General features: G+C 43.3%; 1 protein-coding gene across 2 annotated transcripts; it reads left to right on the top strand.

Annotated features, from left to right (window-relative positions):
* Positions 1–6,544: 6,544 nt before the first annotated feature.
* Positions 6,545–34,120, top strand: IFNAR1 (interferon alpha and beta receptor subunit 1). Of its 2 annotated transcripts, XM_043893208.1 has the most exons (11): positions 6,545–6,831; positions 12,612–12,732; positions 18,457–18,638; positions 20,888–21,045; positions 21,148–21,289; positions 22,832–22,946; positions 25,757–25,956; positions 26,065–26,222; positions 28,715–28,865; positions 29,356–29,501; positions 30,701–34,120. In XM_043893208.1, the coding sequence occupies exons 1-11, from the start codon at positions 6,762–6,764 to the stop codon at positions 30,938–30,940; spliced, it is 1,683 nt and encodes a 560-aa protein (XP_043749143.1). In that variant the 5' UTR covers positions 6,545–6,761; the 3' UTR covers positions 30,941–34,120. The 2 variants fall into 2 exon arrangements, with proteins under 2 accessions (XP_043749143.1, XP_043749144.1); XM_043893209.1 differs by lacking the exons at positions 6,545–6,831; positions 18,457–18,638.
* Positions 34,121–50,874: the final 16,754 nt, after the last annotated feature.

Genomic DNA, 50,874 nt, shown 5'->3' with positions numbered 1-50,874 from the left:
CCTCCCTGGTGACAGAGAGCCCAGTTCATTCCACATGATTGCCTTGCAGCCACAAAACAGTCTCAAAGCCACAGGAAGGCCTCTCAGACATCCCTCCAGATAACCCAGACTTCTATTTTGTGATGCCTCTTACAAGTGAAATTTTCACAGAAACATAATAGCTAGTTATACCATAGTCTCTCCACAAGAAACACTTGAAGCATGATCTTTGCCCACTGTAAAACGAGTCCAGGCTGCTGAACACTTAGCCTTTACTAGAGTATGCACAGTAGCAAAAGGGAAAACCGTCACTTTCATCAGAGTCCGCCCTGCTGCTGGCTCAGCTGGGAAACCCGCTGGATTCTCAATCTGCGCAGGCCCTCCTGCTGCTAATGGGCGTGTGACTGCTGCCCTATGGCAAACCACCCACTCCCTTCTAACACTGCCACCAGTCACTGGTCAGCCATACTAAGAAGACAGATTCTACATCTTTAGGGAACAGTAGAGTCCGCCTGCAATGCAGGAGACTGCCTGCAATGCAGGAGACCTGGGTTTGATCCCTGGGTCAGGATGGTTCCCTGGAGAAGAAATGGCAACCCACTCCAGTATTCTTGCTTGGAGAATCCCATAGATAGAGGAGGTTAGTGGGCTACAGTCCAGGGGGTCGCAGAATCAGACACGACTGAGCAACTAACACTTTACTTTATCTTGGAGAATCATTATTTGTGACAAGTATTCAGTTCAGTCGCTCAGTCGTGTCCGACTCTTTGCGACCCCATGAATCGCAGATGCCAGGCCTCCCTATCCATCACCAAGTCCCGGAGTCCACCCAAACCCATGTCCATTGAGTTGGTGATGCCATCCAACCATCTCATCCTCTGTCGTCCCCTTCTCCTCCTGCCCCCAATCCTTCCCAGCATTAGGGTCTTTTTCAATGAGTCAACTCTTCACATCAGGTGGCCAAAGCATTGGAGCTTCAGCTTCAACATCAGTCCTTCCAATGAACACCCAGGACTGATCTCCTTTAGGATGGACTGGTTGGATCTTCTTGCAGTCCAAGGGACCCTCAAGAGTCTTCTCCAACACCACAGTTGAAAAGCATCAATTCTTCTGTGCTCAGCTTTCTTTATAGTCCAACTCTCACATCCATACATGACCACTGGAAAAACCACAGCCTTGACTAGACGGACCTTTGTTGACAAAGTAATGTCTCTGCTTTTTAATATTCTGTCTAGGTTGGTCATAACTTTCCTTCCAAGGAGTAAGCATCTTTTAAGTGTACCATACAAGATATTAGCAATACGGGAAACTGAGGGGTGATGGAAGGAGATGGAAGGGAACTGCCAGGACTTTCTGCTCAATTTTTCCATAAATCTAAAACTGCTCCAAAAAGTGAAGTCTAATTAATTTTTAAAGTTTTTAAATAAATAAGGATAGTAATAAACTATAAACATTGAATAAATTAAGAATCTATAAATCCATGTTGTTGCAGTTGTTATTGATCAAGTCATGTCTGACTCTTCGCTACCCCATGGAGGGCAGCACACCAAGCCTCCCTGTCCAGTATCTCCCAGAGTTCCCTCAAGTTCATGTCCATTGAGTCAATGATGCTAGCTAACCATCTCATCCTCTGCCACCCTCTTCTCCTTTTGCCTTCAATCTTCCCCAGAATCAGGGTCTTTTCCAATGAGTTGACTCTTTTCATCAGGTGGCCAAAGTATTGGGGCTTCAGCATCAGTCCTTCCAATGAATATTCAGGGTTGATTTCCTTTAGGGTTGGCTGGTATGATCTTCTTGCAGTCCAAGGGACTCTCCAGAGTCTTCTCCTGTCCGGGTCCAGCCCCAGCAGGATCCAGGGGAACCCTCAGGATGAACGGCGTCGGCGAATGAGAGAGAGAGTGAGACAAAGCTCGGGGCTGAGTCTGGAGTTTATTTTTACACTGCCCCTTTATACCCTTAACTACATCTTTTTGGGGGAAGTGCATATTGCTTACACACAGGTCATCTCAAAACATTACAGCAACTTGACCTTCAACAGAAACTGGATGTCACCCACATACTTTTTCATTCACAAGAGTCTTTCTTATCATTTGGCCTTCAGGCCTGCTAACATTTTATGGCTTGCACCTGGTGTGACTTAAGCAACTTCAGTAGCCAACCCTGTTTTTCTTAATCTATTTTCTTTCTAATAAGCGTCATCTCTATGGGAACTAGATAGGATTACATTTTTATAGAACAGAAATGCGAAGGACTGTAAAAACAGCAGATATGGCACAAAACAGGCTCTTGGTCTAAAAGTTAACCACCTGCAAGAAGTCGCCAGCTAATCTCTATCTAAAGTATTTTCTATTAGGCACATTTGTGGCTATAATATTTGTGGAGCTTTTCTCACCCCGCGGAGGGGCCTATGCTTAATAGTTTCTTTTGTCAGCGTACTGTGCTTAGGATGTTTAGAACAATCAGGAGCATTTTTTGCAATGAGAGCACATTATTTATCACACAAGCCAGAATGCCAGCAAAAGGGTTGAAGCATTTCCCTCATCCCTGGCCCCTTCATAGGGTACCAGCGTCCAGGAGATTTATTAGTTAGGGTTTTAAGTTGGTCCTCATTCAATGAAAGAGGAGCAGGAGAACTCTCGGCAGGCAACACAAGAATCTGCAACAGGGCAAACAAGAACAACAGCAGAAAAAGGGGGGAGGATACAGGGTGGGGTAGAGGCCGAGGCCAACCTGGAGGGCCCCTTATCCTAGACGGCCTTGCCTGTCAGGTTTTTTCCTCGTGACCTCGTCACGGATGGGGTCCCGGACAGCCTTGCCTGCCCGGTATTTTCTTCATGACCTCGTCACGGGCGGGACCCCCTGTAACGGCTCCCGGCATTCTCCAGCACCACAGTTTGAAAGCATCAATTCTTTGGCACTCAGCCTTTTTTAAGGTCCAACTCTCCCATCCATACATGGGACTACTGGAAAAACCATAGCTTTGACTATCCAGGCCTTTGTTGGGAAAGTGATATCTTTGTTTTTTATACACTATCTAGGCTTGTCATAACTTTCCTTCCAAGAAGCAAGTGTCTTCTAATTTCAATGGCTGCAGTCACCATCCACAGTGATTTTGGAGCCCAAGAAAAGAAAATCTGTCACTGCTTCTAGTTTTTCCCCATCTATTTGCCATGAAATGATGGGACCAGATGCCATGATGTTAGTTTTCTGAATGTTGAATTTTAGCCAGCTTTTCCACTCTCCTCTTTCACCTTCATCATTTCACTCTTTAGTTCCTCTTCACTTTCTACCATTAGAAAGTGAAGTATCATCTGCTTGAATGAGATGGTTGGATGGCATCACCAACTCAATGGACATGAGTTTGAGCAAACTCTGGGAGATGGTGAAGGACAGGGAAGCCTGGTGTGCTGTAGTGCATGGGGTCGAAAAGAGTCAGAAGTGACGTAACAACTGAAAAACAATCTGCATATCTGAGGTTGTTGATATTTCTCTGGGCAATCTTGATTACAGTTTATAAGTCATCCAGCCTGGCATTTCTCATGATATACTCTGCATGTAAGTTAAATAAACAGGGTGACAATATACAACCTTGCTGTACTCTTTTCCCAGTGAATCCATACTGATAATAAATGTAAAGAAGAGAAATCTCTCTCCAACAATGTGTCAACCAATATTTGCATTTGGAGAGACAGAGTTGAAAATGACCATTTCCCCCATCAGAGTAGACTGTTTCAGGCAGAGATCATGAAAGGATGTTCTTTCCAGATGTAAAAGTTTGTTAAGAGCTGAGTATTCGCAGGATCTAAGGGCATCTCTCCACAGATTATTGTGAGGAGGCAATAGGACATTGGATAACACCTTGACCATCTGCTCAAAATTAGCATCACCAATTAGGCACTAACGAACATAGTGTGGCTTCAGGTGGAATATCATAGGACACAACACAATTTATGCAGTATTCTATCCAGGAATGTGTTGTTATTACTGTTTAGTTGCTAAGTCATGTCCGACTTGTAACTCACCAGGCTCCTCTGTCCATGGGATTTCCCAGACAAGAATACTGGAGTGGGTTGCCATACACTTCTCCACGAGACCTTCCCAACCTAGTGACTAAACAAATAAAATAATTAGTCTGTATTTTAAAAAGTAAAGTAGGTGTTGTGAAAGACCAAGGCCAGGTAACTGCTCCAGATTAAAGAAAGACTAAAGATGTTCAGTTGTGTCCAACTCTTTGCAACTCTATGGACTGCAGCCCACCAGGCTCCTCTGTCCATGAGATTCTCCAGCCAGGAATACTGAAGTGGGTTGCCATGCCCTTCTCCAGAGGATCTTGCCAACTCAGGGATTGAACCAGTGTCTCTTAAGTCTACTGCATTGGCAGACACATTCTTTACTGTTAGCACCACCTGGGAAGCTCCAAAATACCATGCTCTATAGAAAAACTGCAAGTGTCACTGATGCCAAATCTCAGCCTCTGTATATACTGGCATTGGATTACATTTTGGAGACAGAGTTTGCAATGAAATAGAAAGAAAGGGCTTTACTGCTTTGCCAGGCAAAGGGGGCCACAAGGAGCTAAAGCCCTCAAGACTCTGTGCCCCTCCCTGGTGGAGGGAGATGGTGAGGAATCTTATCGTGTTCTAGGAGCAGGGTGTGATTCACTTGCGGACATTCTTCTGGCTGGTTGGTGGTGAGGAAATTGGGGGTCAGCATCATCAACATTCAGTTCCAAAAGGTCTGTAGTCTATGTGCTTGTGGGCAGCTTACGGTTAACTTCTTCCACCCAGTGGGGGTTTCAGTATCTGCAAAGGAGCTCCAAGGACGTGGCTCAGAATATTATCTACAGTCCCTGAGGAAGAACTAAAGGTCTTTGACTTTAATGGCTAAAGTATTAATACTACTATTTTGTCTTGCTTGACTGTTTTCCTTCCTTTCTGCATTTTCTCACCTCTCTGGCCAATTTTATTCTTTGACCAAAGTTTTTCTACAGACAAAGGGCAGGTGGAGAACCCAGAGGTCGTGGCTGTACTCTGGGAAGGCCCCAGGGTCCTGCTCAGTTATCTAACCTCAGATGGATTGTTTTGACTTGCATAAAAGGGGTAAGAGAGGTTCTAAGTTAAGGTTACAGAGCTAGCACCACACAGGAAATTAGTTCATGCTTCACCCAGAGACAAACTTTTACAGCAAGTAAGTTGAAAATGAAGTGCACAAAGTAACACAGGGTGTCATGCCTGTGGTCATGTTTTTTAATTCAATTTTATTAAAATACAATTCAAACTTTACAGTTATTGTATTAAGATGGGAAAGACCATGAAAGTCTTCTGTGCCATGCAAATACTGTCAACTTAAAGCTGAATTGTGGTTTTATAAAATATGATTGACCTTTCTTTAACAAGTGGAAAACATTAGCATGCCATGCGGCAATACTGAAAAACAAAGCATTAAATCGCCTAAAATTGTTTTTATTGTATAAAAATGAAAATCAAAAGAAACTCTATAGGTATTCACTAAATATAATTCTTGCATTTAAAAATGCATTTGGAAGTACTTCCATTTGAATGTGATTCTCATTGCCAAATGCTATGTGCATCTAAAAAAAACCTCTATCAGTAGAGTCACTCAGTTGTGTCTGACTTTGGGACCCCATGGACTGCAGCACGCCAGCCTTCACTGTCCATCAGAACACCCAAAGCTCGCTCAAACTCATGTCCTCGAGTCTGTGATGCCATCTAACCATCTCATCCTCTGTTGTCCCCTTCTCCTCCTGCCTTCAATCTTTCCCAGCATCAGGGTCTTTTCAAATGAGTCAGCTCTCTGCATGCCTAGGCTTAGTTCTGGACACACCTTCCCAGACGGGAAACCACTCCAGTTAATTCTTGCTTGGGAAAACCCATAGACAGAGAAACGAGCCTGGTGGGCTACAGACCATGGGGTCGCTTAAGAGTTGGACATGACTTAGCAACTAAACATAAGCCTTGGCTCACAGAAAGAGAAAGTTGAGTCGCGTCCGACTCTTCGCGACCCCGGGGACTGTACCATCCTACCAGGGTCCTCCATCCATGGAATATTCCAAAGCAAGAGTATGGGAGTGGGTAGCCGTTCCCTTCTTCAGAGGATCTTCCCGACCTGGGGATCCAACCCGGGTCTCCCGCATTGCAGGCAGCCGCTTTCCCGTCTGCGCCACGAGGGAAGCTCTGCACTAAGGAAATGGCTTGACCCGCTCGGAGCGTCTTCATTCCTTCCTCCCTTAGCCTCCCCGACACCACTCCCCCAGGCTCCCCAGTCCGCGACATAGCCCCCCAACAACCCCCCGACACAGCCCTAGGGCCGAGAGCGCCCCAGGGTGCCCTCCCGCTGCCACTAACAGGAAAGGCGAACAGCGGGCCTCGAGGTTTGCGCAGGCGCACTGGCGACCTCCGCGGTCCCGCCAGGGGTCAAGGGCTCCAGTGAGGCGCGGTCTTCCGGGAACCCGACGTAGCACAAATGAGAGTGCAGTCACTGCCGGGAACCAAGGGGCGGGCGGCGGAGGAGGGGCCACCCCGACCCCCCGACCGAGCGCTCCTTGCTGTCCCGCGCGCGTGCGCGGACAGGGACACGCGTGATGAAGGCACGGCGCATGAGCGGGGGGTCGGAGGGCTGAGGGAAGGGCGGACGCGGAGTGGGCGGGGCCAGAGCGGCTCCAGCGGCCTGGGCGCCTCAGTCTCCGTTGCGCCGCGCCGTGCCGGTGGCGGTGGTGGGGGGCCGAAGGATGTGACTGGAGGGCTGCCGGCGGCCAGCGGACGATGCTCGCGCTCCTGGGCGCGACGACCCTGATGCTGGTCGCTGGGTGGTGGGTGCTGCCAGCCGCCTCAGGTGAGAGAGAGGGGTCCCGGCCCTGCCTCGTCAGCTGGACTGCGGTGGCGGCGGCGCGGGAAACATCGGCCCCGGGGACGGGGGTGGAGGGACAGACGCCCTCGGTGGGAGACCTCTGGTTGTCCGCGGTCGCAGCGCCTTATTGAAACGGACTCAAAAATCAAACTTCAGTTTCAGTCGCTCAGTCGTGTCCGACTCTCTGCGACCCCATGGACCGCAGCATGCCAGGCCTCCCTGTCCTTCACTATCTCCCGGAGCTTACTCAAACTCGTGTCCATCGAGTCGGTGATGCCATCCAGCCGTCTCATCCTCTGTCGTCCCTTTCTCCTCCCGCCTTCAATCTTTCCCAGCCTCAGGGTCTTTTCTAAGGAATCAGTTCTTCTCATCAGGTGGCCAGAGGATTGGAGTTTCAGCATCGGTCCTTCCAAAAATGAAAGAACAGAAAGTGATGTTCGAAATTCTTCCCCAGCCGCTTGCTCGGGGGCGCCGTCGTCGCCACCCCTGCCTGCCTGTGCCTGCCGCCCGCCCCGAACCCCCGCAGGGCTGGGTGTGCACAGCTCTGGTGACCAGTTTGTTTCCTTCCGAAAAGTCAGGCCGCTCCACTGCCCCGTTTCATAATAAACAAGGCTTAGAGCTGCGCTGCTGGTCTCCTCCATTCAGTAGACAGTTCTTGATCCCACGGGTAAATGCCCAGTAAGGTGTGCAAGGATTTCTGTGCCCTCAGGATTCAATCAGCCTAATAATAATAATAAAAATATGGCCAAATAGGAAGGCTGGGAGCCACCAAGCTAATTTGCCGCCTTTCTTAATTTAGCGGGGAGATACATGGGGGAAATAGCAGCTATTATAAGATTGACTTTGTAGCGAGAAGAAATACCAAAGACAAACAGGGCCTCGAAACAGAGCAGAAATCCGGGAGTTAGTGAGGCCACCTGCATGCTTGCTAAGTCACTTCAGCCCTGTTCAACTCTGTGACCCCATGGACTGTAGCCCACCAGGCTCCTCTGTCTTTGGGTTTCTCCAGGCAAGAATACTGGAATGGGTTGCCATGCCCTCCTCCAAGGGATCTTCCCAACTCAGTATCTTTACCTACATTGGCAGGTAGGTTCTTTACCACTAGTGACACCTGGTAAGCCTAGTGGCTTAAATACTTATTTGCTTTGAAAATCATACCCTGATTTTCTGGGGTGCATGGTATCCTATCTATCTTGTCCAAAAATATGTTGTTTTTACCAGCATAACGGGTTTCTTCCAGAATAGCAGAGGAATTGCAGTTTAGGGCAAGCAAGCTTATAGCAAGGGCTTCCCAGATGGCTCACTGGTAAAGAATCCACTTGCCAGTACAGGAGACATGAGTTTGATCCCTGGGTCGAGAAGATCCCCTGGAGAAGGAAAGGGCAGCCCTCTCCAGTGTCCTTGGCTGGGAAAACCCATGGACAGACGAGCCTGGTTGGCTACAGACCACCTAATCACAAGAGTCGGATACGATTTAGTGACTAAAAACAACAAGAAGCTACAGCAAAAACCATAGCCAAGTCCAACAAGGAAAGGAGAAGAACATTACTTTATAGAGCAAAAGAAGGAAGTTGGGTGGGTTGTTTTAAACGAAATTCCATTGATTGAAGGTGAGAGTTCGGGGTCGTGCTATTTTTTGAATTGTCTGCGTTGGTTGCTGGGAGAGGAGAATTTTTCCTTTTGGGGTCTGGAATTGCTGGTGAGTGAACATACTTGAGGGCTCTGGCTTCTGGCCTCCTGACTTCATTTTAAATGAGGTTTCCTTTATTATGTTTCACACCTATTTCTTAGACTGTCTCACAAATATAGTATATAATATATGGGTTCTAGGGTCCTGGTGTAACCCCTGATAATTTCTTTGGAGTCTTTTGTTCATGAATATTTTGCATTAACTCATGTTTGCTTTCATATCAAAAGAATTTCCCCAGAATTTTCATGTAAAATTAACATTCCAGGAAGCTGTTCATTAGATCATAATTTTTTAATCTATATTAGAGGAGAGCTAAAATAAACTTCATACACAACTGGCATTTTTTGCTCTCAACTACATACCAGACACTACTCTTAAGTGTTTTATTATTTTTTTTTTGTAATCCAGATAATATATTTTTTTCCCATTTATTTTTATTAGTTGGAGGCTAATTACTTTACAATATTGTAGTGGTTTTTGCCATACATTGACATGAATCAGCCATGGATTTACATGTGTTCCCCATCCCGATCCCCCCTCCCTTAAGTGTTTTAAAAGTACAAACTCATTTAGCTTTCAGAATAAAGCTGAGCACCATTATCCTCATTTTATAGAGGAGCAGGCTGAGGTCATATAGCTAGCCTGTGCTTTAGGGGGAAATCAGACCCTGAAAATCTGGCCCCAAAGCCCTGGGGCTTACAGCTAGCTATTTTCTGAAGACCACACAATCTGGTTCTTGATTATCCACCTATATGTTAAGGACTTAGTTCTCTTTCAATTAACTAATCTACTTTTTTCACAAAGGAAGAGTAATGTTCAAAACTAAATGTAATGTTAACCCTGACCTGAGATCATAATATTGCTCTGTGTTTCAAAGTAATCAAAATATTTGTACTTTCAAACCTAGTAAATGCAGCTCTGAGATCCTAGTCTAAGAAAACTGTCCAAAATATGGTAGGAAATTTATATTTGTATAGATGGTATGTGTTTGGGTTTATCTCAGACTTGAAAATACAGTAAACTGTTTCTAGTCATCAATAGGAATCTGAAGGGCTGGAAACAACCAATTGTATAAAAAGTATTGGATTACATACCCATTTAGGGCTTCCCTGGTAGCTCAGTACATAAAGAATCCGCCTGCACTTCGGGAAACTCAGGAGACTCAAGTTCGATCACTGGGTCAGAAAGATCCCCTGGAGCAGGGTGTGGCAACCCACTTCAGTATTCTTGCCTGGGAAATTCCATGGACAGAGGAGCCTAGCGGGCTACATGGGGTCACAGAGAGTCAAACACCACTGAAGCAACTGAGCACACACGCATGCAGCTCCCCATTAATATATTTTACATGCTAGAGGTTGAAGTAAACTATTAGTAAAGGGCTATTGCTAATATTTTACTGAGCCACTAGGGAAGTCCAATAGAACAAAATCTATGAACTCAAATCTTATTTAATAACTATTTCCAAGTCCCTGTCCATGCCTGGTAGCTCAGCTGGTAAAGAATCTGCCTGTAGTACAGGAGACCCGGGGTTGATTCCTGGGTTGGGAAGATCCCCTGGAGAAGGGAGTGGCTACCAGCTCCAGTATTCTTGCCTGGAGAATCCCATGGACATTTGTTGGTCTCGTAAAAGCCAAGATGTCTGTAACTCCAGGGTCTCCTTCCATTAGAACAGAAGGATTTCATCCCTAAGGAAATGTCTGGCTGTACCCTGGGTATCAGATTTCCTAATCCTCTCTCAAGGCCGAGAACTACTAGAATTAGAGTATTCTGGGCTGGAGACTAAAAATGCCATCAAACCTTTTATTAATGCCATAAACCCAGTTGCTCTCTTTTGGCTGCATAAAATCTAAAATTCCAACAGCTTGGCATGGAATTAAGTTTAGAGTGTGATAAAGGGAAGTAATTCTATTTGGTAATGAAGCCTCGGAGAATACAAGTGTAAAATACGTAATTGAGGGTGGGGAGACTCAATAAATACTTCCCCAAGTTAAAAAAAATTCAGAAAATGTTTTCTCAGGCATCTCCCTCTTTGACTCCGTACTGTAATAACTCTTAACTGGAAAGTAGAGGCAGCAATCCATTTTTTTAAAATTCTTTTTTTCAATTCAGTTCAGCCGCTCAGTGGTATCCCATGGACGCCAGGCCTCCTTGTCCATCACCCACTCCCGGAGTTTACTCATACTCATGTCCATTGAGTCAGTGATGCCATCCAACCATCTCATCCTCTATCATCCCCTTCTTCTCCCACCTTCACTCTTTCCCAGCATCAGGGTCTTTTCCAGTGAGTCAGTTCTTCACATCAGGTGGCCAAAATATTGGAGTTTCAGCTTCAGCATCAGTCCTTCCAATAGATATTCAGGACTGGTTTCCTTTAGGATGGACTGATTGGATCTCCTTGTTGGATCTCCCAACACCACATTTCTAAAGCATCAATTCTTCAGCACCCAGCCTTCTTTATAGTTCAACTCTCACATCCATACATGACTGGAACAATGTATTTCTTTATGTATATATTTATTTTCATGTTTTTTAACACCAGAAACATTTTATATTGGGGTGTAGCCAATTAACAATGTTGTGATAGTTTCAGGTGAACAGCAAAGGCATTCAGCTGTACATATTCCCCTTCTTCCCTAAACCCCTCCTCCTGTCCAGGCTGTCACGTAACATTGAGCAGTGTTCCGTGTGCTATACAATAGAACTTTGTTGGTTATCCACCCCTATAGTAGAAGGTCTGTAAGGAGATAGCATCCTTGTCCTGTGGCAGAAATACTGTATGATAAATTGCAATTTATCATGGTGAAAGATTAGTCTTCTGTGATGTGGAAAAAGTTCTTGTGAGCTCAGCATTAGTCTGAGGACACTGAGAAATGCTGATTAAGTTTGAAGCTTTATAGACCCTGCCTTGAGGAACTTGCGTTCTGGTTGGAGGTTGTGTTAAACATAGGAAGCAATTTTTTAAAAGACGTCTTCACCTTCACGCATCAAGTTTTGAGAGCCTACTAGATGTCAGTACCATGCTGAGTACATCTGCTTCAGTGTAAAATTGAGTGGTGCAGATTGATGGTGCAGAGTGTGAAAAGAAAGCAAGGTTGGCATTTGCTGCGGTGTTTGAGAAAGGTTTTCTCTTGGAGGGCAAGCTTGAGCTGGGTCTTGGAGGGTTTGCGTGGTCAGGAAGAGAAAAGCTGTTTGGGTGGGGGGCCAAAAAGGAAGAGCCAGAAGAGAGAGAGCGTTCAGCCGGCGGCAGCTTTGTACTAGAAGCATAAATATAAACATGTACATGTCACGAAGTCATGTGCTGTCCACCTGAAACTAACACAGTATGGTAAATCAACTATACTTCACATTTTTTTAACAGTATAGGAAATAAAATAGGTCTCTAGATGGAAGTCTGTAAAATAAACAGAAGGGCTCAGACTTGATATGTTGAGCAGGCAAGACCTTTTCAGGGTCCTGTAGGACCTGGCTGACATGATAAACTTTCATCTCTTATCAATTTTGTATGTGAATGTTTGGCTTCTGTAAATAGTTGTCAGTTCTGAAACCACATCTGTTCAGTTCTGTGTCAGAGTATATCCCTGTCTGAACACAGTATGTGAGAAAAACCAAGTTGAGGCTGTTAAACAGTCGAGCCCGTATCCTTTACGTCAGTATCACTTGTAAGACAAAAGAAAAATACTATTTTTATACACAGACTTTTTTTCCCAGTTAAAAGACAATTACCTTTTTACAGTTCGTTTTTTCCACCTTTATGGAGATATAATTGACATATAATATTTGCTTTTTATAGATTTTAAAAACCTCAACCAAAAAAAAAATAAAAATAAAAACCTCAACCATTTTCCAGTTCTCTTGAATGCAGAGGTAGATGTAATTAGCAGCTTTCTCATGCTGAGAACAAGCACTAGGTCTTTTTTAGATTTATCTACTTAATTTTGTTATAGTTAAATGTATTCACTGTCCAGTCAGTGACGTCAAGGAAAGAATGATATTTTAAAAAGTATCTATAGCATGTATGTACGTATAACTGTATAGTGTGTCTGTGTAACTGTCTTCTGTCTTATTATCTTGACAGGGGAAGCGAATCTGAAGCCTGAAAATGTCGAGATCCACATCATTGATGACAATTTTTTCCTGAAGTGGAACAGCAGCAGTGAGTCTGTCAGGAATGTGACTTTTTCAGCAGATTATCAGATGTACGTTACTCTATACTTGGGGATCTGCTGAATAATTTTTATCATTTTTACACCATAAATTTTCAAATTTGGGAAACATTTGGTTTTTCCTCTTTTTTAAAGAAAATATATGGCAGTTTCGCATAATAAGTATAACTTCTTTTTTACAATTAGAGACTCAGTCTAAGAGTTCAGACTTCATCTTCAGGTTTTGAAGCAAGAGATTTCGGGTATTGTGCTAGCAGACTACTGTAGCCCACAACCATAACTTCTCTGTTCTGGATGCTCCAGCTTCTTTAAACAGAAATTAGGGTCTGACCTAGAGCATACCCTGAGAATATGGGAGACTGTCCCTAAAAGCCTAGTCACTGTCTTGGAATCAGCTGCGAGGTCTTCTGTGGTCAGGTTTTCCTTTTTTCTCCATCATGCACAAAGTCTTAGTTCTAGATACCCTGGCTGGACTGCGCCCTGCACTTCACAGTGTTTCTGGAGTTTCTGCCTCCTCCCTGGGGTTAACTTTCCACCCAACGTTTGCCAGGAGGATAGGCAGACGGAGTTGGCAGAAGAAAGGGTTACTGAGGGAAAGAGGAAGGTTTCCTAAAGGCCTGTCTGCTCACTGTGACCCCTGTCCCAAGAGCAGGCAGGGAGTCAGGCAAGAAGAAACAGGATGTGGTCTCTAGAACCAGGGTTCTGCCACTTCAACCGCAGCCCTGCTGTTCTCTGCATGTGTGTGCGCTGAGTTGCTCAGTGTCCAACTCTTTGCAACTCCACGGCCTGTAACCCGCCAGGCTCCTCTCTCCATGGGATTTTTGTAGGCGAGAAGACTGAAGTGGGTTGCCATTTCCTTCTCCAGAGGATCTTCTTGACCCAGGAATTGAGCCTGCATCTCCTATCTCCTGCATGGGCAGACAGATTCTTTACCACTGAGCCACCTGGGAAGCCCCAGTTGTTCTCTAGTTGATTGTGAATAAGCTGTTAGTGTGTGTGTGTGTGTGTGTGTGTGTGTGTGCAGCTGACCCTTGAACAATGGCGGGAACAGGGGTGCCTACCCTGCTGCTCCTACCCACTGCCCCTGAGTATAACTTCACAGTAGACTCTTCATATCTGCATCCATGGATTCACCCACTCCTAGATCTTAGAATACTGTAAAGTGTGTATTTACTGAAAGAAATCTGCGTGTAAGTGGGCTCGCATAGTTCAGAGCCATGTTGTTCAAGGGTATATATGTATACACACACTATGTATTGTTTTCCTCAGAACTGATCATGTAAAATTTTTCATCTCTAGAAATTTTCTTTAAATTGAACTTTGAGTTTTGTTACCAATTCTGTTCTTTGCCTTAGTTCTTATTAAAGTATTTTTTAGGCATAATGGAGATTATTTCATATTCCTTTATTTAAAATGACCCCTGTATTAAAAGAGCAGAGCCATAGACAGTGATCTCGTGTTCCTGTTCCCTCACACATTCTGTTGCTTTTATTAACTTCTCTAATTCATGATAATCTCTTACTCTTCGTTCTGACTTTGGTCCAGTGCACTATTTCAGTGTTCTTATTCTGTTCTTTCTCTTTTCTGTTCTGCTAGCTCTATAAGCACTTGCCTTGTAAGAATATGCCAGGTTACAAGTTTGGAGAGCCAGTTCAGCAGTTAGTGTGGTATAGTGTAGGATGAGCTTGAGCCAGGCTTGTTGAGTTGCTCAGTCACGTCCAACTTTTTGCAATCCCATGAACTGCAGCACGCCAGGCTTTCCCTGTCCTTCACTATCTCCCTGAGTTTGCTCAAATTCATGTCTATTGAGTCTGTGATGCCATCCAACCATCTCATCCTCTGTCACCCACTTCTCCTCCTGCCCTCAGTCTTTCCCAGCATCAGGGTCTTTTCCGATGAGTCGGTTCTGCTTGGGTTTTAGTCCATCCTCTGCTACTTACTCTATCAGTTTCCTTATCTGTGAAGTAAAGATAAAAAACTCCTATGACCACATGTAATTTATCTTTCAAACCAAGATACTTCTGAGAGTGAACAGAAGCACTTGATTTTAGATAAGCTGCAACAACAAATTTAAAGCAGGACAGTACCAGGCAGACTGGTCTGGGACACCCCAATGATGAAGCATCTAACACAGAAGCCTGTTGCAAGTGTTGTTAATTGTGTATAAAGTACACAGAACAGTGGTACACAGTATGTGATCAAGAAAAGTGAGGTTAATATCAGCAGCAGACACACTTTTCAGCATAGTATTTCTCAGAACATAAGACACATCACTGGTGATAAATGATGCACAGACCCATGAATAAGCTACTGGGATGCCAATGCCTGTAGAATACACACCACCTAAGACATCCGTGTTTGCATTGTTATTTAGTTGCTCTGTCATGTCTGACTTTGCAACCGCCAGGGCTGTAGCCCGCCAGGCTCCTCTGTCCATGGGATTCTCCAGGCAAGAATACTGGAGTGGGTTGCCATGCCCTCCTCCAGGGGATCTTCCAACCCAAGGCTCAAATCCACGTCTCCCGCATTGTGGGGGGCAGATTCTTTATCGCTGAGCCACCTGGAAGCCCTCAGTGTTTGTGACTGACATCTAAAATGTATTATGACGGGGCTTCCCTGGTGGTCCAGTGGTTAAGAATCCACGGGCAGTGCAGGGGACACTGGTTTGACCCCTGGTCTGGGAAGAGTCCACGTGCTGTGAGGCAGCTGGGCTCATGCGCCACAACTACTGAGCCCACACCCTAGAGCCCCAGAGCCACAACTACTGAGCCCACACTCTAGAGCCTCAGAGCCACAACTACTGAGCCCACAGGCCAGAGCCTGTGCTCACAGCAAGAGAAGCCACGGCATGGGAGCCCATGCACCGCCACTGGAGGGCAGCCCCGTTCTCCACAACCAGAGCAAGCCCGCAGGCAGCAGCGAAGAGCTGGCACAGCCAAAGCTTTTAAAAAGCTTTTTTAATTGTAAAATGTATGATGATGTTAGGTAGCGTGGCGTGTTCATTCAGCAAATACCGATTGCCTTTTATGCCGAACACTTTCCCCAGTACTTGGGATTACATTAGTGAGTAGGAGAGACAAAGATGGCATGAAGTTTTATTATGACACTGGTTTCATGAAAAGAATTTTCTATTGGTTGCATATTTATTTTTCAAATTATGTTTCTACTCTGATCTAAGTACTGTATATGATAAAGTTGTTTTTAAAGAAAATGTAAAAGAAGCTGCAATAGCTCCCTTACATGCAGAAGCAATTATAATAGAGCGAGTAGCTGTGTCTCCCGAGCAGGAAGGACAGACGTGGAGTGAGGGTGGGTTGAAACCATATCAAGCCTTAGGTACAAACTTTTTATAAGGTTTTCTGCTTATAATAAGAGCTCTCCAGGTAACAGGAGAAGAGATGCATTACTGGCTTTTTGCCTGGAGCTCATTTTATTTCGACCGTCTGTGCCCATGATTGAAAGAAGTCTGTGCACCATTCCCACTTCCCAGACGTCCTTATATCTCCTGATTTCTCTAGAACTATATTTTCTAATAAATGACATGGGGGGTACTGAATTTTGGTTTAGATGTTTAAAATCTAAATTTTTAAAATAGATTCTGTATGGCAAAACCAATACAATGTTGTAAAGTAAAATAAGTTAATTTTAAAAAAATAAATAAAAATACATTCTGATGTAGAGAAGTTTCTCAGGAAGATTTGCATGTAAATTAAGGTGTTATTACTGCTTGTTGAAAGGGAAGTCACAACTTCTTGGCGCAGGTCATTCTGTTTGGGAGCACTTCTTACCACTGTGATTTTTCTGTCTAAATCCAGACTTGTCCACATGTTACGTATACAGTCTCAGGAGACTGACGTTTCTAGGCAAAGGATGTCCTGAGTGAGGGAATATCATGTGTGCCGCATATGCAAACAACTGGCAATCAGGCTGCCAGTCATGATTTCCAAAAGCTTCATGAAGGATTTCTATCCAGACGAGTTATTTTTCTGAACAGAATTGTAGCAATGCCATAGCATTTTTGTGTACTCCACTGTTGTGCTGTTATTTGTGAGTTATTTTTGATAATTTAATAAAAGGTTGTGAGCATTAAAAACTTAATTAAGGTGTTATTAATGCCAAGTCTAATCTCAGAGTTCAAGTAGGTAAAGTTAGAAGGGCAGACTCACCAGGAATGAAGTGTGCCCATATGGTAGTGTTTATTATTGGCAACTTCTTAAAAATGTTTCTTTTTTTTTGAAAAATAAGGTATACTTGAGTTGGAGTCAGCACAAAAAAATCACTCCTAGTTTCTATTAGCTTTTAGTAAAGAATATACTTAGCTTTTTAAACAATTTTTATTTATTTTTGGCTGCACTGGGTCTTTGTCACTGCACATGGGTTTTCTCTAGTTTTGGCGAGTTGGGGCTATCTTTTTGCAGAGCACAGGCTCTAGGCGTGAGGTCTTCAGTAGTTGTGGTGCATAGGTCCCAGTTGCCTTGGAAACTTCCCAGACTAGGGATAGAACCCATGTACCCTCCACTGGCAGGCAGACTCCTAACCACTGGACCACCGGGGAAGTCCATCCTTTAGTTTTTTATTTAAGACACTTTAGCATCTTTAAAATGAGGTCTATAATATATAAAAATGAGCTAATGCCAGAACTATGAATTAGGCTTAACAAAAATGTCTTCTCAGAGGTTAGTTTCCCTGTTTGGTATGAGGCAGACAGGGCTCATATGAGGCAGACAGGTATGAGACAGGGCTTTCCATAAGCAAAAATTTTGGAATCTAGTATTTGTTTTCTGTTGCTCACCTTCACTTCAGCCTCCTCTCCTCTTTGTGGCAGCATGGCCTTTTTGTTTTAGGCACCCTGTGTCAACTTGATTTCTTCAGATGCTTTAAAAAAAAGTCCAGTATCAGTCACTTAAGCTTGCTTCATGATGGACTGAGTACACATTGAGAAGTTTGTTAGCTTATGTTAACATGGTAAGTTCTTTGTTTCTGGTGGTGTAATAGAAGGAATTACAGAGTTCAGTATGCAGAGGGATGGTTTGGTTTTGAAGAGAGCAGAGGAAATTCTCAAACCATACTGATTCTGAGGTCTTGCTTAGGGCTAGTAAATCTCTTCCTAGGAGAAGATCAGAAGGGAATCAAATCCAGTTTCCAATTTTTCAGTAAGGAAGAGAGGATCCAGAATAGAAAGCAGTTGGCCAAAAGTGACACAACTGTTTTTAACAGAGCCAACACTAAGTCCTCTTTCATCTTAAGGGTTCTTTCTCTGTTTCTTTGAAATCCTAATGCAACCACCCAGAATTACAGAACTTTATGAAGTTAACTGTATGTTAGAATGACTCCACTGTATAAATAATAACTTGGTTGTATATGCAATGAAAAAGAGTAGTAGAATGTTACTCACAAAAATATTGTGAAAACATTAACTCAAGTAGAAGTAACTACTTCCCCCAGCTTAGAGCCTTCCCTAGTGGCTCCAGTGGTAAAGAATCCACCTGCCAATGCAGGAGACACAGTAGACACAGGTTCCATCCCTGAGTCAGGAAGATCTGGAGGAGGAAATGGCAACCCACTCCCTTATTCTTGCCTGGAGAATCCCACAGACAGAGGAGCCTGGTGGGCTACAGTTCATGGGATTGAAAGAGTCAGACGCGACTGAGAGGCTAACACACACACTAGCTTTATAACGTTAATGTCAAAACAAAACATGTTTGTCACTCTTGTATTTATAATGTTCATTCATTCATTTGCTTTTTTATTTTGAAGACTAGGGACAGATAACTGGAAAAAATTGCCTGGGTGTCAAAATACTACCAGTACCAATTGCAGCTTTTCTTCGGTTGAGCTTAAAAATGTTTTTGAAAAAATTGAATTGCGCATAAGAGCAGAAGAAGGAAACAACACGACTATGTGGTATGAGGTTGAACCATTTGTACCATTTCTAGAAGGTAAGAAAAAGTTGCCAGCTGAATTATATTGAATTCTTTATTAAATATTACCAGCACAGCTCACTTCCCAAGCCCATTCATTTGCATAATATAAAATCTCCCATCTTTAAAAAAAAAAAAGAACAAAGATTCCCTTAAACTGGTATCTCCTTCTGCTATGACTTCATTTTCCTGCTTTCCTTCTAGTGGTGGTTCTCAGAGCGTGGTCTCCAAGAGATCTATCAAGTCAAAACCATTTTCCTAATGGAAACTTACTTAATAAAACTTACTTGCCTTTTTCATCTTCATTCTGTCGTGGGTGTACCCTGGAATTTTCTAGAGGCTGTTTGATATGAGATGGTGACTGACTGGTGATGGCAAAAGTAGGTGTGAGACACAGCTGTCTTCTTTATTAGGCCAAACATTAAAGAGATTTGAACAAAATGTGAGATGAACACCACTCTTCTCACTAAGTTTTTTGGCTTGTTTGTTTTGAAAAATGCAGTCATTTATTATCATGCAATAGGTTTCATCATTACTGTTTTTTAATGAATTGATAGATATTTTACATTTTTATCAATTTTGACGTCCGGTATGCTGAACATTCAAAGACACAGCCCGTGTAAACAAGAGCTCTTTAGGACCCTCAGTTTCTCTTAAGAGTGTAAGGGATCCCAAGACCAGAAAGTTCAAGAACCACCACCTATTCCATAACTCACACAAGGATGATCTGTACCCCCTCTCTGTACACTTTCCCTCCCACTCCCTCTCCAGCCCTCCCCGTTGGAGCTTTGTTCCCCAGCACGACACTAAGACCACTCTTGCCGAGGTCACCGTGACCTTGACAGTGCAGAGTGGATTCATTCCCTTCCACGTGAAGCCCTTCCCTCTCAGTTCTCACGGGCCCTGCGCTTTCCAGGCTCTCCTCCTGCTCCCTGGTTGCTCCTTTGCCAGTTTCTTCTTGTCCCCCAGATCTTAAAATGTTGGACAGCAGCGGGCCTCAGTCTGCACGGCTCCGCCATTGAATCTCTTCTCTCAACGCAACCTCCACCAGGAATCGTATGGCTTTCAATACCCTCTGTGCTCTCAGCTCCTCAGTTTACATCCCCTTCCCCTTACCTTAGAGAGCTGCATCACCCACTCTCTAGTCAGCATCTCCACTTATAGGTCTGAAAGTCATCTCAAAAAACTCTTTTAAAATTTTTGTTTATTTATAGTTGGCCATGCTGGATCTTCATTGCTTCTCATGGGCAGGTGGGGGCTACTCTTCAGTTGCGGTGCTTGGGCTTCTCATTGCGGTGGCTTCTCCTGTTGCAGAGCACAGGGTCTAGATGCTCAGGCTTCAGTAGTTGCGGCACACACGCTTAGTTACTCCAAGGCGTCTAGAATCTTCCCGGACCAGGGATCAAACCCATGTCCCCTGATTTGGAAGGTGGATTCCCCGCCAGGGAAGTCCCTTGTCTCAAATTTAAAATTGCCTGAGTTCTAGCTTTCCCTTCTCCAAACCTGATCTTCTTGTAGTTTTTGCCATCTCTGTCAATGATGTCACCTAATGTTTGCTTAGGCCAGGAGCCCTGGCATCACCTTTGATACCTCTCTTTCATCCTCCATCCAGTCCATCAACCGATTGCAAGCGATCAGATCGCTTCTTACTTCCAGCCCGGCTATCAGCCGTCCCCGGCCGCTCTCATCTGCCCAGGAGCTTTCCCGCTTCCTGACATGCTACCTGGGGTGGTCTTTCCCAAATGTAAATCAGGTCTTGACGACCTTACAGATCCAGACTACAAGTTTTGCCTGTTACCCAGAGTCTAGCTGCCTCTCCGATCTCATTTTCTACTACCCAGGTACTTGAGCGCCCCCTAGTGTCTCCTGAAAATGGTGAGCATGTTCCCATCTCAGGGTCTCTGCCCTGGGGCCCTCTCAGCCTGCCATGTTTGACCTCACCTCCTTCAGACCACCTACTTCAGGCCTCAGCTCGAGCATCTCGGGGAGCCTTCTCCTCGCTTGCTCACCTAAAACAGTCGTTGCTGCCCTTCTCTGTCCCTTTATGTTACTTCATTTCTTCTTACAGCATGCATGGCGTTATAACATTATATATATTTGTTTATTTGGGATTTTTGGCCACATTTCCCACTAAAGTGTAAGCTGCATGAGGGATTGTCTCCTTTTTTAGATGCCAGGCACATATTTAAGTGCTTAGAATTATTTATTGTATGAATGTTTTGACTTGTATTAGTGAACTTACATAGTAAGTGTTTTGATTTTCACAGCTCAGATTGGTCCCCCAGATGTGCATTTAGAAGCTGAAGATAAGGCAATAATACTGAGCATCTCTCCCCCTGGAACAGAAGATAGTATCATGTGGGCTACGGATCGTTTAAACTTTAGGTATAGCGTCGTTATCTGGAAAAACTCTTCAAGTCTAGAAGTAAGCATTATTTTTATCTTTGATGTGAGAGAAGAATGACTTGAATTAATTGTAAAATTTGACTTTTTTTAAAGAACAGACTTCTTTTTTTTTTAATTATAGGAAAGAACTGAAACTGTTTATCCTGAAGATAAAATTTATAAACTGTCACCAGAGATTACTTATTGTTTAAAAGTTAAAGCAGAACTGCCTTTACAAAGTAGAGTTGGTTACTATAGTCCAGTGTATTGTATAAATACCACAGGTAAGAAGGAAGTTTTGCTTTCAATTCAGTTACTATATATATATATAAGTTGTTTGTTGTCGTTCAGTTGCTAAGTTGTGTCTGACTCTTTGCAACCACATGGACTATAGCCCACCAAGCTCCTCTGTCCTCCACTACCTCCCTTAGTTTGCTCAAATTTATGTCCACTGAGTTGGTGACACTAACCATCTCATCCTCTGCTGCCTTCGTCACCTCCTGCCCTCAATCTTTTCCCAACATCAGGGTCTTTTCCAGTGAGTCAGCTCTTTTCATCAGGTGGCCAAAGTGTTGGAGCTTCAGCTTCGGCAACAGTCCTTCCAATGAATATTCAAGGCTGATTTCCCTTAGGATTGACTGGTTTGATCTCCTTCCAATCTATTAATTAATTGGCAGCCTTTTAATTTTGGCATTTTTCCCATAGTTGCTGCATTTTTTGTGTTGGTTTAGTAGACATCAAAACAAAAACATTCTCATGTTGATGTATGGCAGAATCCAAAGCGATATTGTGAAGCTGTTATCCTCCAATTAAAAAGAAAGACTTTTTTTTTCAAAAATATTTTAACAGCATTTACACAAGCAACAGTGTTATTTGGGGTTTTTGTCTCAAGTAACAGTAATGAAAATTCTGTGTCAAAGTCCAAGTATTTTCTAATTACAGAAACTGTTTTTACTTGTTCAGAATCCATGAGAAGGGGAGATAGTCATTAGAAAAGCAGTTAGTATTCCAAAAAGCATATGTTTATAGGTGAAACGTTAAATTATGAAAGCATCCTGATACATTTTATCTGTGGCATCTTACCAACAATTAAGGTTTAAGGGTAGGAACTTGAATTTATTACTTTAATTATAGATTTAATATGCTTTGTTCTTAAAATCAAGAGTTAAAGGAAAGATCTCCTCTCCTGCTTCCTGACCCCATTCTGTTCACCAGAGTCAAGCATCCCCAGCAGTATATGTACAACCTTTCCTGCGTTTCTTCAGGGCTTGTACTAGCATATACTCAGACTTCCAGTTTTGGGGTGTTCTGTCATTTGAATTAAGGAATAAGGTTCTGTGTGCACTCTGCTGTATGTAAAATGGGTCACCAGCAAGGGCCTGCTGTGCCGCACATGGAGCTCTGCTCAGGGTCACGTGGCAGCATTGATGGTAGGGGAGTTTGGGGGAGAGCAGATAACGTGCATGTATCTCCAAGTCCCTTCACTGTTCACCCGAAACTGTCATAGCATTATTAATCTGCTATACCCCAAACAAAATAAAAAGTTTAAAAAATTAAGTCCTGTCGGATATATTTTAAACTTGCTTGCCTAACCTAATATATTGAGGCTCTCTTTTTATGTCAGCACATATAGATCTATCACATTCTTTTAAATGGCTGTGTAGTATTACCTTGTGTGAATACACACCATAATTTATTTAGCTATTACCTCATAATGATAAGATACAAGCCTTTTCTCTTCTTGCCCATGCTATTAAGAATTCTTGCCATCTGTTATCTCGCTAGAGTAAATATATGTGCTTTCTTGTCTATTCCTTGTCATCTAGAGAGACATAATGTGCCTTCACCAGAAAATATACAAATAAATGCTGACAACCAGGTCTGTGTTCTTAAGTGGGATTACCCGTATGAAAACACAACTTTTCGAGCTCAGTGGCTCCGGTAAGTTCTGTTCCATAAACGTCCTTTTGCAGCTTATTTTTGCCCAGTGTGTGAGGTTTCTTTTCATTCTGCTTCAGCATTCGGCCTGATGGAAAGGTGGTTATGATGCATTTGAACTGGGCTGTTTAATTCTAGTCCCAGCTCTGCCAGTAACCATCTGGAGTATCACTGAGACCCAATCACTTCTTTGGGCCTCAGTTTCTTTACTTGTGAAATGGGTGCATTATAATATCTAGTGTCCTTAGTAGATGTTAGTCGTTCAGTCATGCCCGATTCTTTGTGACCCCATGGACTGTAGCCCACCAGCCTCCTCTGTCCATGGAACACTCCAGACAAGGATACTGGAGTGTGTGGCCATTCCCTTCTCCAGGGGATCTTCCTGACCCAGGAAATGAGCCCACGTCTCCTGCACTGCAGGCAGCTTCTTTACCGTCTGAGCCACAGGGACTTACTGGCTCTTTTTTTTAAGGTATGATTCTAGTTACATGTGTTATTTCCTTGGTCTGGAATACTTGACACATGACCGAGATACTTTCTTCAAAACCCACTCCTTCCATGAGTCTTTGAAATGATCTCAGTCTAGTCACTCAGTCTAGTTCAGTTCAGGTCAGTCTCCTACTGTCTTGATTGTTGTAGTGACTTTGGCAGATTCCTTAGTGATTAGTGGGAAACTAAGGAAGTCGGAGAGAACTGTGCTCTGTGTGCTTGAGTAGAGACCAGCCAAACAGGAGTAAAGCTCAGCACGACATGAGTGGAAGAGGACTGGGTATATATAGTTCATGTTGATTGGAAAACTGGAGAGGGTAAAAGGAGAGGGAGAAGAGAAGAGGATAATCAAGGGGAAGGTGACGTGAACTCTGGCAGGAGAGGGGGACCACAAAGAAAGAGGTACCGAGGGCAGAGGAATCTCGGGACCAGAGGCGAGTGTAGGTCAGGTAGGGAAGAAAGAGTGAGAAGAAAGAGACTAAAAAGACAGAGAAAAAGTGAGGGAGAAGGGAAGTCGATACCGCTGCAATTGATTCCTCTCCACCCTGCAACAATGGTCTGGATAATAAATGCATTCATGTGTGGAGTACAAATAACAAAGGTTGCAAGAGGTCAGAAATGTGGAGGTATGTGCAGGACCAGAGAGTCTGCAGAAGCCACTTGGAAGGAGAGGTTTTGTGAAGGAGGCCTTGATTGTTGTTGAGTCATGTGTTTTTCAATGACGAGAGAGGGCGTTCCAGGCTGGGGCTACACTGCACGGGAAAGCTCGGATATGAAGAGACCAAATCAGATCAGGGTAATGAGGAGGTATCCATTTCCTTTTGCTCTGTAGTAAACTAGCACAAACTCAGCAGCTTAAAAGACACAGCTTATCTCTCGGTGACTTTGGGTCAGGAATTCAGGTGTGGCTTAGCAGGGTCCTCTGCTCAGGGTCTCATAAGGCTGTGATCAGGGTGTCCGCCGGGACTGCTGTCTCATCCAGGCTGTCTTGTGGTGTCTCCTAAGCTCATGTGGTGGTTGGTAGAATCCATTTCTGACAGCTATAGAATGCATGGTGGCCTGCTGCCTCAGAGGCCGTCAACAGAGACAATCTCTGCCCCCTAGACCCTCCTTTAAAGGCTCATCTGATCAGGTTAGGCCCCACCAGGATAGGCTCTCATGTGATTAACTCAAAGTCCACTGGCTTGGGACCTTGATTTCATTTGTAAAATCCCTTCACCTTTGCCAACTAATGTAACCTAATCAAGAGTTCATGGGTTCTGCCTGCCCGCACTCACGAGGAGGGGATGATGTCAGGCTCGTGCCCCAGAGGGTGGGAATCTTGGGGGCCGATTTGGAATTTTGCCTACGAGAGGGGAAGACCTGCTTCGAGAGTAGCAGAACACTGGGCCTGGGAGAGCAGCGAGAGGAAGCGTGGAGCTAACAGGATGGAGTAAAGTCAGGCTTCGCCTTAGACTCTGCTACAGGCATGAGTGCCACTGGGACTCTGGTGTTGAGCGATGGGTAACATGAGGCCTGTGTTCGAGGAGCGTGACGATGGCCACATGGTGTGTGGTGCAGGGGACTGAAGACGAGGGAGCCAGCTCGGAGGCTGCCGGGTTTCTGGGCTTGAACTGGGATGCTTGGAGCTGTTGGTCTCTGAGCAGTCTGTTAACTTCTCCAGGCCTGCTCTGACTATTCAGACTCGCTCTCAGAACCCTGGTGTGTGTCTCAGCACTGACCCACGGGTACACGTCTAGTAGCTGGCCTTCCAGAAGGAAAAGCTTTACTTTAGTGTTTGTGGGTTTTATAACACAGCTAATCCTGCCGTGGCCACTTTCAGGCTCCCAGCAGCGTGTCTGTCCACTGGACATGGAGTTGGAAAGAGGCACAGTAAACCCTCCACCATATTCCACTGTTCAGACACGATAGATGTAAATAGCATTGAGCATAGATAAAATGTAGGGAAAACAGTTAGGACAAGATGAGTTTTGCATTTTTATTACTTTAGTTTTTCATACAACATATTTATTTGTAAGTTTATGTAATTTTTAACAGTGGCTGCATTTAACAGCTAGCTGGTAGCATTCCTGAAAATTTAGCAGTTGTTTTTGTGCACCAGCATGAGCCAACCCTTCACACTACTTCCTTATCACACGCTTGAGCAAGGTCTTTGCTTTTCTTTTGTGCACGTATCTTTTCCACTTTGCTGAGTTTCCCAAGGGTGAGGACAATTTATCTCTGTAACTTTGACCCCTAACAGAGTGTCTGGCCTATTACAGGTACTCAGTACATGTTTATTGAACTAATGTGTTTGGAATGAAAAACATCTTTTTGTCTTAAAGTGCCTTTTTTAAAAAGATTCCTGGGAAACATTCAGACAAATGGAAACAAATACTGAACTGTGAAAATGTCACAACTACCCGCTGTGTCTTTCCTCGAAATGCTTTCCCAAGTGGAATTTACTATGTCCGTGTACAAGCATCTAATGGAAATGGTACATCTTTTTGGTCTGAAGAGAAGAAATTTTACATTGAAATGAAAAGTAAGCCAATAGTTTTTATTTTATTTTGTGATTCTCCAAGTATGAACTCTTAACGATTGTTTTGTAGTCTAATTTGAACTTTGTGTCTTTACACATTTTTTTTCCTAGCTGTCATATTTCCTCCAGTCATCAGCTTGAAATCCATTACTGATGATTCACTGCATGTCAGTGTCGGTGCGTCGGAAGAGTCTGAAAACACATCTGGGAATCAGCTCTACCCACTAATTTATGAAGTAATTTTTTGGGAAAACACTTCAAATGCTGAGGTAAATAGACTGTGTAGTACAGGTTTATAACTCAGAGTTATGACTATGATTAGAGTAAGCAAAGCTTGAAGTTAAAATTGCAGGGAAATTTTTAAACTTTTAGGCTATATGATTAACTCAGATATTTTCAACAGGAAGAAATTGGCATTTCATGTTTTACGCGGTAAGAGTTACGGTCAGCTGCACCTGAGCCCCAGTTAGTTGTTGGTTTGGGGGGGTTTTGGCCTCACCAAGTGGCATGCGGAACCTTAGTTCCCTGATCGGGGAGGGGAACTCGTCTGCCCTGAAGTAGAAGCGTCAGGTCCTAACCACTGGACCACCAGAAAAGCACCCCCAGTTACTTTCTGAAATTCAGACCCTGAGTTCATTTGTGCTCGGTCAGAATCTCTGAGGGTAGAGCTCAGGAATTTTTATCGTGATCCTCAGGTATTCACGAACCAGGGTTTCTCAGCACTGCTGACATTTGGGTTGGACGATTAGTTGCAGGAGCTGCCTTGTGCATTATAGGATGGCGAGCAATGCCCCTCCCCACTCCTCCCTAGGTGCCGGTAGCCCTCCCTCCCAGGTATGACAACCCAGACTACCTCCATGTAGTGCCAGACATCGGGGCACCTCCACGAGGAAAAAACTGGTTTTTAGGGGACAAAGACTCTTAGCTGTTATCATGCTCTGTGACCCTAAAATTCAGAAACCACTGACAGGCTAATGCACATCAGATAATCCATATTATACCTAGATCACTTTTCACTGTGGAATTACCGTCAAGGAATGAGCCTTTAAAAATCTGGTACAGTTAAGTTGGTGAATTTTGTAACTTCATTTTCTGTCGAAAATCTACAAAAAGTCCAGTGATTTGGATACTTTGGTTTTAACTATCTGAAGACTCTGTAACCATAGCACAGTTTAGCCCTGTTGAGTATTATGGTTAGTTCTAAGTCCTCCCTGGTGGCTCAGATGGTAAAGCATCTGCCTGCAATGCAGGAGACCTGGGTTCGATCCCTGGGCTGGGAAGATCCCCTGGAGAAGGAAATGGCAACCCACTCCAGTACCCTTGCCTGGAAAATCCCATGGACAGAGGAGCCTGGTAGGCTACAGTCCATGGGGCTGCAAAGAGTCAGACACAACTGAGAAACTTCACTTTCACTAAGTCCTCCCTAGATCTGGAAAACCTAAATTTGTGTCTCAGACTACCAAATGGTGTAACCTTAGGCAAGGTGCTTAACCACTGCAACTTCGTTTTCTCTTCTCTAAAGTGGCGGGGGTCATAGCAACTTAATTTTTTTTGAACAGATGTTTATAAGGTTTAAAATGAGGTAGTATTTATGGAAATACCTACCACATTGCTTGACAGATAGAGATTCAATAACCTTTGTTTGCCATCCTGTCTTATGCTGGGTAAGACATCAATAATTACAGTCATAATAACAGCTCATATTTATTGGATACTCATTATGTATCTGGTACCAGGATAAGTATTTTATATGAATTGTCTCAGTCAGTCTTCCAAGCAACCCTGCCAGATAGTTGGATCGATTAAACTACTCTTCAGCAAATACTTGGGATGGAGTATCCATTACTGCTTCGCTGATGCTAGGCTGTAGGCAGTGAAACTCGAGTGGATGTGGTATGACTGAGGCCTTAAGTGCACCTTTGTGTTTTGACTTGGCTCTTGCGCTTCTCCCATTTGCCAAGAGGAAGGCAAGCTCCACAAGGCCTGTGGGCCAAGGCGGATGAGAGGCTGTAGAGCACACCTGAATGTGATCCACTGCCTCAGAGGGAGCTCCCCCAGCCAATCCGCTCACGAGTAATAGGAACAAATACGTTCTGTGCACACGTGCATGTGTGGCTGAGCCCCTTTGCTGTCCACCTGAAACTCTCACAGCACTGTTAATTGGCTGTACCCCAATACAAAATAAAAGGTTTAATTCTTTTGAAAAAGAAAAATGCGTTTTGAGCCGGGGCTGTTCTGTCACACCGCGTTGCACAGTGGGGTTTTGCCCTTGGCATGTTTGGTTACACCACAGTAACAGGACAAGCGACAGCGGGCTCATACAAAGAGGAGTAGTGATCTCCCTCACTTTACAGATCTGGGGATAGGGCCCAGGGAAATTAAATAACTTGCCTAAGGCTACATAGCTCTAAGTAACACCTTGATACAGGCAGTTTGAGACCAGACCCCCCTGCGCTTAATTGTTCTGCCACTAACCAGAGGTAACACGATGGTAATTCAGCCAAATCGGTATGTACTGATAAAATAACTTCGAGTTGTCTTAGGACTATATGGTATTCTTTTGGCAGCAGCATGTTTCCCTTTTGAGTTTGGTAATAGTTTTGTTGTCCAAAATAAATTTATATTTCTTAAAATGTGCCAACCAAGTGTTTGGGAGAGGCTACTCTTAGAATGAATATATAAAGAATTCAGAAAACAAATATTCCCTCTATGATTTCTCGGGGTTCTAAATTTTATCAATGATTTACTAATTTTTTTATAGAGAAAAGTTCTAGAGAAAAGAACCGAATTTACCTTTCTTGATTTGAAACCGCTGACTGTGTATTGTGTCAAAGCCAGAGCACTCATTGAAAATGACAGGCGGAATAAAAGCAGCAATTTTAGTGATACTGTGTGTGAGAAAACAAAACCAGGTCAGGATCTTTTATTATACTTTTTCTTTTTTAATGTCACCAGATTTAATAAAAAATAACCAATTTATTGAAAACTGTAAAATATTTGTGTTTTGCCACAAAAATATAGAGTATCTTCTTCAACTATGTGAGTCAAAATCAGAGCTTCACACTGACCTTCACAAAACTTCACACTGAGTTTTAGAAAATATTTTTAATACTCAACTTAGTTCAGTGGTTTTTGCATGCTTTATATTTCATGCATACCCACATAATTAATTTCTTTTATTACTCTTAGAATTTAATGAGACTTATTTTTTATATAACCTTTGATATAATTATCATGTGGAAATCCTTTAGTTGTGAATTTTTTATGTTAATGGTATTATTTAACAGAATGTAAACTTCCTTTCACATGGCTATATTTCTTTCACACAAACTGTCAGCAGTTTTAATGTAGTTGGGTGTCAAAACCTATATTGATGCTAAACACTGTTTGTTTCTTTTTTAGGAGACACTTCCAAAACCTGGCTTAAAGCTGGAATTTGCACTGCATTGTTTTCTATTCCTGTGGTCATTTATGTTGTGAGACTCTTCTTGAGATGTGTCAAGTATGTGTTCTTTCCATCAAGTAAACCTCCTTCCTCTGTTGACGAGGTAGGTTACTTTTCTTGGTCAACAGCTAGCTGGATTTTTCTAAAAATGAAAGGGAAATATATTTGATTTCAACAGAATATAAATGTATTCCTGATATTCAAAAAATAATACAGACTGACCTGGGTTTTTTCCCTCAGAGTTTCAGAAAACTGACCTCAGAAGCAGTCATTTAATGGAATGTAACATGGAATCGTAGGATGTGTCCTTATTTGCTAGCCGTTTGGCTGCTGTGGCACCTGTTTTACCACCTATATTCCCAAAAAGGTTAAAACATTGTTGTCAGTGCAAAAACTTTATTCTGTGGATGAAGTCACAGAAAACGAGACAGAGAAACATGCATCTCCTCTCGCAGCACCCCGGTGTTTTGGTTGGCACGTCCTTGCTGTTGGCATAGTTAGTGAAAGCACGAAGTGATGACCGTCAGCGTGGACACTGCCCTGGGGGGTGGCGTCTTCACCTGGACGCCTGCCTTGTTTCAGGTTCACAGGCTTGAGAGCTGGAGGCTGTAGTGTGTTTGCACTGACTGGCTGTGAACCTGCGTAGCTCAGTTGTGAGCACTTGCACAAGTGCCCGTAGCTATAAAGCAGCGCCATCCCGTGGATCTGTGAGGGGCGAGGCGGGGAGACCAGAAAGACCCGCCACTGTGCCCGCGCTCTGTGCCCGCGTGCTGTTTCACCCTCTTATCCCTGAGTTTTCTAGTGTCATTTCTATATGCTCTTCTATTAAGAGCTGTTCTTTAAAGAACTGTAAGATTAGCAGGTTACAGCAGCTCATTACTCTTAGCCCAACTGGGGAAAAGTCAACTTCTCCCTTGTGCTTCTTCTGGATGTTTTCGGATTGGGTACCAACATTTTTATTATTTCACAATAAAATGTCCCCAATCCCAGTGCCCTCCCATTCCTTCCTTACCCACCACGCTCTTCCACCTCCTACTCCTCACAGCACAGTGGACTTTCTTAGAAACTCTTTGGATAATTCCCAAAACAGTACTGAGATGCATGTGATCTCACTGGTGGTGCTTTTATTCTAAACATGATAGTGCAGTGGATATGCTCTTAGCTCGCTTTTTAATCTGCATGTCTAAAGATAGACAAAGGATTTCTAGATAAAGGATTTAAGAAACTGAAGCTTATTAGAACTTGAAAACTACTTTTTGTTCTTTTAAATAATCTGTTTCTGTTCTTTCCCTTTTGAATTAGTATTTCTCTGATCAGCCATTAAAGAATCTACTCCTTTCCACTTCTGAGGAACAAACGGAAAGATGTTTTATAATTGAAAATGCAAGCATTATTACTGAAATAGAAGAGACTAATGAAATTGATGAAGTTCACAAAAAGTACAATTCCCAAACTAGTCAAGATTCAGGAAACTATTCGAATGAAGATGAAAACAGTGGAAGTAAAATAAGTGAAGAGTTTCTGCAACAGGACAGTGTGTGACCAGGAACAAACCCTAAAACATTAGGAAGTCTTGCAAGAGTCAGAGTGGGAGCCTGGGCTTTTTCCTCTTCTCAGTAACTGTCAAAAGAAGTTTGCCCATGTAGGGGAAGAAAAACCGTCTTCAGATCGCAGGTCCTAAAAATACAGGCAAGCCCTTCACTATTTAAAATGAGTTTTGAGAAGTTTTCTGCATTCTTTGCCATGTGTCAAGTCTTGAAAGACCTGTCATTGGACCTGCCTTGGATGAGAGGCGTTAAATCCAGAAGATGCCCTCTGGCTCCCTTGCGTTACCTTAAGCACCACTGTCCGTCAGGGGTTTGGGGGTGCTTGTGTTCCCGTCAGCTGGTGTGGTCACTGTGCATCATCGTTCCTTCTCCCTCGCAGCATTACACTTCACTATTTTTCAGGAGGTATTTAGAACATTTGGTCTTGTTCAAAGAAGAACCTGAATACCACCATCACTTGATTTTCTGAAAAAGTAGCTTACTCTGGAAAACAGCTACAGATGCCAGAAACATGGTCCTTATAGATTTTCAGGGGAATTCTGTTTATACCAATCACATTTATACCAGTTGCAAGAGATGTGGGTTCAGTCCTTGGGTTGGGAAGATCCTTTAGAGGAAGGCATGGCAACCCACTCCAGTATTCATGCCTGGAAAATCCCATAGATGGAGGAGCCTGGTGGGCTGCAGTCCACAAGGTCGCAGAGAGTCGGACAGGACTGAAGCAACTGAGCGTGCGTGCGTGCATACCAATTACATTGGCCTCTACGTCACAGTCACCCAGCCCTTCCACAGTTTAGGATTGAAACCATGCCATCTTTTACTATATGTACGTTAAGCCCTCCTGTTTCAGAACATTAGGACAGCAGCTTCTGATTAGAAGGCATAATCCCTAAAATTACAGAGAAATGGGAAACAGTCTGAGTAGAGAAGTTACTGTCATGTCAAGATATGGGAGTGTGTGACATTAGTGACAGTGTATATAAAGTCTTGGGATCAGAAAATGCTACTGACAGAGTAGAGAGTGTCAGTGGGAAAGAAGCAGGTGGCTTTAGTGAAGAATAAGACGAATGTGTATCATCAACTTTTGATTGCTAACATCCTGAGGGGCGGCGTTTGCTTTCATGGCTCACCTGTATCATTTCTTAACAGCAGGCCAGCTTCTGTCCGCTGTGGGGCAGTATTCAGGTATCGCTTCCGCTAGCCTGCATGCACTCAAGGAAATGCAAGTTATTTATCATCAAAGTGTGGGAGGAAATGAACTAGGAAGGAAACCTAATTTTTTTTAATTATGTACTACCTCTTACAGGCATCTATAGCTTATGTTTAAATGATTTTGCTATTTGGGCTTATTCGTGGAGCTCCTGCAGAGAAAGGAAGCGTAGGAGTTCTGGCTACCTCTGACGCCAAGTTCTCAGCTTCAGTCACTGCAGCGGAACTGAGAGGGAGGAGAGATGGCACCATCCAGCGCATCAAGTCCGGCTGGGCTCGTTTAGAGTAGTCCGCGGGGTCTTCTGGGAGGAAGAAGAGGTTGAAAGCAGCCGCGCTGGGAAGGCCCGTGACGCCCGCCTGTCCTCTCCAGAGCACCCTGTGCTCACCTGGGCCTCCCTCCAGCCCCTCGGGAAGCACATGGGTCAGGGGACCCCCACCAGGGCCGTTCTCTGCTGCAGAATCCTTCCAGGGACCCAAACGCACCTCGGATCCTCTGGCCAGAGGCAGTTGGTTTACAGCAGATCAGGTTTGGCCCTTCGCTGGGAAAGGCCCCGTCCATCCGTGGGAACTTGTCACTGTCGAGAGGACCCCGCCCCCGATGGCTTCCGCGCTGGGTCAGAGCTGCCGGCCTGCCCCGCACTCAGGCCTGGGATTTTCCACAGGAAAAATGCTGCTTCGGACTGGGAACAGCACCTTTGTGGGACGTGGCAGAGGGAAAACTAGGGCATTATAAGGCAGAGACGCTGCTGAATTCGCTAGGTCCCTGGATGTGGGAGTATGTGTGTCTTTGGGATTTAAGATGCCCTGTGGTTTTCAATGAACAAGCATCTGAGCGGCCTCGAACAAAAACCCCTCCGTTTTGCTGCATCTTGCAGACCTGAAAATGCAGTTCCATCCCATTCTTCATTGTGGTCCACATGTAGCTTAATCAGAATGTACTTGCTCGTAAGATGGCATTTTTTTCTGAAAAAATAGTTTGCTCGCAAATACTATATACTTGAGAGCAGCAATAAATTTCCTCAGATCTGTGATGCTGATAGCTCTTGGAGAGGCTGGATATAATCTAAGCATTTATGTAGAAGACTTGTGTCGTTACAGCCAGAAATCATGTATTCATATGTAATATAGATTAATATATATATAGTGACATGGATCTGTAAACATACATGTACACATGCATGATACTGGCTACTATGCCACTAGTACATCCATAAAGACTTAGCATAGGTTCTAGTTAGAAAAGGGTAAATGCTGCTCTAGAACTATGAACTTCAAAATCTTTACCAGAAATTTGCAACATATAAAGTTATTTCAAAAATATAAATTTAAGGACTTCTTGGTGGTCCAGTGGGTAGGACTCTGAGCTCCCAATGCAAGGGCCCCAGGTTTGATCCCTGGTCAGGGAAACTAGATCCTACATGCCACAACTAAGACCCAGCACTGTCAAATAAATTTTTTTAAGTATATGTGTAGAGTTTGTGTAACATCTTTTCCCCAAACCTACCTTCAAAGCAGCCTCAGATTGCTCCTAAGAATTTGGAAGTGTACAGAAACTTTTCCTACCTCCTCCCCATCCCTGTAACCCTTGTACTACCTGACACGTTTGTGTTCGTTTCATCTGGTGTCTGTCTGCCCCTGCCCGGGGACCAGAAGCTCTGTGAGCCCAGGAATATACACTTAGCACTGTATCCCCAGTACCTACCAGAGTGCAGTGCCTCGTGCGGAAAAAGTGCATAGGAAATAATTGCCAAGTGACGGAAACCTAAAATTTGAACCAAGCGGGTGTTTCTGTTTGTGTGTCTTATTGAGGTATAGAAGGACATGGCTTTATTTCCAGTGTTCCTATGAAAGCACAGCCAGTGTTGCCAGTATTTGTATCTTATTTCGTGTGTATTTTGTCTTAATGCCCACTGCCGTTCTGTTTTAAACAGTTTAACAGTTTCTGTAATAAACACTGAGGCCAAAAGTCTTGGGTTCCATGGTGGTTTTGCTTGAACTGATTGAACTTAAGCATCTCGGGTGCTGTGGCTGCTGCCTTCATGAGGTGTTCATAACAGAGGGGGCTGGTCCCGTGCCGGGCGGGCTGCATGGCGTTGGTGTCCTGAAGGGGCCACCCCCGGGCGGGGAGCTCTCACACAATCTTTGCTTTTTTTCCACCACCTCGGGTTTAGACTTGGCCGGGACACAGCCTTGAGCCAGTGGGTCTGCAGTCGTAATGCAGACCTTGCCCCCTCAAAGCATGCTGTTCCCTTTTACCAACGTTTCTTCTCTGGATATGCTCTTGAGGGAGACTCCCCAGTTTACTCCCCAGTTTACTCCCCAGTTTACTCCCCAGTGTAAATTGATCTGAAGTTAAAACACCATTGACATTCAAGCTGAGAACTCTCATCATGTGTTTTTAGTAAGCGTCCTCAAATATTTTCCCAAAATGTACAGGGAAGTGAATGTTAATAATTTCATCTCTGATGCACAAGAGACACCCTGACACTAGTGACACTAGTGACAAATACGCGTAAAATCCTTTTTTTTTTTTCACTTCAGAGGAAAGGCAAAAAGAATTGATACATCTTTCATACAAAGGATATACAGTATCAGTTTCCTACCATATTCTGTCCCCACTAGAACTCATGTTCTAGAAGAAGCTATCTTCTGCATGGTAGCTCATGTCAACAGCTCATGGTAGTTGACTGACTGTGAAAAGAAAAAATGGACAGAGTCGATATTCTGGCTTAGAAAAAGGTCTTGGGAAAAGGGAGAAAGTGGAAAAATTACGTCTCTCAGTAGCACTTATAAATTAAACATTTCTCAGTCTTCCCTAGTGGTCCAGTGGTTAAGACTCCAAACTCCCAGTGCAGGGGGCAGAGGTTCAATCCCTGGTTGGGAAAGATCCTGCGTGGCATAGCCCAAGAAAAGTTACTCAATAAACATTTCTCCTCACAGTGACTTGCAAATCCCTCTGTGGTCCTACTTCCCCAGATTTCCTGGATCCATCAGAAGGAGCAGAGGGGAAAGTGAATGACTGAATAAGAAGAAAACATTCTCCTATCTCTCTGCTAGAAAGATGGACCATTTTTCCAAAAGACTGGATTTAGGCCTTAAATGTATGATAAAATAGCAAAGTGCCTTTTTGTGTACCACTGTCTGATCCAGATATAGTGTTTTAATCTTCTGGAATTTAACTTTTAAAAAGACAGAGAATTTCCTGGAGGCCCAGTGGTTAGGACTCCAAGCTTTTCACAGCTGTGGGCCCAGGTTCAATCCCTGGTTAGGGAACTAAGAGCCCTCATGCTGTGTGGAGCAGCTAAAAAAAAAAAAAAAAAAAAAGATTCTGAGTGTTTCAGAATAAAGGGGCACCATCCAGTCTGAAATCTTCCTGGAAGACCTCCACCATGTGCATACATGGAAGTCACCTTTGTGCCCACCTGTACCTTCAGAAATGGTATGGACCTAACAGAAAAAGAAGATATTAAGAAGAGTTGGCAAGAATACACAGAAGAAATGTACAAAAAAGATCTTCATGACCCAGATAATCACGATGGTGTGATCACTCACCTAGAGCCAGACATCCTGGAATGTGAAGTCAAGTGGGCCTTAGAAAGCATCATTACGAACAAAGCTAGTGGAGGTGATGCTATTTCAAATCCTGAAAGATGATGCTGTGAAAGTGCGGCACTCAATATGCCAGCAAATTTGGAAAACTCTGCAGTGGCCACAGGACTGGAAAATATCAGTTTTCATTCCAATCCCAAAGAAAGGCAATCCCAAAGACTGCTCAAACTACCGCACAATTGCACTCATCTCACATGCTAGCAAAGTAATGCTCAAAATTCTCCAAGCCAGGCTTCAGCAATATGTGAACCGTGAACTTCCAGATGTTCAAGCTGGTTTTAGAAAAGTCAGAGGAACCAGAGATCAAATTGCCAACATCGACTGAATCATCGAAAAAGCAAGAGAGTTCCAGAAAGACATCTATTTCTGCTTTATTGACTATGCCAAAGCCTTTGACTGTGTAGATCACAATAAACTGTGGGAAATTCCAAAAGAGATGGGCATACCTCTTGAGAAACCTGTATGCAGGTCAGGAAGCAACAGTTAGAACTGGACATGGAAAAAAAAAAAAAAAAAAGAACTGGACATGGAACAACAGACTGGTTCCAAATAGGAAAAGGAGTACGTCAAGGCTGTATATTGTCACCCTGCTTATTTAACTTATATGCAGAGTGCATCATGAGAAACACTGGGCTGGAAGAAGCACAAGCTAGAATCAAGATTGCCGGGAGAAATATCAATAACCTCGGATATGCAGATGATACCACCCTTATGGCAGAAAGTGAAGAGGAACTAAAAAGCCTCTTGGTGAAAGAAGAGAGTGAAACAGTTGGCTTAAAGCTCAACATTCAGAAAACTAAGATCATGGCATCTGGTCCCATCACTTCATGGGAAATAGATGGGGATACAGTGGAAACAGTGTCAGGCTTTATTTTTGGGGGGCTCCAAAATCACTGCAGATGGTGATTGCAGCCATGAAATTAAAAGACACTCCTTGGAAGGAAAGTTATGACCAACCTAGACAGCATATTAAGAAGCAGAGACATTACTTTGCCAACAAAGGTCAGTCTAGTCAAGGCTATGGTTTTTCCAGTGGTCATGTATGGATGAGAGTTGGACTGTGAAGAAAGCTGAGCACCAAAAAATTGATGCTTTTGAACTGTGGTGTTGGAGAAGGCTCTTGAGAGTCCCTTGGACTGCAAGGAGATCCAACCAGTCCATCCTAAAGGAGCTCAGTCCTGGGTGTTCATTGGAAGGACTGACGCTGAAACTGAAACTCCAGTACTTTGGCCACCTCATGCAAAGAGTTGACTCATTGGAAAAGACCCTGATGCTGGGAGGGATTGGGGGCAGGAGGAGAAGGGAACGACTGGGGATGAGATGGCTGGATGGCATCACAGACTCGATGGGCACGAGTTTGAGTAAACTCTGGGAGTTGGTGATGGACAGGGAGGCCTGGCGTGCTGCGATTCATGGGGTTGCAAAGAGTTGGACACGACTGAGTGACTGAACTGAACTAAACTGTACCTTCATGACTGTCAGAGACACTGCCTTAGGAGAGATTTTATAGTATGTCCCAACATACAGCCCCTTCTCTGGGCGGCAAGCTCCATAAACGCAAGGACTTTTTTTTTTTTTTTTCACACTTTGCAGCTGACAGTAAGTGTTTAGTTAAAGTGATTAAGTGCGACCTTGAACTACCACTTGACTGGATTCGCCACTAGGGGAAGACAAGTCAACCTATTTAGGTTCACAACTAGCTGGTATTTTCAGTGTAGGTATGGAGGCTTTTGGATGGTCTCTTATTACTTAATGTTCCGTGTAGTCAGGAGTTTTCTGGTGTTCTCAGGTTTGGGGCTTAAGTCTCCTGCCTCTGGATTTCAGTTTTATTCTTCCAGTAGTCTCAACAGTTCTCCAACTATACAGCACTGATAATAAAAGTTCTAGGTTAATGGCGAAAAGATTCTCCCCCGTGAGGGACACCCAGAGAGGTTCACAGAGTTACAAGAAGAAGAGGAGAGGGAGGAGGGAGATAGAGATGAGCAGGAGGAGAAAAAGGGGGACTCAAGAGGAGAGAGACAGATCTACGCAGTTGTCTGTTCCCAGAGTGTTCTCCGTAGCCCAGACACCCACAAAGATTCACAGAATTGGATTGGGAAGAGAAGGGGAAGGGAGGAAATAGAGGTGTTCTGAAGTAGAAAATGGAGAGTCAAAAGTGGGAGAGAGTAATCAACACTCCTGAGTAAAAATGGGTACTGAATATTGGATTCTTAAATGTCCAAAATTGATATCAAATACTGAAAAACAAGATTAAAAATCTAGAGTAGAGGTTAGACTCTTAAAAATACAATATTAAAAACAAAAAAACACAAAAAATTTTAGAAATATATATGAAGTTCGGTTTAAAAATATGGCTTCTTTTTTTTTTTTTGCAAGGTTATAGTGAAATGAAAATGAAAATTAAGGCGTAATAGAGGACTTTTAAAGAAAATAAGAGAAAAAAAATAAAACAGGAAAAAAAATTTTTTTTCCTCCTTTCGAAGACAATGGGCTGCTTTTCTGGGTGCCTGATGTCTTCTGCTAGCGGTCAGAAGTTGTTCTGTGAAGTTTGCTCAGCGTTCAGATGTTCTTTCGATGAATTTGTGGGGGAGAAAGTGTCTCCCCGTCCTATCCTCCGCCATCTTGGCTCCTCCAGCTCTAGCTGGTATTTTCAAAACAGGTTCCTAAATGGTTGTATTATGAAGAAACATGAAGAAAGTGATTTGTATCTGAAGACTGTATACCGTTTAGGGTTGCTACATTTAACAAAAATACAGGACACCCAATGAACCTGAATTTTCATTTCAGTGAATAATGAATAATAATGAATAATTCATGAACAGTGAATAATTATTTAGTATAAGTGTTTCAAATAGTGCATGGGACATTACTAACAATTTTTTGTTGCTATACAATGCTTTGAATACTCTGGCATTTTACTTATGGAAAGAGATGATTATGAATTTTTATTTAAAAAAACTTTTGAGGGACTTCTGTGGCAGTCTAGCAGTTAAGACTGTGCTTCCAATGCCAGGGTATGAGTTTGATCCCTGGTCGGGAAACTATGGTCCCACATGCCACATAACATGGCCAAAAAAAGAAAAGGTTACCTGGGTCACTATGTCACTCACAGTGGCTCTGCTTCTCTGATTGAATCCTGATACGTGCTGCAAACCAAGGGCTCCATTTATGTCAAAATGGGCACCACAATGGGCATGTGATCATGGGATCCAGTGATCCTGTTGTATAGAACATCACCTAGAAGTTACCAGTTTGGTTAGACATTAAAATGGCCTGAAATACCACAGCGAAGGCACCACTTGGTAGATGAATACTGAGGGATGGGGGTGCTGGATTCCGATTGGTAGAACCCCCAAAGTTCTGGGAACCAAGGGATGGATGTCTAGTGGCATCTCTCATCACCACTCCCGGGGTCCCCCTGAGGAGTCTGCACTTTAAGTTTGGCTGGACTAGAAGTCTCAGTCTCCTGATGGGGGATAAGGAGGTGTTTTGCAAAAGGATATGGGACTCCACTAACTCTGTGGCTAAAACCTGGTTGTTCTGAGCTCCTCATGCCAATAGGGGCTTCCCTGGTGGCTCAGCAATAAAGAATCCCCCTGCAATGCAGGAGACGTGGGTTTGATCCCTGGGTCGGGAAGATCCTGGAGAAGGAAATGGTAACCCACTCCAATATTCTAGCCTGGGGAATCCCATGGACAGAGGAGCCTGGCTACAGTCCACGGGGTCGCAAAGAGTCAGACACAACTGACTCTGACAACTGACTCTGTCAACATGTTGACAACTAAGCAACGTGCCAGTAAACCAGAAGACAGAAAAGGGAGGTGCTGTAGGCCAGAGTAATTCATCTCCAATTATTATAAGGAGATGCAGCCACGTCTACATAATGAGGTCAGAAGGAGTGTTTGCAAAACACAGTGAATTCCCTGGGGCGTGTCTTCATGCTTCCACGTCAAGTCATGACTGGGAATGGATAATTACCATAACAGCCTGGTAAAGTCACAGTTATGGGGGCACAGACCACTTCGGGATAAAGGTCTGGGTCACCCCACCAGGTGAGCAACCCAGATCAGAAGTGCCGGCTGAGGACTTCCCTGTTGGTCCAGTTAAAATTAAAATAACCCTGGTGTTTAGAATTCCTGCCCTTCCATTGCAGGGGGAACAGATTCCATCAGGTCAAATGGTGTGGCAAAAAAAAAAAAAAAAAAATTGCTTGCCAAGAGTGAGGAGGATCTCAAGTGGGTGGAAGAGGAGGGAGAAGATAAGTGTCTAATATGGCCTTAAGACCATCTTAAGAAAAAGGAAATATAGCTGTCCCCCTAATCTCTCTATCATGATGATTTTTTAAATTCTTTTTTAATCATGACCAGCCACCACCTGGAAGAACCAGTTACAGCATGAAGTGAGTTAATGTAGAACAAAAATGGTTCTGAGTGCTATGTGTGTGTGCTCAGGCATGTCTGACTTTTTGCAACCCCATGGACTGTACCCTGCCAGGCTCCTCTGTCCAAGGAATTTTTCAGGCAAAAATACTGGAGTGGATTGCCACTTCCTTCTCCAGGGGACCTTCCGGATCCAGGGATCGAACCCTTGTTTTGTGTGTCTCCTGCTCTGCCAAGCAGATTCTTTCACCACTAGTGCTACCTGGGAAGTCCATCCGAGTGCTACAGGGGTTAACTGTAGCAGATGCTACTGGTGCCTCATGCTTCCAAGCCTGAGGGAAATTCCAAATCTCTAGTTTCCAAACCCCATTTTACCCAAGAGGTGACGAGAATTGGCATCAAGCAAGTAGAAGCCAGTTGTTGTTCAGTTGCTAAGTCGTGCCTGATGATTTGTGACCCCAGGAACCGCAGCACGCCAGGCCTCCCTGTCTTTCACTACCTCCCGGAGTTTACTCAAACTCATGTCCATTGAGTCGGTGATGCCATCCAACCATCTCATCCTCTGTCGTCTCCTTCTCCTCCTGACCTCAGTCTTTCCCAGCATCAGGGTCTTTTCCAATGAGTCAGCTCTTCACATCAGGTGGGCAATGTTTTGGAGTTTCAGCTTCAGCTTCAGTCCTTCCAATGAATGTTCTGGGTTGACTTCCTTTAGGATGGACTGGTTTGATCTCCTAGCTGTCCAACGGACTCTCAAGAGTACAGGTCAAAGGACTGTCAAGGTAGAGGCTAGAGATGCTGCTAAATATTCTACAAAGCCCAGGACAACAAAGAATAAATTTTAGGATCAGCTTTTCAATTTCTACAAAAGAACCAGCTAGGTTTGACAGAAACTAGACTGAATCTCTAGACCAAGTTAGGGAAATAGTGCCATATTGACAATATTAAGTCTTCCAATCCATGAACATGGGTAGCTTTCTGTTTATTTAGTTTTCTTTTAATTTCTTTCAGTATCTTTTAGTTTTCAGTATGACAGCCTTGTACTTCTTTGGTTACATTTATTCCTAATTGTTTTATGCTTTGAAATAAATGGAATTATTTTCTTAATTTAAATATCAAATTATTCATTGCTAGTATACAGAAACAAAACTGGTTTTATATTTATCTTGTATCCTCTGTGTGTGTGCATGCTCAGTCACTCAGCCATACCTGACTCTTCACGACCCTCAGCCGCTCCTCTGTCCATGAAATTTCCCAGGTAAGAATACTGGAAAGGGTTGCCATTTCCTACTCTAGGGAATCTTCCCGACCCAGGGATCAAACCCATGTCTCTTGCACCTGCTGCATTGGCAAGTAAATTCTTTACCACTGCACGACCTGGGAATCCCCCATATCCTGCAATGTCACTGAATTTGTTTATTATCTTATACAGGTGTTTTGCTTTCGTGGTGAATTCCTTAGAAGTTTCTATATACAAGATTATGTCATCTGTAAATAGAGACAGTTTTACTTCTTCCTTTCTAATCCAGGTGCCTTTTATTTGTTTATCTTTCCTAATTCTTAACTAGAACCTCTAATACAGTGTTGAATAGAAACGAAAGAGTGAGCTGTTCATGAGCTTGGTGAGAAAGCTTTCGGTCTTTCACCATTAACTAAGATGTTAGCTGCAGGGTGGTGGAGCTGGGGCGTGGGTTGAAGATGTCCTTTATTAGATTGAGGAAGTCCCCTTCTATTCCTCATTTCTTTTCTGTTTTTATCATGAACAAGTGGTAGATTTTTGTCACAGGCTTTTTCTGTGTCTACTTGAGATCATTTTTCCCCCTTATACTATTAAGATGGTACATCACATGGGTTGTTTTTTGTATGTTAAACCAACCTGCAGTTCTAGAGTAACTATCACTGGTCATGGTGTATAATCCTTTCTACATACTGCTGAATTCAGTTTGCTAGTATTCCGTTGAGGATTTTTGCATTTATACTCATAAAGGATATTGATTTGTAGCTTTCTTCTGATGCCATTGTCTGGTTTTGTATCAGGTTTTGGTATCATGGAATGAGCTAGGAAAGGTTTCCCTCTCTTCTATTTTTTGGAAGAGCTTATGAAGAATTAGTGTCAATTTTTTCAAATGTTTTGAAAAATTCAGCAGTGAAACTACATTGATTTGAGCTTTTCTTTGTGGGAAGCTGGATTATAATTGGATTCTTTGGCATCTCCCAATATTGACAATTTTGAAATTATAACATTCCTTAAATTTGTGTGAATTTAAAACCAAATATAGGGTCTTCTGTGGCAGGTCCAATGGTTAAGACTCTGCACTTCCACTGCAGGCGGTACTGGTTAGGAAACTAAGATCCCTCATGCTGTGCAGCCAAAAAGTAAAAAAATTAATGCATAAAATAAAAAATAAATAAAACCAAATATAATCTTCAGTTTGTAGCTCTCATACAACCACAAAACTAAATCAAATTTATAAATGAATTCTAATCAAAACTACAGAGGGCTTCCCAGGTGGCACAGTGGTAAAGAATCCACCAGCTAATGCAGGAGACATAAGAAATGTAGGTTCAATCCCTGGGTTGGGCAAGATCCTCTGGAGGAGGAAATAGTAACCCACTCCTGTATTCTTGCCTGAAAAATCACATGGACAGAGGAGCCTGGAGGGCCACTGTCCCTGGGGTCACACAGAGTCAGACATGACTGAAGCGACTTAGCGCAGGCACAATCAAAACTACAAGATGATAACACTGACACAAAATCATCAATTCAATATTTAGAATAATGTTACTTTGATGAAATTAAATTGCCACTGACAGAATGAATCTTGTCAGAATGAAGGTTCTTCTGAGTTCAGCATGGTTTGTCTCCCCTGTACCCTACAACTAACGAATTTAACCCTTACTTTTTTATGATCAAACTATGATGACTCTCTGCTTATGCAATACATGGTTAATACAATTTGACTACACTTGGCTGAGGATTCCCTGGTAGCTCAGCTGGTAAAGAGTCTGCCTGCAATGCAGGAGACCTCAGTTCAATTCCTGGGTCGAGCCCAGTATTCTTGGGCTTCCCTTGTGGCTCAGCTGGTAAAGAATCCACCTGCAATGCAGGAGACCTGGGTTCGATCCCTGGGTTGGGAAGATCCCCTGGAGAAGGGAAAGGCTCCCCACTCCAGTATTCTGGCCTGGAGAATTCCATGGACTGTATAGATCAGGAGGTCTCAAAGAGTCGGACACGACTGAGTGACTTTCATTTTCATACTTGGCTGGAATAGAATATACTAAGTCTGTCTCTCTTTAGGTCCCATTATCTGGAAATTATCAGAATAGTACTGGTATATCTAATGGACTGTAGCCCACCAGGTTCCTCCACCCATGGAATTATCTAGGTAGGGATACTGGAGTGGGTAGCCATTCCCTTCTCCAGGGGATTGTCCCAGACCAGGGATGGAGCCCTGGTCTCCTGCACTGCAGGCAGATTCTTTACCATCTGAGCCACCAGGGAAGCCCAGTATGTCTTAAGGAGACCCTAAACACAAACACACTCTGATGTTCATTCTGATGATTTCAGAATATGCTTGTTATTAGTTTTTTTAAAGATTACCACTGAAGTGCAAACAAATTCTTAAATTTCTGAAAGAGAGTTAGTATAACCTACCTGCAATCTGAAAAACACTGGCTTAAAACTTTTCTTAAATGGTGTGCCTCTATCCTTTCTAGCCCTTAGAGGTAGCTCAGTGGTAAAGAATCTGCCTGCTAGTGCAGGAGACTCGGGTTTGAATCCTGGGTCAGGAAGATCCCTGCAGGATGAAATGGCAATCCACTCCAATATTCTTGCCTGGGAAATCCCATGGACAGAGGAAACTGGTGGGCTAGAGTCCATGGAGTCACAAAGAGTGGGACATGGCTTAGCAACTGAACAAGCACAATCCTTTCTAAAGGGCTCCATGGGAATCCTCAGGTGTTGTTACCCTCAGAGGATAGTTAGTCAAAGTGTGGTTACGCAGGGAGCTTCTTGAAGTTCTTCTATTTGTATATATCTCCTCTTAAACAATGAGGGAAGGAAAGAAAAAGTAAGAATCTTGTGCTGGTCACCGTGACCTGACCCAGAAATGGTTTGGTTATTGGTTCCGCTAAACAAGATAAAGCAATTGAGTAGAGATCCATAGCCACCACCTCCTCTACTACAACCACCTTTGCCTTTCAATAACTAGGACTTTGCAGTAAATGAATCATTGAGAAGGAAGCCCCACGTCTGTAGAAATACCCTTGGGGAGGATGGGAAGAAGTAGACCCTGCTTCAGAGCTGAGTTGGACTTGAAAGGAGACATCTTGGCCCCTCCTGCACCCCTCCTGGCTGAGTTGCCTCTGACTCATCTCTTTCACCTTTTGAACAAGCTACTGAGGATGGGGTGGTACAGAACATTCAGAGCTGTTACCCAAGACAGATAACTAACACTGTAGCTTCTCCTGCCCTATCCCCTCCAGGGAGAGCCCAGACCACAGTGGTACCAGTTTGAGTTTGAGCATAGAGTGCAATGTGGGGACAGAGTCTGGTATCACTCCTTCCTTCTTTGTCAACTGAACTCACTAAAAATTTTGATGTACATATCCTCCAGTACTTTGGTCACCTGATTCGAAGAACTGACTCATTGGAAAAGACCCTGGTGCTTGGAAAGATTGAAGGTGGGAGGAGAAGGGGATGACAGAGGATGAGGTGGTTGGATGGCATCAGTGACTCAGTGGACATGAGTTTGGGTAAACTCCAGGAGTTGGTGATGGATAGGGAAGCCTGGCATGCTGCAGTCCATGGGGTTGCAAACAGTCAGACATGACTGAGCAACTGAACTGAACTAAACTGATCCTCCAATAAACTTTGAGAAGGGTACCAAGACCACACAATGGGGAAAGGACAGCTTCTTTTAAAAAATGATATCAGGAAAACCTTATATCCACAAGCAAAAAAATGAAGTTGGACACTTACCTTATACCATCTATTAACTCAAAATGTATTAAAGACCTAACTGTAAGACCTAAAACTGTAAAACTCCAAGAAGAAAACATAAGAGAAGAGCTTACAACACTGAATTTGTCAGTGATATTTTTTGGATATGACACCAAAAGCACAAGCAACCAAAACAAAAATAGACAACACAGGTGACATAAAACTCAAAAATGGCTGCGTATCAAAGGAGAAAATCAACAGAGTGGAAGGCAACCCATGGAAAGAAAACATTTGCAAATCATGTATCTGTTAAGGGGTGAGTGTCCAGAACATGTAAGGAACTCCTACAACTCAAAAACAGCAACAACAAAATAACCTGATTGAGAAATGGACAAAGGAAGAGATACTTCTCAAACAAAGATGTACAAGTGACCAATAACCACACGAAAGACGCACAGCGCCACCAATCCTCAGGGAAACGCAAATCAAAACCACAGTGTGATATCACCTCACAGCCATCAGGATGACCACCATCAAAGCAAAACAGAGAAACGTCGGTGAGAACGCGGAGAAACTGGAACTCTGTGCGCTGCTGCTGGGAATGTGAAGTGGTGCGATTGCTATGGAATCCATACGGATGTTCCTCAAAAATTAGAACTACCATATGATCCAATAATCCCACTTCTGTGTATATATCCAAAAGAACTGAAAGCATGATCTCGAGGAGAGAATAGCACATCCATGTTCATTGCAGCATTATTTACAGAAGCTAAGATGTAGAAGCAACCCAAACGTCCAATGATGAGTAGATGGAAACATATTTACATAGGGTGCACCTCCTGACACAGTAGTCCACCCCAAAAAAGAAATCCTGATCTGATCAAGCCTTAGAGCCAATTACCAGCTTACAGGAAGTACAGGAGACAAAGGAAAATCCTATATACTGATGCAATTAGCAAACTCCAGACTCTGAGCAAGTCTCCAAGACAAATGGTCTAGTTTCATTAAAAATCAAGTTCATCAGAAAAGAGAGAGTTCATCTATTCTCAATTTTTATTTAAACAAGCAAACGAGAGAAATAGGGGGAGAGGAGGAGGGATTCATGACATTTATGAGATAATTTAAAAGCTGGGGGCTTCCCTGGTATTCCAGTGGTTAAGAATCCGCCATGCAATGCAAGACACACTGGTTCAATCCTTGGTCTGGGAAGATCCCACATGCCGCCACTAAGCCTGTGAGCCACAACTACTGAGCCCGCATGCTGGAACTACTGAAGCCTGCTTGCCCTAGAGCCAGGACTCTGCAACAAGAGAAGCCGCTACAATAAGAAGCCCCCACACCACAACTAGAGAGCAATTTTTTAAAAACATTTTTTAAAATAATAAGGATAATTGTGGTTTTTAAAAATTAGCACTAACTGCATTCTTATAATATGAATTATTAATGTATTTTGGATGAGATCATGAGATAATGCTTTCTAGTATTTCAAAGACATGCTGAAATGTTTGTAGATGAAATAAGGCTGAAATGTTTACTGAAGAAGTCATGTGGTATACCACTCCAGTATCCTTCCTTCGAGAACCCCATGAACAGTAGGAAAATGCAAAAAGATATGACACCAGAAGACAAGCTCCAAGGTCAGAAGGTGTCCAGTATGCTACTGGGGAAGAGCAGAGGGTGATTACTAATAACTCCAGAAAGAATGAAGCAGAAATGACACCTAACTGTGGATGTGTCTGGTGATGGAAGTAAAGTCCAATGCTGTATAGAACAACATTGCACAGGAACTGGGAATGTTAGGTCCATGAATCAAGATAAATTGGACATGGTCAAGTAGGGAATGGCAAGAGTGAACATCAATGTTTTAAGAATCAGTAAGCTAAAATGGACTGGTATGGGTGAATTTAATTCAGAAGACCATTATATCTACTACTCTGGTCAAGAATCTCTTAGAAGAAATGGAGTAGCCCTCATAGTCAACAAGAAATGCAGTACTTGGGTGCAATCTCAAAAATGACAGAATGATCTCGGTTAATTTCTGAGGCAAATCATTCAGTATCACAGTAATCCAAGTCTATGCCCCAACCGCTAATGCCAAAGAAGCTGAAGTTGAATGGTTCTGTGATGACCTACAAGACCTTCTGGAACTAATACCATAAGAAGATGTCATTTTCATCATAGGAACTGAAATGCAAAAGTAGGAAGTCAAGAGATACCTGGAGTAACAGGCAAGTTTGACCTTGGAGTATAAAATGAAGCAGGGTAAAGGCTAACAGAGTTTTATCAAGAGAACACACTGGTCATAGCAAACACCCTCTTCCAACAACACAAGAGACAACTCTGCACATGGACATCACCAGATGGTCAATACCAAAATCAGACTGATTATATTCTTTGCAGCCAAAGATGGAGAAACTATACAGTCAGCAAAAACAAGACCAGGAGCTGACTGTGGCTCAGACCATCAGCTCCTTATTGCAAAATTTAGACTTAAATTGAGAAAAGTAGGGGAAACCACTGGGCAATTCAAGTATGACCTAAATCAAATCCCTTATGATTATACAGTAGAAGTGACAAATAGATTCAAGGGATTAGATCTGATAGACAGAGTGCCTGAAAAACTATGGATGGAGGTTCATAACATTGTACCGAAAGTGGTGATCAAAACCATCTCCAAGGAAAAGAAATGCAAGAAGGCAAAGCATTCTTTGCCTCCATGAGGAGGACTTACAAATAGCTGAGAAAAGAAGAAAATCAAAAAGCAAGGGAGAAAGGAAGAGATATACCTAACTGAATGCAGACTTTCAGAAAATAGCAAGAAGCAATAAGAAGGCCTTCTTCAATGAACAGTGCAAAAAAGTAGAGGAAAGCAATAGAATGGGAAAGGTTTTCTCTTCTAGAAAATTGGAAATATCAAGGGAAAATTTCATGCGAGGATGGGCACAATAAAGGAGAGAAATGATATGGACCTAATAGAAGCAGGAGAGATTAAGAAGAGGTGGCAAGAATATACAGAAGAACTGTACAAAAAAGGTCTTAATACCTGGATAACCACGATGGTGTGGTCACTCACCTAAGCTAAACATCCTGGAGTGTGAAGTCAAGTAACCCTTAGGAAGCATCACTACAAACAAAGCTAGTGGAGGTGATGGAATTCATCTGAGCTATTTCATATTTTGAAAGATGATGGGGTTAAAGTGCTACACTCAATATGCCAGCAAATTTGGAAAACTCAGCAGTGGCCACAGGACTGGAAAATATAAGTTTTCATTCCAATCCCCAAAAAGGGCAGTGTCAAAGAATGTTCAGACTACCAGACAATTGCACTCATTTCACATGCTGGTAAGGTTATGCTTAAAATCCTTCAAGTTAGTCTTCAACAGCATGTGAACTGAGAACTTCCAGATATACACGTTAGGTTTAGAAAAGGCAGAGGAACCAGAGATCAAATTACCAACATTTGTTGGATCATCGAAAAAGCAAGAGAATTCCAGAAAAGCATCTACTTCTGCTTCATTGACTATGGGACAGCCTTTGACTGTGAATCAGAACAAATTGTGGAAAATTCTTCAAGAGATGGGAATACCAGACCACCTTACCTGTCTCCTGAGAAACCTGTATGCAGATCAAGAAGGAAGAGTTAGAATCTTACATGGAACAACAGACTGGTTCCAAATCAGGAAAGGAGTATGACAAGGTTGTATATTGTCTCCTTGTGTATTTAACTTATATGCAGTGTTGTTGGTGGTGTTCAGTCATTAAGTCAGGTCCAACTCTTTGCGACCCCATGGACTGCAGCACACCAGGCTTTCCTGTCCTCCACAGAGTACATCATGCAAAACGCTGGGCAGGATGAATCACAATCTGGAATCAAGATTGCCAGGAGAAATATCAACAATTTCAGATATGCATGACATCACCCTTATGGCAGAAAGTGAAGAACTAAAGAGCCTCTTGGTGAAGGTGAAAGAGGACAGTGAAAAAACTGGCTTAAAACTCAACATTCAAAAAACAAAGATCATTGCATCCAGTCCCATTCAGCCAGTTCAGTTCAGTCGCTCAGTCCTGTCTGACTCTTTGCAACCCCATGGACTGCAGCATGCCAGGCCTCCCTGTCCATCACCAACTCCCAGAGTTCACCCAAACCTATGTCCATTGAGTCGGTGATGCCATCCAACCATCTCATCCTCTTTTGTCCCCTTCTCCTCCTGCCCTCAATCTTTCCCAGCATCAGGGTCTTTCCCAATGAGTCAGTTCTTCACATCAGGTAGGCAAAGTATTGGCGTTTCAGCTTCAATATCAGTCCTTCCAATGAACACCCAGGACTGATCTTCTTTAGGATGGACTGGTTGGATCTCCTTGTAGTCCAAGGGACTCTCAAGAGTCTTCTCCAACACCACAGTTCAAAAGCATCAATTCTTCAGCAGTCAGCTTTCTTCAGAGTCCAACTCTCACATCCATACATGACCACTGGGAAAACCATAGCCTTGACTAGATGGACCTCTGCTAGCCAAGTTATGTCTCTGCTTTTTAATATGCTGTCTAGGTTGGTCATAACTTTCCTTCCAAGGAGTAAGTGTCTTTTAATTTCATGGCTGCAGTCACCATCTGCAGTGATTCTGGAGCCCCCCAAAATAAAGTCTGCCACTGCTTCCACTGTTTCCCCATCTATTTGCCATGAAGTGATGGGACCAGATGCCATGATCTTAGTTTAGTGAATGTTGAGCTTGAATCCAACTTTTTCACTCTCTTCTTTCACTTTCATCAAGAGGCTCTTTAGTTCATCTTTGCTTTCTGCCATAAGGGTGGTGTCTTCTGCATATCTGAGGTTATTGATATTTCTCCCGGCAATCTTGATTCCAGCTTGTACTTTCTCCAGCCCAGCGTTTCTCATGATCTACTCTGCATATAAGTTAATTACCAGTCCCATTACTTCTTGGCAAATAGAAGGGGAAAAGGTAAAAGCAGTGACATATTTTGTTTTCTTGTCCAAAATCGCTGTGGATGGTGATTACAGCCATGAAATTAAAACATGTTTTCTCCTTGGAAGGAAAGCTCCTAGACAGCATATTAAAAAGCAAAGACATCATTTTGCCAACAGAGGTCCGTGTAGTCAAAGCTGTGGTTTTTCCAGTGGTCGTGTACAGTTGTGCTGCTGCTGCTGCTGCTAAGTCACTTCAGTCGTGTCCAATTCTGTGCGACCCCACAGACGGCAGCCCACCAGGCTCCCCTGTCCCTGGGATTCTCCAGGCAAGAACACTGGAGTGGGTTGCCATTTCCTTCTCCAGTGCATGAAAAGTGAAAAGTGAAAGTGAAGTCGCTCAGTCGTGTCTGACTCTTCGCAACCCCATGGACTGCAGCCCACCAGGCTCCTCCATCCATGGGATTTTCCAGGCAAGAGAACTGGAGTAGGGTGCCATTGCCTTCTCCCTATACAGTTGTGAATTGAACCATAAAGAAGGCTAGGAGCCTTGATTGATTTTTTAAATTGTGGTACTGGAGAAGTTCTTGAGAGTCCCTCAGACAGCAAGGAGATCAAACCAGTCCATCCTAAAGGAAATCAACCCTGAATATTCACTGGAAGGACTGAAGCTGAAGCTGACCCTTCAATACTTTGGCCACCTGATGCGAAGAGCTGACTAATTGGAAAAGACCCTGATGCTGGGAAAGACTGAAGACAAAGGAGAAGAGGGCAGCAGCGAATGAGATGGTTAGATAGTATCACTGATTCTCAAGAAACATGAATTTGAGCAAACTCCTGGAGATAGTGAAGGACAGGGAAGCCTGGTGTGC

This window comes from Cervus elaphus, chromosome 31, assembly GCF_910594005.1.
Source record: "Cervus elaphus chromosome 31, mCerEla1.1, whole genome shotgun sequence".
Lineage (NCBI taxonomy): Eukaryota > Metazoa > Chordata > Mammalia > Artiodactyla > Cervidae > Cervus > Cervus elaphus.
The sequence above is the reverse complement of the archived record's forward strand: the minus strand, read 5'-3'. Positions and strand labels throughout refer to the sequence as shown.

What these genes read in the sequence shown, in the direction of transcription:
- IFNAR1 (XM_043893208.1), top strand. Translation starts at nt 6,762, where the DNA reads ATGCTCGCGCTCCTGGGCGCGACGACCCTGATGCTGGTCGCTGGGTGG. An exon ending in GTATTGTATAAATACCACAG is followed by an intron (nt 21,290 to 22,831) that starts GTAAGAAGGAAG and finishes CTTGTCATCTAG; the next exon opens with AGAGACATAATGTGCCTTCA. An exon ending in CTCCTTCCTCTGTTGACGAG is followed by an intron (nt 29,502 to 30,700) that starts GTAGGTTACTTT and finishes CTTTTGAATTAG; the next exon opens with TATTTCTCTGATCAGCCATT.